Source organism: Myotis daubentonii, chromosome 4, assembly GCF_963259705.1.
Source record: "Myotis daubentonii chromosome 4, mMyoDau2.1, whole genome shotgun sequence".
In the NCBI taxonomy this organism is placed as follows: Eukaryota; Metazoa; Chordata; class Mammalia; order Chiroptera; family Vespertilionidae; genus Myotis; species Myotis daubentonii.
In genome coordinates this window covers 9,951,340-10,021,660 of record NC_081843.1, presented here as the reverse complement: position 1 = coordinate 10,021,660, position 70,321 = coordinate 9,951,340, and the positions used below count along the sequence as shown (strand labels likewise).

General features: G+C 51.0%; 1 protein-coding gene across 4 annotated transcripts; it reads left to right on the top strand.

Annotated features, from left to right (window-relative positions):
* Positions 1-33,290: 33,290 nt before the first annotated feature.
* Positions 33,291-69,830, top strand: ITGAL (integrin subunit alpha L). 4 transcript variants are annotated; one of them, XM_059692279.1, is made up of 31 exons: positions 33,291-33,589; positions 34,883-34,985; positions 35,886-35,980; positions 36,092-36,159; positions 38,058-38,175; positions 38,298-38,428; positions 39,346-39,491; positions 42,573-42,705; positions 42,874-43,024; positions 44,946-45,019; positions 45,099-45,231; positions 48,034-48,185; positions 48,503-48,640; positions 49,114-49,311; positions 49,461-49,591; positions 50,982-51,142; positions 51,245-51,396; positions 53,360-53,449; positions 55,369-55,422; positions 55,513-55,586; positions 55,872-56,013; positions 58,341-58,451; positions 58,568-58,647; positions 59,130-59,216; positions 60,611-60,686; positions 65,377-65,490; positions 65,701-65,757; positions 65,838-65,939; positions 66,266-66,361; positions 67,027-67,137; positions 68,580-69,830. In XM_059692279.1, exons 1-31 carry the CDS (start codon positions 33,535-33,537, stop codon positions 68,748-68,750), a joined length of 3,504 nt encoding a protein of 1,167 aa, XP_059548262.1. In that variant the 5' UTR covers positions 33,291-33,534; the 3' UTR covers positions 68,751-69,830. The 4 variants fall into 4 exon arrangements, with proteins under 4 accessions (XP_059548262.1, XP_059548263.1, XP_059548260.1 ...); XM_059692280.1 differs by having other exon boundaries at positions 33,292-33,589; positions 65,841-65,939; XM_059692277.1 differs by having other exon boundaries at positions 33,292-33,589; positions 55,366-55,422.
* Positions 69,831-70,321: the final 491 nt, after the last annotated feature.

Below are 70,321 nucleotides of genomic sequence, written 5' to 3'. Positions count from 1 at the left end.
ATGTGAAGGAACCACACGTCACTAAAGGGAAACCAAAAACATTCTATTCTACCTGCGGTCACCTCATCTGGGTTAATAAGTGACTAGATAAGTTGCTCCTGGTTATTTCTTTGGACTTTTCCCTTTGGACTGTTCCCTCTCAGCATTTAGCACAATTTGTAATTATTTTTTCTAAGTTTTTATTGTCATGACATTTTTTAACTTAAAAATATAATTTTTTATTGATTTCAGAGAGAAGGAAGAAGGAGAGAGAGAGAGATAGAAATATCAATGATGAGAGAGAATTATTGATCGGCTGCCTCCTGCACGCCCCCTACTGGAGATGGAGCCCGCAACCTCTGCATGTGCCCTTGACCGGGATCGAACCTGGGACCCTTTTAGTCCGCAGGCCGATGCTCTATCCATCAGCCAAACTGGCTAGGGCTATTATCATGACTTTTTAAAAATAAACATCCATATCAGTGTGGGCAGTGAGGGTGGGAGAAGAGGGGAGGGAGGGGAGGAGGGCATGGAGTAGGAATTCTCCTCTATTGGTAGTAAAGATCCAGGTTCATTTCATTGAGGATTTCATCTCCAATTTATAATTCCTTTTTTTAAAAAAAAAATCCTCAGGATATTTTCCTATTAATTTTTAGAGAGAGTGGAAGGGAGAGGAAGAGACACACAGAGAGAAACATAGGTGTGAGATAGACACATTGATTGACTGCCTCCTGCATGCGCCACGCCCAGGGTCGGGAGTCTGCAACCAAGGTACATGCTCTTGACCAGAATCGAACCTGGGATCCTTCAGTCCACAGGCCGACACTCTATCCACTGAGCCAAACCGGCCAGGGCCAATTTGTAATTCTTTATCCATGTAATTACACCATGACTATCTGTTTGCCTCACTAGTCTGTAAGCACCACAGGGCAGGGACTGGCCCTTTTTCTCCACCCTGGTTTCCCTAGCACTTTACATGGCAATAACATTTGTTGAATAAATACAGCATCTTACACAATACACTGTGCTGAGCACATATGATGAGCCAAGGGCAAGGTGCTGAGCATTTCATACTTATGTACCTCCTTGTAGCAGCCACAGGAGATTAGTATTATTATTTCCATTTTAGAGATGAGAAAACTGAGGTTCCAGGTGGCTTAAGTCTTGTACAATGTCACCATCTGGGAATCAACCTGTGAAAATGCAGACCCAGGTCTGTTTGAACTGAAGGCTGCTGTTCTACCCTATATCCTGGGGGTCACTGGGTAATTTCAATAACCCGCACCATGCCACTTGAGGAAGCAGGACTCTTTTAGGGGAAGGCTTTTATTCATATGGTTCCCTATTGCTTCTACTTGGAAGCAATCAGTGTTCACTTGGGCCAGTGCAAAACAAGTCATGACCTTGTCTTGGCTGGTGACCAACCCACGGGCACAGAACAAGTTCATGTGCAGGCAGTTCACAGGGGACTCTTGAGGGTGATTTTTGTGACAGTATCATGGACATTTGAAAGCATCCATTAAAAAAAATATATTTTTCTTGCCCTAGCTGGTTTGGCTCAGTGGATAGAGCATAGCCCTGTGGACTGAAGGGTCCTGGGTTCGATTCCAGTCAAGGGCACATGCCTGGGTTGCAGGCTTGATCCCCAGTAGGGGGCGTGCAGGAGGCAGCCAATCAATGATTCTCATCATTGATGTTTCTATCTCTTTCTGCCTCTCTGAAATCAATAAAATTGTATTTTAAAATATATAATAATTAAATTAAAACTTTTTTTTTTTTTTTTTTTTTTTTACTGAGAGATCCACTAATCTAAATTTACTGCTTGGATTAAAGCGTGTGGGTCAAAGATTGCAAAGGTAAAAAAACCTAGACGTGCCCTCACCAGTTTGGCTCAGTGGATAGAGCGCCGGCCTGCGGACTGAAAGGTCCCAGGTTCGATTCTGGCCAAGGGCATGTACCTTGTTTGCGGACACATCCCCAGTTTGAGGTGTGCAAAAGGCAGCTGATTGATGTTTCTCTCTCACCGATGTTTCTAACTCTATCCCTCTCTCTTCCTCTCTGTAAAAAATCAATAAAATATATTAAAAACAAAACAAAATTAAAAAAAAACCTGACGTGAGGTTGGGAGAACAGGCAAAGGAGAAGCAAGAGAAGATCTGAGTCCCAGTCCCTCATTTGTTTCTCACATACAACAAAAACATTGGGGCTATTAAAATTTATTTCCCATTGTGATAATAATTTAGAATTATAACACTATGCTTTAAGGTTCAGTACACTTTTTTCCAATTAAACATTTATTCTTAATTATACTAGTAGTTTACACACATATTATATTAGTTTCAGCTCTACAACATAGTGATTCAACATTTATATACCTTACAAAGAGATCACTGCAATAAATCTATCTGTCACCATACATATGTATTACAATAATAGGACCTCATGGCTAGGTGGGCCAGGACATTCTAAATTTCTAAAAAATTCTGTTCCCTAGACTGTACATCACATCCCTGTGACTTATTTTTAACTGGACATTTGTATTTCTTAATCCCCCCCTCTTTTCTACCCAACCCCCCACCTCCTAGCTCTGGGACCATCAGTTTGTTCTATTAGCTTGTTTCTGTTTCACTTACTTGTTTTTGTTTTTTAAAATCCACATATAAGCCGAAACCGGTTTGGCTCAGTGGATGGGGCGTTGGCCTGTGGACTGAGGGGTCCCAGGTTCGATTCCAGTCAAGGGCATGTACCTGGGTTGTGGGCACATCCCCAGTGGGAGATGTGCGGGAGGCAGCTGATCGATGTTTCTCTCCCATCGATGTTTCTAACTCTCTATCTCTCTCCCTTCCTCTCTGTAAAAAAATCAATAAAATATATTAAAAAAATAAAATAAAATCCACATATAAGAGAAATACGGTATTCGTCTTTCTCCGTCCAATACTTATTTCAGTTAGTATAATACCCTCTAGGTTTATACATATTGTCACAAATGGAAAGATTTTATTCTTTTTTATAACAGAGTAGTAAAGTTGGTATGAGTAGGTATGTATGTATTGCCATTTTATTCATTGTTTCTGTGGATTTTTGTGTGTTTTTTTTATAGTTTTCTGTTCTTTTTGTCTTTTCTTGCTCTTTTTTTCTGCTACATTGATGACTTTCTTTAGTGATTTGCTTGGTGCCGGGAGCCGGTCAATCCTTGCTGTTTCAAGGGACCTGGCATATATGGCATACGGTTCTTAATATGTTTGCTCACCTTCTTGGCGCTGTGTTTTAACCAAGGTCACCTCTCCGAGAAAGGTTGAATCCCCAGGTAGGGATTTTCCCCTGAAGTTAGGGAGGGAATAAAACCCCTTAACTAAGTGCCAGGCGGGTAATTAATCACTTTAACTACAAACAATCATGCTTAAGCTGCATAATCTTTACTCCCTGGAATGGAGATAAGAAACGCCCTAACCTTTGTAATAGAGATTGATAGGATTGAATCAACTGGTATAAATACAGATGTAACAAGACAGCAAGAGACATAACTTAGGAGTCAGAACTCAGAAGACAGAACCTACACAGAACCTATAGACAGAAGAACTTCGCTGGAGAGAACATGGCAAAAGATCCTGGACTGAACCTGACTACAGAAATATGGCAAGAGAACCTGACTAGAACCTGGTGACTGAACCTGGCTGGAGAACCTGGACAGAACCTGGCTGGAGAACCTAGCAAGAGAATATGGACACAGAACCTGGCTGGAGATCCTAAGCAGAACCTCTCTGAAGATCCAGACCAGAACTTGGCTGGAGATCCTGGCTGGAGATCCTGGCTAGGCTGCTGATCAACTGAACGCTGTCTCCGTGTCCTTCCTTCTTCGCTGACTCTGTCTACACCTTTGGGGACCCCTGGACCTGCTGGGGTTGGACCCCAGCAGCTTGGATTCCCTTTTCTTTATTTTTTGAATAGCTATTATAGGTTTTGATTTGTGATTGCCATAACATTTATATATAAGAAGCTATAGCCCTGGCTGGGTAGCTCCACTGGTTGCATCATTGTCTCAATGCGCCAAGGTTTTGGATTCAATTCCCTGGTCAGGGCACATGCAAGAATCAACCAATGAATGCATAAATAAGTGGGAAAACAAATTGATGTTTCTCTTTTTTCTTCTCTCTCTAAAATCAATACATAAAATTTTAAAAATCTCTTTTAAAAAAGCTATATTTATACCAACCTATTTTAAATTGATGGTCACGTAAGTTCAAATGCATTCTAAAAGCACCACTTTTAGGTGGTCTGATGTGAAAAAATAAAAAGCACTATTTTTTTAATTCACCCCTGACATTTGTTTTTGACATCACATTTTACATCTTTATGTGTGTATGTGTATCCCTTAATTCATTACTGTAGTCACACATGCTCTTACTACTTTTGTCTTTTGACCTTCATATTAGCTTTATAATTGGTTGATCCACTACAATTACTGAATGTTTGCCTTTACCAATGAGATTTTTCTTTCCTATATTTTCTTATTTTTAGTTTTGGCCTTTTATTTTTCAGTTAAAAAAAGTCCCTTTAACATTTTGTTTTGTTTTGTTTTGTTTTATTAATCTTCACCCAAGGATATTTTTTCCATTGATTTTTATTTATTTATTTATTTATTTTTTAGAGAGAGTGGAGGGGCGGGGGAGGGGTGGCGGAGAGAGACAGAGAGAGAGAGAAACAAAGAGAGAGGGAGACAGAGAGAAAAACATAGATGTGAGAGAGACACATCAATTGGTTGCCTCTAGCATGCACCCTGACCAGGCCAAGGGACCAAACCTGCAACCTAGGTATTTGCCATTGACTGAGACTTGAACCCACAACCTTTCCATGCATGGACTCCAACCACTGAGCACACCAGCCAAGGCCCTTTAACTTTTCTTTCTTTCTTTAAAATATATTTTTTATTGATTTTTTGCAGAGAGAAAGGGAGAGGGATAGAGAGTCAGAAACATTGATGAGAGAGAAACATCAATCAGCTGCCTCCTGCACCCCCCCCTACTAGGGTTGTGCCTGCAACCAAGGTACATGCCCTTGGCCAGAATCGAACCTGGGATCCTTCAGTGGGCAGGCCGATGCTCTATCCACTGAGCCAAACTGGTTAGGGCTAACTTTTCTTTCTTTTCTTTTCTTTTTTTTTAATTAAATCTTTATTGTTCAGATTATTACATTTGTTCCTCCCCTTTCCCCCCATAACTCCCCTCCTCCCAGTTCCTGCCCCACCCTCCGCCCTCACTCCCCACCCACTGTCCTCATCCATAGATGCACGATATTTGTCCAGTCTCTTCCCGCATCTCCCACACCCCTTTCCCCCCCAAGAATAGTCAGTCCATTCCCTTTCTATGTCCCTGATTCTATTATAATCACCAGATTATTTATTCACTTGATTCTTAGATTCACTTGTTGATAGATGCATGTTTGTTGTTCATAATTTGTATCTTTACCTTTTTCTTCTTCTTCCTCTTCTTAAAGGATACCTTTCAGCATTTCATATAATACTGGTTTGGTGGTGATGAACTCCTTTAGCTTTTCCTTATCTGTGAAGCTCTTTATCTGACCTTCAATTCTGAATGATAGCTTTGCTGGATAAAGTAATCTTGGTTGTAGGTTCTTGGTATTCATCACTTTGAATATTTCTTGCCATTCCCTTCTGGCCTGCAAAGTTTCTGTTGAGAAATCAGCTGACAGTCATATGGGTATTCCCTTGTAGGTAACTGAGTTTCTTTCTCTTGCTTCTTTTAAGATTCTCTCTTTGTCTTTTGCTCTTGGCATTTTAATTATGATGTGTCTTGGTGTGGTCCTCTTTGGATTCCTTTTGTTTGGGGTTCTCTGCGCTTCCTGGACCTGTAAGTCTATTTCTTTCACCAGGTGGGGGAAGTTTTCTGTCATTATTTCTTCAAATAGGTTTTCAATGTCTTGCTCTCTCTCATCTTCTGGCACCCCTATAATTCTGATGTTGGTACGCGTGAAGCTGTCCCAGAGGCTCCTTACCCTATCTTCGTATTTTCGGATTCTTTTTTCATTTTGTTTTTCTGGTTAGGTGTTTTTTGCTTCTTCGCATTTCAAATCTTTGACTTGATTCTTGCGCTCCTCTGGTCTGCTGTTGGGTGTCTGTATAATATTCTTTATTTCAGTCAGTGTATGCTTAATTTCTAGTTGGTTCTTTATCACAATATCGAGGGTCTCATTAGATTTCTTGTAGATCTCATTAAGTTTATCAGCATTTTCTAGAATCTTATTGAAAGACCTTAAAAGTGTGGTTTTGAGCTCTGTATCCTCCATTTCTGTCATGTTTCTTTGTCTCCGCATTTTTTATGCTTTCTTGGTGCACCCCCTTGTGGTCTTTGTGTGCAGTCTTGTTGTAGTTATGCCTTGGTTGTTGTAGGTAATACTGGCGGGGATTTGACCTCCAGGCCAACTGGCTATGAGAATCAGCTATGTCTGCAGTGGGAGAACTTCTGTGCTGGATCTCTAGGGCGGTGCTAATCTAGCCTTTGCCTGAGGCTATCCGGCAATGCCTCTGTGCAGGGCTTGGGTGGGGCGGGTCCCAGGGGATCTACAGGGCGGGTGGAGGGAGCAGTTATGGCTGCTCTCAGTTCCGTCCCTAGGTGCTCTGCCTCACCGAGTCCCAGCAACCGCTGCAAACCTTGGAGAGAAAGCTGCCTTCGAGTTCCGACCGAAGCCAGACAGTCCCGCTTCTCCCATTTGAGTCTGGGTCCCTAGAGACTCGCCTGGCTCTGGAGCTCAGAGTCTGAAGCTCCCTCCAGATTGAAAACAACAACCGCTCCCTCCGCCGCGCACACTCCGCACCTGAGTACTTCACTTCAGCACTGCGCCTCCTCTGAGTCTAGATATGATATTCTCTTTCCTCCTAGTTGTAGAATTTCCACTCAGCCAGCCTTCCTGTGGTTCTGGATGATGTCCGTTCCGTCTTTTAGGTGTAATTTGAATTGGTTGTTCGAGGCAGCAATCTCCGGCGTTAACCTATGCCGCTATCTTGGTTTCTCCGCTAACTTTTCTTTTAATGCTGTTTTAATGGTGATGAACTCCTTTAGCTTTTGCTTTTCTGGAAATTATCTTTTTTTCAACTTTGAGTAATTTTGCTGCATAGAGTATTCTTGGTTGTAGGTTTTTCCTTTTGTCATTTTGGATATATGATGCCATTCCCTTCTGACCTGCAAAGTTTTTGCTAAAAAATCAACTAATAGTCTTGCTGGAGGCTAAGACCAACAAGTAGTTAGCATAATTATGCAAGAAGTCTGTTAGAAGGCTAATGGACTTTGATATTCAGCAAGGGTTGAAAATCAGCATTGTATTACCCTGCTGCTGGCTGAATGGCTGAAGGCAATCCCCTAACCTGATAATCCTTTATTGTTTACCAAACTTTACCATTGATATATCTGTTTGCTTTGCTAAAGGGCAAATGTGTATTTTAGTAAATAAAAAGCTAATGGGTCTTGGCATTCAGGGAACCTCTCCACTAAAGAGTAAGGTCTCTGCCTGGCTCCCCATGCCTTCTAAATTTATATTTCTTATCTAGTACATCCATTTGTGCATCAGCCCCTTCTCCAGACCTTGAACCCTAACCGTGTCGGTCACAGCTTCACAGTCTTATGCAGGAATCCCTTATATACAACTAGCTGCTTTTCTCTTGCTTCTTTTAAGATTCTTTAACTTTTAGCATTTTAATTATAATGTGTCTTGGTGTGGGCCTCTTTGGATTCATCTTGTTTGGGACTCTCTATGCTTCCTGGATCAATGTGTTTCCTTCACCAGGTTGGGGAAGTTTTCAGCCATCATTTCTTTTTCTTTTTTTAATGTATTTTATAAATTGATTTCAGAGAGGAAGGGATAGGGACATAGAGATAGAAACATCAATGATGAGAGAGAATCATTGATTGGCTGCCTTCTGCACCCCCCACACTGGGGATTAAGCCTGCAACCCAGGCATGTGCCCTGCCCTGGAATCAAACTGTGACCTCCTGGTTCATAGGTCGAAGCTCAACCACTGAGCCATGCCAACTGGACCATTATTTCTTTAAATCGGTTTTCTGCACCCTAACTGGTTTGGCTCAGTGGATAGAGCATTGGCCTGTGGACCAAAGGGTCCCAGGTTCGATTCCGGTCAAGGGCATATACCTTGGTTGCAGGATCCTTCCCGGCCCGGGCACTGGTTGGGGCTCGTGCCAGAGGCAACCAATTGATGTGTTTCTCTCACATCAATGTTTCTCTTGGTCTTTCCCTCTCTCCTTCTCTCCCTAAAAATCAATGGAAAAATATCCTTGGGTGAGGATTAAAAATAAATAAATAAATAAATATTAGGTTTTCTGTCCTTTTTTCCTCTCTCTTCTCCTTTTGGGACCCCTATGATTTAAACGTTGTCCCAGAGGTCCCTTAACCTAAAATTTTTTGGATTTTTTTTTCTTTTTGCTGTTATGATTGGATGATTTCTACTACCTTGTCTTTCAGTTCTTCTAAATCAACTATTCTGGTATTGAATCCCTCTAGGGCAAGCATGTCAAACTCACAGCCCATAGGCCGCATGTGGCCCACAACGAATATTTTTTGCGGCCCAGCCAATATAACAGTATGCAAGGAACATTTTAATAAAAATTTCGTAACTTAATTTTTACAATATTCTGTTATACACAATTATTAATAATGAACTACAACGTTCACTAATGACTGATTACTATAATCGTGTTGCATTCATTTCCCTTACGTGCCTTATGCACAGGCGCGCCGTTTCTCTCCACTAATACTAGCAGCGAATATTTTAGCAGCCGATTGCCACATCATTAGTCTTGGACTAACTTGTTTGGTGTGTGCAACAGGAAAGATTTCGCTTTCAGAGAACAAGAAAAATAGGTTTATTTGCATGACACTTATTAATTTGTGCAGTTATTCAGTGTCTGGTAAGTTAATGTTCAAGAAAAAATATTAATTTTTTTAAAATGTTCTATTATTTTATGTTAATGATGACTCATTTATTTCAGCCCTTTGTATTCAGCATGTCTCCATTGAAATAAATCTATGTTTCAATGAAAATTGGAGCTTTTGTTTTTTGTGGCCCACATAAACTTAAACCTTGTTTATTTGGCCCGAGTTAGCCTTTGAGTTTGACATGCTTGCTCTAGGGTATTTTAAAAATTTATTTCAGTTATTGTATTCTTCAGTTAATGACTGGTTCTTTTTAATATCTCTTTCTGTTCTCACTGAGTTCATCTATTCTTCTTTCATGTTCATTGAGCATCCTTAAAACTTGTGTTTTGAGCTCTTTATCTGGTAGATTGCTTGTCTTTGTTTCATTTACTTTTTTTTTCTGGGGTTTTGTCCTGGTTGTCCTGGTCCTTTGTTTGGAACATATGTTTCTGTCTCCTTATTTTTGCTGTCTCTCTGTGTTGGTTTCTATGAATTAGGGGAAACAGCAACCTCACCTGGTCTTGAGGAGTGGCCTTGTGTAGGCGCTGCCCCTCTGTAGACGGCATGTGCCGGGTGCTGGGTGTGTTTGGCAGGCCAGCTGGAGGTGGAACTGGAGCTGGCGTGGACCACAGGGAGACATGGGGCAAAGCCAGGTTAGAGCTGGAGCTGGAGCTGGAGTGGCTAAGTACCTATGGAGTCTCTGTGGCAAGCCTCGTTCAGGCTGCCTTGGCAGGCTGGTTGGGGCTGCAGCTGAAGACAGCTCAGTCCATAGGTGAGCCACTTGGCATCGGGAGCAGGTGTGGGCCATGGGGAGTCCCAGGGACAAGCCATGGAGCTGGTATGGGCCTGAGGCCTAGTGCTCATACTGACTGCATTGGCCACTGGCCAGAGCACCTCAGTTGTGCAACTGCCTGTGTGACCAAGGGGGAGAGCAAGGGCCACAAATGGCACTTTCCAGGGCCCCTGACACGGGAGAGCATTCCCGCCATCACCTCCCGCCTGGCAGACGTGTAGGCTTAGTACAGATTTCCTTTCCAGATGGTCCAGGTGCCTTTCAGCCACTGTTTATTTGTTCTTTTGTTGTTGTTTTTTCAAATAGATTTTTATTGATTTCAGAGAGGAAGGGAGAGGGAGAGAGAGATAAAAACATCAGTGATAAGAGAGAATCATTGACCAGCTGCCGCCTGCAAGACCCACACTGGGGATCGAGCCTGCCACCAGGGCATGTGCTCCAACTGGGAATGGAGTTGTGACATCCTGGTTCATAGGTCGATGCTCAACCACTGAGCCATGCCAGCCTGACCTGCTGGTGTTTACTGTGCCCTGAGCCTTTGAGTCTGCGAGCATGCCCTTCAATGATCCCTGTCAACAGCAGGGCAGGGTGTTGGGGTGGGGTTCCCATGGTGCTCTATCTCTGCTCTGCTACCGTTTCTTAGGTTCTCTCTCTCTCTCTCTCTCTCTCTCTCTCTCTCTCTCTCTCTCATTTGTGGTGCAGAAGCTGTTCAGTCAGCCTTCAGACTACTCCAGGTGCGTTGCTCTGTCTGAAGATGTAAATGTGATGTGTTTGCGGGAGGAGGTGAATGCCGGTCTTCCTACACCCCCACCTTGGACCAAAACTAACACTTTAAAAAATGGTCTTTATTGTGGTAAAATACACACTCAGTATAATTTCAGTACACTGAAAATACTTCAGTAAGTTCAGTACACTTTTGATTAATTGTTGTCATTGTAGAAAAAATCACAAAATGCAGCTTAGTAAGAAGGAAGTTGAAATAACTTGCAATCCCTCTCCCAGACAGAAATATTATTAACACCTTAGCTACGCATATTTTAGTTTTCTTCATGTACATGGAGGGCCACCACCTCCCACTGAACTCCAGGGGGCACCCTATCATTCCCACCACACTGTGTTAAGCAGTGTACTGTGTGCTCTGTGTATACATATACTTTTAAAAAACAAACAAAAACAAAACAAAAATAGGACCATCCTGGTTTTTTTCAAGTAAGAATGTATGTTCATAGCAGCACAATTTACAATAGCTAAGATCTGGAAACAGCCCAAGTGTCCATCAGTAGACGAGTGGATACAAAAGCGGTGGTACAGTTACACCACGGAATACTATGCAGCTGTAATAAAGAAGGATCTCTTACCCTTGAGATACGTGGAGGGACCTGGAGATTATTATGCTAAGGGAAATAAGCCAGTCAGAGAAAGACAAGTATCACATGATCTCCCTCATATGTGGAATCTAATGAAGAAGGTAGATCCAGAGACATAGAGGCATGGAACTGACAGCGGAATCTCAGAGGGAAGGCAGGGGAGGGAAGAGATCAACCAAAGACCTGTATGCATATATGCATAACCCATGGACACAGACAGTAGGGTGGTGAAGGCCTGGGGCGGGGACAGGGGTGGGGGCGGGCTAGAAGAGGTCAATGGGGTGGCGGGAGTGGACATATGTAATACTTTCAACAATAAAGATTTTTTTAAAGAAAGAAAACAATGTCACTAGACCAGAAAAAAAGAAAGAAAGAAAATAATGGCTGAAAAATATCTGGATCTAATAGATGCTCAACCCTCTCCCTGGGTTCACTCACAAGTATTTATGAAAGACCTCCTTTGTGCCGATCACTGCACTAGATACTGGAGCTATAGCAATGAACAGAACAGACAACAAATCCCTGTCCTCATGGAGCTGACATCCTAATGGAGATAGCAATAGCCATAAAGAACCATTTGCTAGTTCGGGACAGATACTGAGGAGAAAAAGTAAAGTCTGCAGAAAGGAGGGTCAGAATGTGTATTGTGTGATTGTGGCCGGATAAGGCCTGGCTGAAAAGATAACTTTGAAGTAAAGGACTAAGAGAGAAATAATGCAGAAAGAGGAGTATCTCAGGCAGAGTAAATGTCAGTGCAAAAGCCCTGAGGCAGGGGTATGCCTAGGGCAGTGATGGCGAACCTATGACATGTGTGTCAGAGGTGACACACGAACTCATTTTTTTGGTTGATTTTTCTTTGTTAAATGGCATTTAAATATATAAAATAAATATCAAAAATATAAATCTTTGTTTTACTATGGTTGCAAAGATCAAAAAATTTCTCTATGTGACACGGCACCAGAGTTAAGTTAGGGTTTTTCAAAATGCTGACACGCCAAGCTCAAAAGGTTTGCCATCACTGGCCTAGGGTGTTCTAAGAGCAACAAGGCGGCCAGGGCGACTGGTGACCAATCAGAGGAGAGGTTTGTGGGAACGGCACAGGGCGGGAAGGTAGCACAGGGTGTAGGGCCTCATAGGTCATGGCAGGACTGACGTAACCTGACCTTTCTGTAGCTTTTAATCTGCCCTCTAACCCCAGAGGCCCCAAACCTGACGAGTTAGTCTGAGACTCCACCACTCTGGCCCATCACCCAGGTCAGTGTCCCCATTGCCGGCTCCTGACCGGGGCCCGCCACAAGCCAGGCACAGCCCCGAGTTCCCAACCCTCACCTCCCCGAGGCAGTCCCGTGGGACTTCGGCAATAGGCTCTGCCTCAGAAGACTTGAGAAATAACACCCGTGGCCACATCCCAAGTGGCAGGAAGCTTCAGCTTTGTATCTGGGGTAAATGTGAGAAGCCCTGGTGAATCACCTCTTGTCATAAGAACGAGAGAGAGAGAGAGAGAGAGAGAGAGAGAGAGAGAGAGACTCAGAGTAATGACAGAGTCAGAGAAAGGAGGATTCGGAGCTCCAGACAGGGAGTGAGAGGATGGCTTAAAGGCGGTGAGGGAGAAAGTGATGCCATAATCCGGGGGAACAGTATTCCAGGCAGAGGAACACGCATGGCGAAGGACTTGAGATGAAGCAGCCTTCTGTGTTAGAGGAACTGAAAGGAGGCCAGTACGGCTTGTGACATGTGGGCGAGGGAGAGAGCAGGAGGAGGTGATGGGAGAGAGGAAATGAGAGGCCCGATGTATATGGAGGGCACTGTAAGGCCTTTGGATTTGGCTCTGGGTAAGATGGGAGCCATTGGGAAGTTCAGACCAGAAGAGTGACGTGGCTGTTGAGTGAGATCAGATGGGGTGGGGAGTAGATGCAGACAGACAGTGAGGGGCTCCTGCAAAAACCCAGAGGAGAGAAGATGCTGGCTTGTGTGAGGTGGTTACATTGGAGATAGTAAGAGGTGATGAGGTTCTGGCTTTTTTTTTTTTTTTTTTGAAGGTAGAGCCAAACTAATTTCCTGATGGGTTGGGTGCAAGATCTAATGGGTCATATGAAGGATTTTTGGATTTTTTATCCTAAAAGAGAAGCCACAGGATTGGTTTTAAGCAGGGGGGTGACTTGGTTGTATTTGTGTTTTTGAAAGGTCATTTTGGCCTGGCCAGTGTGTCTCAGTGGTTGATCATGGACCCATGAACCAGGAGGTCAAGGTTTGATTCCCAGTCAGGGGACATGCCTGAGTTACAGGCTCGATCTCCAGTAGAGGGTGTGCAGGAGGCAGCTGATCAGTGATTCTCATCATTGATGTTTCCATCTCCTTCTCCCTCTCCCTTCCTCTCTGAAATCAGTAAAAATATATTTAAGAAAAAAGACCACCTGGCTGCTGGGAGAACAGACGGGAGGAGTGGGGTGCTGCAGAGCCGGGACGGCGGTGGCTTACACTGGGATGGAGTCGGGTGGAGGGGTGAACAGCAAGCAGTGCCGCTCCGGGCCTTTGCCCCGGATGCTCTCCATCACCCAGAAGCCCTTTGTTCCCACCAAACAGCATTATCTTCGAGACTCCAGGCAGTCCCTCCCCGGTCACCCCATAACCGTGGGACGTACTCTGTCCCAGCACCTGTCATGCAAGGTTTTCTCTGACACCTGTGAGCTTCTCACAGCTGGTCTCCACAGCCCGCGGCCCAGTATGGGATGAATAAATGGAAAGAATGTGAATGAGGGAAGAGATCAATACCCTGATAGACCTCACAAAGCATTGCAAATCCTTTACTGTTACTGTTTTCTGTACTATTTTTTTATTATGTTTTTTAAAAAAATATTTTTTTTTATTGATTTCAGAGAAGAAGGGAGAGGGAGAGAGGGCTAGAAACATCCATGAGAATCATTGATTGGCTGCCTCCTGCATGCCCCCTACTGGGGATCGAGCTTGAAACCTAGGCATGTGCCCTTGACCAGAATCAAACCTGGGACCCTTCAGTCTCTAGGCCGATGCTCTATCCACTGGGCCAAACCGGCTAGGGCTTTAAATACGTTTTTCGTGATTTTTAGATAGAGAGAGGAAGTGAGAGGAATAGAAAGAAACATTGATTGGTTGCCTCCTGCACACCCCTTACTAGGGATCAAGCCGACAATCTGGGCATGTGCCCTGACCAGGATTTGAACCAGTGACCTCCTGGTTCTTGGGTCAACACTCAACCACTGAGCCACATGGGCTGGGCTTTCTGTGCTCTTTAGAAATAAATTCAAACACTACAGATATATATCCTAGTATGAAAGCCCCTCCAACCTCAACCTCTATACTCTAGAGATAACTCAAGACATCTCTACAGCCTAGAAATAACTATGCAGAATTTAGTAAAATTCTCCTCCATCTGTTTTAATATGTACACTACAATAACAAAATGTTTAAGAGGCAGAGATGTGGGCGAGAAAGACTGCCTGCTTAGCAGACAAACAAGATGTAACACACACCGTTTTGTAATTTGTTTTTTATAAAAATTTATTGATTGACTTGAGAGAGAGAGAGATTTGTTGTTCCACTTATTTATGCATTCATTGGTTGATTCATATATGTGCCCTGACCGGTGCTTGAACCCGAAACCTTGGCGTATCAGGATAACTCTTTAACTAACTGAGCCACCCAGTCAGAGCCTAATTTGCTTTTTAAAACTTGCATTATCATGACAATCTTTCTATATTAGTACATGTCGATATACTGTATTTTGTTAAAGACTGAATAGTATTCTACAAAATGGATTTTTAAATCAATATAACTAACTTCCTGTTATTGCTGGATATGTAATTGATTTTCCTCCCTTTTATATTAAAAGATTTCTTGGAACACATTTGTTGCATTTATTTTGAGACACCAGATTTTAGGAGGGTAGTTGAAACAGGTGTTTCTCCTGCGGTGGCAGAGGACTTGAGTCTGTGCCTTATGGGGAATAGTAGGTACAACTGAGAATGTGCAGCCTGAACGAGAGGAGAGTAAGGGGTGACATGAGCCCTGCCCAAATTTTGAGGGGGACTTCCAGATGGGGGAGAGAACAGACTTGTCCCGGGCATTTCAGCAGGGAGGAACCACGTCTAAAGCATGAAAGTCACAAGAAGGCAACTGAGCATGTAATACAACAAAGTACTTTCCTGCCGGCAGTGGGATTGGGGACTCAAAGGCTCTCCTTGAGAAGTCTCGGGAAGTGGATACGCAGGGTCTGGCTGAAGACTTAGTACAAGGTAACATATAAGGGACGTGTGTGAGATGGTGGAGGGTTGAATTAGGTGATATTCAGGAGGCCCTTTTAGATCTGAAATTTGTTACTACACGTCTAGTCAAAGCTATCCTACAGAATGGCATGGAAAAGTTGGCCTGATGCCTTCCAGGACCGGGAAGATTTTGACAAGTGGTGATGGGGAATGTGTATTTCAGGCAAAGGGGACAGGCCAATGTGAGACAGAGGAGGAAAGGTAGGAATTGAGGCTAAAGAAAGTTGGGGCCAAGTTATGGAGTAAGACTGAGCTTTACCGCAGGTAACAAAGAGCGTTTGGTGTTTCTGCCTAGCCCTACAGCCCCTACTGGAGAACTACCCACCCCTACCAGGGGTTGAGGGTGAGGTGGCAGATGCTGGTTTGTGTTTAGGATGTGACCCTGTTCGCTTGGCCGTAGCTGACTACTGTATTTGTGTCCAGCTGGCCCAAGCACATTCTCCCTCCTGAGTGTAGAATTCAGAGATCTCAGCCTCTGTGGCCTTCTCAGTGACTATATGTAAATTTGGGATTAGTTTGCCACTGAGGGGCAGCCCCCTTCACCCTTTGCTAAGGTGGAGAAAGGTGGCCTGCAGAGCAACAGAGAGAAGGATAGGGGAGATGTGGTGCTCTTTTCCACCACCTGGAAGACCCAATTGTATCGGGGTTCCTCTAAGGCCGCGGTTCTCAACCCGGGGGTCGAACGACCCTTTCACAGGGGTCGCCTAAGACCATCAGAAAACACATATATAATTACATATTGTTTTTGTGATTAATCACTATGCTTTAATTATGTTCAATTTGTAACAATGAAATCGGGAGTCAGCACAACATGAGGAACTGTATTAAAGGGTCGCGGCATTAGGAAGGCTGAGAACCACTGCTCTAAGGGCTTCATGATATCCTGTAAACAAACGTATCCTTTTGGTTTTAGTCAACTCAAATGAGTTCCTATTGCTTGCCAGAATGTGAGATTTGGCAAAGACCCTCTAAGTTAATCATCTATGTGTTTTTTTTTTGTCTTGTTTTCTTTTTGTTTTGTTTTAAATATACTTTTATTGATTTCAGAGAGGAAGGAAGAGGGAGAGAGAGATAGAAACATCAATGATGAGAGAGAATCATTGATCGGCTGCCTCCTGCGCGCCCCTCACTGGGGATCGAGCTCGCAACCCAGGCATATGCCCTTGACCGGAATCGAACCTGGGACCCTTCAGTCCTCAGGCTGACGCTCTATCCACAGAGCCAAACCGGCTAGGGCTTTTGTCTTGTTTTTTAAAATATATTTTTATTGATTTCAGAGAGGAAGGGAGAGGGAGAGAGAGACAGAGACATCAATGATGAGAGAATCATTGATCAACTACCTCCTGCACATCCCCCACTGGGGACTAAGCCTGCAACCCGGGCATGTGCCCTGACCAGGAATGCAACCGTGACGCTCAACCACTGGGCCACCCAAGCGTTTGAAGGGAGCCACCCACAGCTGCTGAAGGAGTGTTAGCATATTCAGCTGCCAGAGCTGTGGCCGGAGGGGTTGGTGGTGAGGCCAGGGAGGAGGCCTTGCGATCAGTTAGATATTAGCGATAGCTGCTGCTTCCTGCCAACACTTCACCTCAGCACACAGTGCAAACACATCTGACAATAAGGCCTGCTCCGGGCTCTGTTTCATTTGTTTCCTAGATGAACTTAAGCTGCCTATTGAGAAGACAGGAAATGCTTTTCTTTTACCCACTGAGGTAGAATGACGGAAGGGAGTTCGTTTTCCTTGATGTAGCAAATAAAATACACTGGGGAGCCCTCGCTGGTTTGACTCCGTGGCAGGGGCGGGCAAACTTTGTGACTCGAGGGCCACAATGGGTTCTTAAACTGGACCGGAGGGCCGGAACAAAAGCATGGATGGAGTGTTTGTGTGAACTAATATAAATTCAAAGTAAACATCATTATATAAAAGGGTATGGTCTTTTTTTTTTTTTAGTTTTATTCATTTCAAACGGGCCGGATCCGGCCCGCAGGCCGTAGTTTGCCCACGGCTGGGATAGAGTGTGGCCTGCGGCAGACTGAAGGGTCCCAGGTTCAATTCCAGTGAAGGACATGTACCTCGATTGCAGGTTCAATCCCCGGCCTCAGTCGGGGCACAAACAGGAGGCACCCAATCGATGTGTTTCTCTCACACTGATGTTTCTCTCTGTGTGTCTCTCCCCCTCCCTTCCACTCTATCTAAAAATCAATGGAAAAATATCGTCGGATGAGGATTAACAAAAAAAGATGACAACAGCGCACACACTGGGTATGCTGGCATCCCCGTTGCATCTGCAGCAGGCCAAATTTGGGCTTAGGCCACTTCAGAAGTTCGAGAATGATGGGCGTGTCTGGAGAATTAAGGAGGCGACCCTACGGAAGACCTCTTCAAGAGGGAGTAGAGGAATTTCCCGAGGGTGGGGAGAGACTCCTAATGGAATGAACTTGACCCAGAAACAAAGCCTTAGTTGTCAGAGAGGAGTAGGGATCCTTCATGTATATGGTGGCTATTTTTCAAGTAAATGCCTGGCTCAGCCCCCTGAACAGTCAGGGTTGAATAGAGAGAGACTGAGAAAAGGAGCATGAGTAACGCCTGAAAGAGCTGCCCACTGGCCTGTACACACTGCAGCCCAGGAGGGAGCGCCTGGGGGACGCCTGTACCATGATGCAACTCAACCCAGAGAGATTCTCCTCGCTCCACCACGCCCTCCCGCAGCTTTGGCATTTTCGAGGTTTTGAGACCAACAGTCAAGCATCGCTATATCGCCCTGGCCGGTTTGGCTCAGTGGATAGAGCGCCGGCCTGCGGACTGAAAGGTCCCAGGTTCAATTCCGGTCAAGGGTATGTACCTTGGTTGCGGGCACATCCCCAGTGGGGGGGTGCAGGAGGCGGTTGAATCGATGTTTCTCTCTCATCGATGGTTCTAACTCTCTATCCCTCTCCCTTCCTCTCTGTAAAAAAATCAATAAAATATATTTATTTAAAAAAAAAGAATCGCTATATCTAAGGTCTTGGCTATAAAACAAGAGCCCAGGTGTGAGCTGGAGCAGGTCACGTGCCAGGGAGCGGAGCACTTTCTGAAATAACACAGGAATTTGCAGGAAGCTGGACACCTTGTGGCAGCAGGTGGGAGTAATAAGGCAACAACATGGGAGCCTTGAGGTTAAGATGGTCCCCCTTGAGCTCACAGATTGGCGAGTCCTATAGAGGTCTGAGCTGTGTACAGAGGAAGGAACTAAGGTCCAGAGAGGTGAAGAGATTCATCTGTACAACATAACAACACAGTATTGCCAGGAACTGGTTCCCAGGTCTCTGGCCCTGAACTGTATGTCCTTTTGGCCACAAAAATCAGCCACATGCCTAGAGGCTGGAATGGAGCCCCTGGAGTGAGGTCACCCCCCGACAGCTGGCCCCGTGGACTGGGCTGCATGTGAATACCCAAGGCGTGGCCTCCTGAGCCAATCCCTACCTGTGGTGCATTCAGCTCAGCCCGCCCTCGGAAACCCAGGTGGAGTTTTCCAGAACTTTAGAATGCTCCAGCCCCTTGGCCATGAGATCAGAAGGGCCTTGGAAGAGGGTGGCCTCCGAGCCCCGCCCCTGTGGGGTCCTCTGGGCTTCAGTGGCCTTTCCTCTGAGCCCAGCCTCCTTCTCTGGGGAATTCCTCCTTCGGGCCTCCTGGCAGGTGGGAAGAAAAGGAAAGAGCACTGTGGTGATTCAGATGTTTCTGTCAGCGCCGTCCTGACCCCCGTCACTGTACCCGGGAGGAAGTGGTGGGTGGGGAGCCTGGGCCAGCAGGTCGCAGCTGATGGCAATCAGCAGCATTTGCACCAGCAAATCTTGGTGAATCTGAAGAGAGAAGGTGGGCCTTGTGGACAAAAAGGGGGGTTCTATGGAAAGTAACTGCACAGGGTGACCTGGTCACAAATTCCAGACTGGGCAGGTCATGGTGTGCAGTCCTGCTCCAGGCTTACAGCTTCTTCAGTAAAAGGCTTCTCTTTTTACCATAGCTAAGATTTGGAAACAGCCTAGGTGCCCATCAGCAAATGAGTGGATTAGAAAACTGTGGTACATCTACACAATGGAATACTATGCTGCTGTAAAAAAAGAAGGAACTCTTACCATTTGCAACAGCATAGATGAACCTGGAGAGCATTATGCTAAGCGAAATAGGTCAATTGGCGAAAGAAAAATATCACATGATCTCACTCATTTGTGGGATATAATGATCAACATAATTTGATGAACAAGAATAGATCCAGAAACAGAGAAGCATTGATCAGACCATCAAACCTCAGAGGGAAGGCAGGGGAGGGTGGGAGGAAGGGGAAGAGATCAACCAAAGGACTTGTATGTAGGCATATAAGCATAACCAATGGACACAGACACTAGGGGGGTGAGGGCATGAGGGGAGGTGGGTGGCAATGGGGGGATACGGACATATATGTAATACCTTACTCAATAAAGAAAGAAAAAAGCCAGTTGCATTCACAATATTATTAGCCTGAGATATTGATAAGATTGTGATGATATGAAATTGTGTATATGCCCTGTGCAACATCAGATTTGCAGGAAAATGAAGCACTTAACATGAACTGAAATTGCTGGTACTCTGAATAAATGAGCAAGTATTATAGTTTTGTTTTTAGGGCCTAATGGGTTATATTGAATAGTTGGTTTCATCTCCTTAAGGTTTATTACCAATATCCATAAAACTTGACACATTAAAATCCCTACCCTTTGGTAAGTCCACTGTTCTTTATTAAAATAAAAGTTCCTGTGGGTGATTAAGACATGTTTTCTTTCCTATATTAACAATAACTTTGAGTAATTTTAATATTAAATTTTTGTTAACAACTTAAAAAAAGAAAGAAAGAGAAAAGGCTTCTCTTTGCCTTCAGCAGGCCCTGTCCTTTGTTTCTGTGCCTTTAAGTTAACACACCTTTGAAATGCCTCCTTTCAGACCCCTCCTTCTAAAGCAGACCACGCTCAAGAGAGCACACATCTTAACTGGCCTGCAATCTGACCCCACCTGGATCCTCCCACCGCCATGCAATCTTCCCTCCTTAATTTGAAATGCATCAAGGGAATTGCGAAACTGTTTTTCTCTGGAGCATTTGAGATCCTGCTCCCCCGCATAGTCAATTTAACTCAAACTCATAAAAATTCTCTACAGGTTTGGCTGTTTCTTACCTCAAGGGCTGATTAGTGCTGAGTCTGGGCAGTCAGGCCTGGTGGGCCGGTATGGGGGTGGGCGGCCTCAGTCTGCTTTTCCTGCTGCCATCTACATCAGCCAGAGGCCCATGAGCCCCATGCATGCCCAGAGGCTTTTCTTTTTTTTAATATGGGTTTTTAAATTGATATTTTTAGACAGACAGGGGGGAGAGAGAGAGAGAGAGAGAGAGAGAGAGAGAGAGAGAGAGAGAGAGAGAAACATCAATATGAGGGAGGAGTATCGATCAGTTGGCTCCCATACACACCCCAACCTGGGGACTGTAATGGGGCGACCTGCGGAGACGACCACCAGGGACTCAGATCAAGATTTAGGAGCCTTTATTAAGCTGGCCAGCGACTACAGTTACAGCACCCTGCCGAAGCAAAGGCTGGACTGCAGTGCCGACTACAGGAGTTACAGCGTCTTTATTTGCAAAAACCACAAAGCTAGTTACAAAACCTTGTGTACACAATTAGTTCCTGACACAGTACAGTATCAGTGCAATGACTACCTTCCTATCTATGTGTTCTAGGAACAGAGAGCATGGCGTGCCTCGCCTGGCCAGAGCGCCAAATATGCAGCCCAGCACATTCCCTACTGGTCTTATTGGGAATCAAATCATTGATTCTGCTTCCTGCCAGCCTTCTTTGGGGATTTGTTGGTAGTGGGTGTGGAGGACCATGAGCTTGACAGCTTGGCTTCTGCTTTGAATAATATTAAGTAAGCATTTAGCGAGGCATGGACCGAACAGTGAAATTATAAGTAGTAGGACCAGTGGGCCAGCTATGGCTGACAGGAGGGTGGTTAACCAGGGCGACCAAGTAAAGAGGTTTTCATACCAATTTCCTTCTACTTTTCTTCTTTCCTCTCTGTCTAAGAGGCGTTTTCTAAGCTGGGTTAAACTTTCCCGAATAACTCCCGATTGGTTTAAAAAACAACAAGCTTCTCCCAAAACTAGGCACAATCTACTTTGTTTAAGAAATAGCAAGTCTAGCCCCTTTCGGTTCTGTAAAACTACTTCTGCTAAAGAGCTTAGAGAGTTTTCTAGCTGTCCTACAGATTTTTCAAGAGTGCTGAGGTCCTGGTTAATTTGCTGCCCTAGTTCCTTGTAGTTTTGTTGTCCAGTTACCAGAGCAGCTGTCCCAACAGCTGTGGATCCTGCTATGCCTAGCCCGACGAGGAGGGGGACTAGGACGGGTGCTCTTTTGTACCGCCTGGGCTCTGACCGTAGATGTTCTCTTCCCCCTTCTCCTGAATAGCAATATACCTGTGGGAGTATGTGGGTTAGGATGCAAATGCCCGGATCTGATTTTGATAGTAATATTGGGGGAAAAGCACAGGGAGTAATTCCATTATTACATGCCACCAGGTACCCTCTGGTGCAACAAAATATCTACTTAGGGATTCCTTAGGAAGTTCTATTACCTGGGTACAGGAAGAAGAATATGGAGAGGACTTTAGGGGTAATTTACCGGGATTATACAGGTACCAGCTCCCTGTAAGTCCTCTAAGGTAAGACCTCGAGACTGGTGGCCCCACATGCAGAGACCGTCGGGCAAGCTTTCAACTGAGTAGTTGCGAATTTCGGAAGCATTTGATCCAAAAGAGATATTTGCCCTGGTCCCTATATAATAAGGTGGTTCAGGGTTTAGACATAACCAACAGTCCTTAGTCATATTGGGTGAAGTTTTGTTAAGGAAGTGGAACATAGCCTCTAGAGTACCCAGTAAACCCCTATGAGATGTATCCGGCGGTCGTTCAAGTTCCCCCGAGGATCCGGCTGGTGTTGGAACTGACTCTGGTGTCTCCGTGTTGTTCCAGTCAGGTGTTCCCGGAACAGATGGAGGTGGGGTTGGAGCTTGTGTAGGCCTGGGGGGCCGCGGGGGCTCAGGTTGGAATATTGGGCGCAGGGGGCCCACAGGGTTTCGGACCAGGGGAAGGGTGCGACGTTGAATGGTGAAAAGTTCGCCTGGATCCTGGCCTGACACATATAGTCGGATCCCCCATGTTTTTTCCCCTTCCCAATAGTCGCCCTCCAGTCTAAAGGTTGTAGCATTACTGGATTGCAGTCCCCAACCGAGCAGTTGGCCGTGGGTGCCCCAGGCCTCGCTGTCCTGGTAAACCGGAGTAGTGAGTCAGTGGTCTTCCATGGGGCTAAGGTTTCACAGCCCCAAGAGGCACAGTAAAAGTCATCTTCACCCCCACACTCCGGGGGCCCTTCTCGGGGGCAGACATAGTGCTGGGTTCACCATAGGTCTTGTTCAAGGTTAAGGCTTCCACACCCATATGTCTGTGTAGATACATACCCAGCATTTCCCCCTAATATCACAGATCCCCTTATGGTGAGGGGGCGGTTCCATTCTTTCCCAAATATTTTGCAAAGGTCAGTATGTAGCTTCGGGGGCCCTGAGGTGGTGGCCTTCCCAATGATTTTACCGTCCAGCGTGCGGGTGACCTCCCAGGAGTAAACTGGGACTTGGTGGGGATTCCCGCTTGCCAAAACCAAGAGGCGTAAAAGGAGGGTGCCTAGACAGGGTCCCTTTTCAGTCTGACCTTGAGTAGGTCTGCTGTGCGCTCTACAGTCCATTGTCCCGATGCGTCTTCAGCCTTCTTGATTTGTGTGCAGTGAATCCAGCACTTCTTTCCCCCAACTTTGACAGCAGTTGGGGTGCTTAGGATGACCTGGAAAGGCCCTTTCCACTGAGGCTCAAGAGTACCTGGATCGTGTCGCTTCACCCAGACCAAATCACCAGGGGCACACACAGGTGGGCTGTTCCGGTTGGGCGTGCGGGCTTCCTGATGAGCTGCCCGGGCGATTTGGTGTACAGCTGCTGAGCTGGTCTGGAGTGCCTGTAAGGACTTGAGGAGATTTCGGTTAGATAGCGCGGCCAGCTCTTCCTCCTGCAGCTGCGGGGGGAGAGGTGGCGGTCTGCCAAACATGATTTCAAAAGGAGTCAGCCCTTTTACATATGGGGTGCATCAGGCCCTGAGCAGAGCAAAGGGGAGGAGACTTACCCAGTTGTCGCCAGTCTCTAATTTTAGTTTTGTCAATGTTTCCTTAAGAGTCCGATTCATCCTTTCTACCTGTCCAGAACTTTGAGGTCTATAAATGCAATGTAACTTCCAGGTGACCTTAAGGGCCTCAGCTAGGGATTGAGTTACTTTGGCGATGAACGCCGGGCCATTGTCGGACCCCATGTATAGGTTCCGCTGCAGCCGGCCTTCTTTTGAGTCCTAAATGTAACGTTCCACAGACAGATACCAGATTCTTACCTCCCCGCTGGAGGTCTGGGTGGCTCGTTGTTTTCGGATTGCAGTTTTGGGAGGAAAACACTCCGCCTGCCTGGGACCTGGGACAGAGACTGGAGTGTCCTCGCCTGGGGCGCCCGGGGTGTCCATCGGCCGGAGTGGATCTCGCTGGGGCCTCCAAATGTAATGGGACGACCCACAGAGACAACCACCAGGAACTCAGATCAAGATTTAGGAGCCTTTATTAAGCTGGCCAGCGACTACAGTTACAGCACCCTGCCGAAGCAAAGGCTGGACTGCAGTGCCGACTACAGGAGTTACAGCGTTTTTATTTGCAAAAACCACAAAGTTAATTACAAAACCTTATGTACACAATTAGTTCCCGACACAGTACAGTATCAGTACAATGACTACCTTCCTATCTATGTGTTCTAGGATCAGAGAGCACGGCGTGCCCCACCTGGCCGAAGCGCCAGATAGGCAGCCCAGCACAGGGACCAAACCTGCAACCTGGGCATGTGCCGTTGACTGGGAATCGAACTGGTGATCTTTTGTTGCCCGGGACAATGCTCAATCTACTGAGCACACTGGCCAGGGCACACCCCTTCTTGTCTACATTTTATTCATTTAAGAGCCACGAAAGAGAAAGAGCTCAGTGTAAGTATAAGTGTATGTGTGGACGGGGACTAGAGAGGCCACTGGGAATGGAGGTCACCCTCCAAGTTATTGCTGTTCCTCGCTCTTAGATCTCACGATTTCTCTCTCATGGCATCTACTTCTCTTCAGTTCTGCACCATCTTCCCTTATTTATAACTGTTCGATCCTCTCTACATTCTTAGAAGGAACCAACTGATCGCTTCCTTGCCTCCCGTTTATTATTTGATTTTATATATTTATTAAATAAATTCCTGGCTCTGGAAATTCAGCCCTCTTCCTTTAACTCCTGTCCCTTTTGGAGATACAGCTGTTCGCTTCTAAGAGCCTAGGCCTCGGAAAGCTAAAAGGCTCAACTCTCCTCAGGGGCCAGGGCAGCCCCAAGCAAGCATTCACTCACTCAGTAAATACCAGGTGTGCCCGTTAAAAGTAGCAGATTTTGTAATCAAAGAAAATACGATAATTTCAAGAGAAACAGCAAAAGTGCTTTATTCAAAGTAATGTCCATCGCTAGCTACACATTCCCCCATCTTTCAGGTAATTTGCGGATACCGTCCTAATAGAACTTTTCTTGTTTTGAGGCAAGCCATTCAGAGACCCAATTTTCCACTTCATACGTTTTGAAGTGCTGCTCAGAAAGTGCGTGTGCCATCGATCAGAACAAGTGGTAATCTGAAGGAGCAAGGTCTGGTGAATACAGTGGGTGGGTTAATAATTCCCAGACAAGATCTTTTAACATGTCTTTATCTGGTTTTGCAGTGTGTGATGGTGTGTCATCATGAAGCAAAATTACTTTGCTGTGTCTTCTGGCCCATCTGGTCGTTTTACAATCAAAGTGTGGTTCAAATGGATTATTTGTTGTCAGGAGCGATCAGTATTAACGGTTTCACCTGGTTTTAGAAGCTCATAACACACACACCTTCATGATCCCACCAAACGCAGAGCATTGTCTTCTTTCCGAAGCGATTTGGCCTTGCAGTCAGTGTTGATGGTTGACCTGGATCAACCCATGATTTTGTGCATTTGGTATTCTCAAAATAAATCCACTTTTCATTGCTAGTCACAATTCCATGCAAAAAAGACTTTCTTTCGTGCCATTGAAGCAACATTTTACTGACGACTTCTCAGTTTTCCATTTGTCTTTTGTTCAGTTGATGTGGCACCCATTTTCCTTCCTTTAAAATCTTTCCCATTGCTTGTAAATGATCAGAAATTGTTTGTTAAGCAACGTTTAATCTTTCTGCAAGCTGTTTTTGAGTTTGACAGGCATTTTCATCCAAAAATGCTTGTAATTGTTGGTCTTCAAACTTCTTTGGTTGACCTAGACGTTCTTTATCTTTCACATTGAAATCATCACTTTTAAAGCGTTTAAACCAGCGTTCACAAGTATCTTGAGATGGAGCATGTTCACCATAAGCTTCCCAAAGTATATGGTAACTTTCAGCAGTACTTTTCTTCAAAATAAAGTAATGAATTAGGACTTTCCGCAAATGCTCTTTTTTTGGAATAAAATTCGACATTTTTAAGCTTAAAAACATCTATGATGTTAACATCTTGAGAAAATTGGACATTTGAAGTTTTGAAGCTTGCTGTCAATACAACAAAATAGCATACATATCAAATCACATACATATCAACATATGTGTAACTCCAGCTATTGAAAAAAATCCGCATTATTAACCAGTGCACCTGGTAGTTACTATGTACTGACCTACTGTGCTCCAGGCGCTGTTTTAGGTACTGAGGATACAGCAGTGAATAACAACAACATATGCTACTACAGCCCCAGTGGAGTTTACGTCCCAGTAGGGAAGAGGGACAATAAACTGGATGAGTAAATAAATAAATTAGAAAGGTAAGCAGATGTCTGTAAGTGTTAAGGATCAAAGATCTAAAGGAGATAAAGGAAAGAGTTGTGAGGCTTTGCACGAGAGCAGCATGTGCAAAGGCCCTGAGGCAGCGGTGTGCTGGAATGGTAAAAGAGTGTGACTGGAAGGGAATAAGCTAGAGAGGCCAGGGGGATAATGAGACGTCCCATAGGTTAAAGCTTTATGGGCCACATGGAGAACTTCGGTTTGTAGCTTGAGTGAAAGGGAAAGTCAACGGAAGGTTTTGAGTAAGAGAGTGACATGGTCTGACATAGTTTTAAAGGATCCCTCTGGCTGCTGTGTGGAGAAGAGGCTGTAGCAGGGACAAGGTTGGAAGCAGGTGGACCAGTTAGAGGAGGAATGCAAACTCCAGGAAGCACAAGATGATGCCATCTTGGACCAGGAAATGAGCTGTGATGAAGAGGAGACATGGCTGGACACAAAGTCCTGTTATTCTATTATTATGTTGTTAATCCTCACCCAGGGATATTTTTCCAAGTCCATTGATTTTAGAAAGAGTGGAAGAGAAAGGGAAAGACAGAGAGAAACAGTGATGTGAGAGAAAAACATTGACTGATTGCCTCCTGCACGAGTCCTGAGCCCCGACCAGGGCCTGGTCCAGGGAGGATCCTGCAACCAAGGTATGTTCCCTTGACCGGAATTGAACTGAGGACCCTTGAGTCCGCAGGCTGACGCTTTATCCATTGAGCCAAACCAGCTAGGGCCTGTTTACTCTCTTAAGTGGAGCAAGAGAAAATGCTCTCTCATTATTTTCTTATCCATATATAGAGAAATAAGACATTATTAAAATAAATTTTACTTAACAAAGGACACAGAGGACTTGAGGCATCCAGACCACTGGCTCTGTCTTAGATGCACAGATTCTGTGTACCCCAGGAGTTCCCAGTCTAGGATCTCATTTGTGATTCGCCTGTGAGATTATATATTTGAGTCATTTTCATGATCCTGTATAAAACAATCCTATCTAATAAAAGAGAAACATGGTAATTAGCGTACGACCGCTACTCTTCCCATTGGCTAATCAGGGCGATATGCAAATTAACTGCCAGCCAAGATGGCGGCCGGCAGCCAGGCAGCTTAAAGCGAACATGAGGCTTGCTTGCTTCAGTGACGGAGGACTCCAACGTTCCCCACCTGCTGCTGCCAGCCTCTAAGCTGCAACTCTAAGCAACTATGTTACAAATATAGAAGCTAAACAAAACCCCAGAAACCTGCTTTAGTCCGCTGGGCTTCAGCTAGCAGGATCGCAACATTGTTTCAAATACAGAAGGTAAACAAAGGCCAGAAACCTGCTTTCAGCAGCAGAGGCCTAAGAGCTGGAGCCTCAGAGCTAAAGCTGGCCCAGAATAAAAAAAAAAAAGAAAAAAAGGAGCGGTTGGGAGCTTCAGTCACCTGCCAGCCTGAAAACAGCCTTCAGCCCCTCACCCAGACTGGCCAGGCACCCCAGTGGGGACCCCCACCCTGAAGGGTGTGTGACCAGCTGCAAACAGCCATCATCCCCTCATCCAGGCTGGCCAGGCACCCCAGTGGGGACCCCCACCCTGATTCAGGACACCCTTCAGGGCAAACCAGCCGGACCCCACCCGTGCACCAGGCCTCTATCCTATATAGTAAAAGGGTAATATGCCTCCCAGCACCGGGATCAGCAGAGCCACAAGGCCTCCTGGCACCAGGATCAGCGTGACAGGGGGCAGCGCCCAAACCCCCTGATCGCCCTGCAGCTCTGTGTGTGACAGGGGGTGGGGCCACAACCTCCCTATCCGCCCTGCTCTGTTCGTGACAGGGGAAGGCTCCCCAACCCCCTGATCAGCCCTGCTCTGTGCCTGATAGGGGGGAGCTCCCCTACCCCCTGATCGCCCTGTGGCTCTGTGTGTGACAGGGTGTGGCGCCCCAACCCCCTGATCGGCCCTGCTCTGTGGGTGATAGAGGGTGGCGCCCCAACCCGCTGATCCGCCTTGCTCTGTGTGTGACAGGGGGCGGTGCCCCAACTCCCCTATCGGCCCTACTCTGTGAGTGACAGGGGGGAGCTCCCCAACCCCCGATGGGCCCTGCTCTGTGCGTGACAGCGGGGAGCTCCCCAACCCCCTGATCGACCCTGCTCTGTGCGTGACAGGGTACGGAGCCCCAACCACCCTGATGGGCCCTGCTCTGTGAGTGACGGGGCAGCACCCCAACCCCCTGATTGGCCCTGCTCTGTGTGTGACAGGGGGCGGTGCCCCAACCCCCCAATCAGCCCTACCCTGAGCGTGACTGAGGGTGGCATCGCAACCTCCCGATCCTCCCTGCTCTGTGCATGACAGGGGGTGGCGCCCCAACTCCCCAATCAGCCCTGCTCTGAGCCCGACCAGGGGCTGCACCTAGGGATTGGGCCTGCCCTCTGCCACTGGGGAGCGGGCCTAAGCCAGCAGGTCCTTATCTCCCGAGGGGTCCCAGACTGCTAGAGGGCACAGGCTGGGCTGAGGGACCCCCCCTCCCCCCTCCCCCCCCCAAGTGCACAAATTTTTGTGCACTGGGCCTCTAGTCTATATATATAAAACACTAATATGCAAATAGACCAAACAGCTGAACAACTGGTCGCCATGACGTGCACTGACCACCAGGGGGCGCACATGGAACATGGCGGGCATCAGCCACAGCGGGATGGTGGAGCAGGTGAGTGGGAGTGCCTGTCATCGGGGCCAGCCTCTGGTGGTTACTGAAAATTCTTTGCTCCCACACACCAGGTCCAGCTGGCTTCTTGCACCCGCTGCCGGCATCAGAGCCACCGCTCACACCCACTGCCAGCGCCTGGTGCCAGCCCCGATCGCTTGGCACCATCAGTGGGTGCGAGCGGCAGCTGCCAGCCCTGGTTGCCCCTCGGGGCTTTTCCACCTCCCCCTGCTCCTGAGGGACAACTGGGGCCAGCAGCTGCCTCCTCTTGCACCCGCTGGTGGTGCTGGCCCCAATCACTCTGCGCCATCAGCAGGTGCAAGCAGGGCCGGCACCCTCCTCTCTAAACACTTGGCCTATCTGAACCCTGAGGAGAGATTTGCGAAGGTAGAGCCAGGGCATGAGAGATCATGAGGCTCTTGAAGGCCGTGCCAGCAAGCGGGGACTGGGTTTTGTGTACGCAAAGGGGCATCCTGAGAGGGTTTAAGGCCTAAGAGAGACGTGCTCAGGTTTCTCAAGGTTAACTTGGTGGTTCGTGGGAGAGAGAGCCTTCCTGGGGGAGCCAGCGGAGGAAAGGAAGAGCTGGAGTGGCAGTGAGGGTTCTGCTGAGAACTAAGGGGCTTCCAACGAAAAGCATAGACTCCAGAGACAGTGCAGGGTGCTGGGCCCTCGGAGAGCTGACAGTGTGAGATATGAAGTGAGCCAGTCCCGCGTGTGTGTGTGTGTGTGTGTGTGCGCGCGCGAGCACGCGTGTGGGGGCACATCCTGCCTCAGGACACCCCCGCGTGGTCCCTGCCGCCTGAGGTCTCTGCAGTCCACCTCTTCAGGGGAATTACCTGCCCTCCGGGCACCCAGCCTCTGCCTGCTTCCCACAATCCTTGGGGCTTGCTTACTTGTACTTTGTAGCTTCCTCAGCTTTATAGTCCTCAACAAGAAGTGGAAAAAAGTATTCTTTTTTTTTTTTTTTCTTAAGCAGAACATGATAAATATGTGAAGGAGTATCTTGCTGCTGAAACACACACAGGAACTTGTAATGCCTTTCATCCCAGGTGTTGCTACTGACACGCTCACAGTTTCTATAAGCTTAAACCCTAATTCAAACACACAAAATTGTTTTTAAAATAAATATTTTTTTAAATATATATTTTATTGATTTTTTACAGAGAGGAAGGGAGAGGGATAGAGAGTTAGAAACATCGATGAGAGAGAAACATCGATCAGCTGCCTCCTGCACACCCCCTACTGGTGATGTGCCCGCAACCAAGGTACATGGCCTTGACCGGAATCGAACCTGGGACTCTTCAGTCCCCAGGCCGACACTCTATCCAGTGAGCCAAACCGGCTAGGGCTTAAAATAAACATTTTTATTGATTTTGAGAGAGGGAGGGAGAGGGAGGAGAAACATCCATTGGCTGCCTCCTACACGCCCCCTACTGGGGAATGGAGCCCACAGCCCAGGCACGTGGCCTGACTGAGAAGCCACAGGGGCCAGGGTGCATCCAAGGGTTGAAGACGGCCTAAGTCCCTGGTCAGCGAACTGCGGCTCGCGAGCCACATGCGGCTCTTTGGCCCCTTGAGTGTGGCTCTTCCTAAGCCTTAGGAGTACCCTAATTAAGTTAATAACAATGTACCTACCTATATAGTTTAAGTTTAAAAAATTTGGCTCTCAAAAGAAATTTCAATCGTTGTCCTGTTGATATTTGGCTCTGTTGACTAATGAGTTTGCCGACCACTGGCCTAAGTAGTGGTTCTCAACCTTCCTGATGCCGCGACCCTTAGGTAGAGTTCCTCATGCTGTGGTGACCCCCAAGCATAAAATTATTTTTGTTGCTACTTCATAACTGTCATGTTGCTACTGTTATGAATCGAATGTAAATATCTGATATGCAGGATGTGTTTTCATTGCTTGCGACCCACAGGTTGAGAACCGCTGGAAAGGAAAACCTTCACGCTGGAGAGAGCTGATTGGACTGTTAATCCCTGATGTTCTCTGCTGAGATGACAGTTTTTCCAAACAGGTGGAACCTGTATGGTTAACTAGCACTAACAACATCTTGTATGACGATTGCAGGGCTCCAAGCCGTTAACAATGGTTACTTTTGAGCTTTAGAAGCAGGAGGTGGATGTTAAGAGAGAGTCTTTATCCTTTACACACTTCTGTAACTTTTGAATTTTAAAATGCATAGTGTTGTAATTTCAGAACAAAACAAAAGAATTCGGTTCAATGTAAATTGGAACTGCCATACAGAGCATCAAAGAAGCCAGTCTGAATTATCAGATTTTTAAAAAATATATTTTATTGATTTTTTACAGAGAGGAAGGGAGAGGGATAGAGAGTTAGAAACATCGATGAGAGAGGAACATCGATCAGCTGCCTCCTGCACATCTCCCACTGGGGATGTGCCCACAACCAAGGTACATGCCCTTGACCGGAATCGAACCCGGGACCCTTCAGTCCGCAGGCCGACGCTCTATCCACTGAGCCAAACCGATTTCGGCCTGAATTATCAGATTTTAACTGAATTTGAAAAAGGCTCTCTGACCTCACCGAATTCCCAGGAGCCAGCGTGCCCCCTGGTAGCTGTGGGGCAGGGGAGGATGAGTGACCGCCGTGCACACGCCTTCCCCGGGCCGGACACTGGCAGCGGCCTAGCAGGGGGGGTAGGCCCTCCTCACCACACAGGGGAGTCTCAGTGTCCTGCCCACTTTCCCATAAACAGATAACAGCGCTTCTATTCCGTTACGCTTTTAACATCTTTATTCTTTCAAAACTTCCCATGATACATCCTCGTTGTCAAATGTATTGGTCTCAGGCAATACAGAAAGTATAAGCCTCATTCTGTTTGGAGTTTAGTTGTGTGTCCTTTTGGGCTTGCTTTACACTCACACACAAACACACGTAATTTCAGCTTCTTCCTTTTTTGAAGTATAATTTCCATATCTTAAAATCACCGTTTTTAAGTGTATAATCCAGTGGTTTTTAATACATTCACAACGCTGTGCAACAAGCACCACCATCTAATTCCAGAACATTTCATCACCCCAAAAAGAAACCCTACCCCCACCACAGCCACTCCTCATCCCTACGCCCCCGTCCTCTCAGCCACGAATCTACTTTCTGTCTCTCTAGATTTGCCTATGCTGGACATTCCACTTAAATAGAACCGTGCAGCACGTGACCTTTTGTGCCTGGCTTCTTTAACTTATTATAACACGTACACAGTCCATCCGTGTTGTAGCATATGCGCCAGCACTTCATTGCTTTTTACGGCCAAGTAATATTCCACGGTGTGGCTACAGACCACGCTTTGTTTACCCATTCATCATGGGATGGACACTGCATTGCTCCCAGTTTTCCTAAAGTGAATAATGCTGCTATGAAAATTCATGCATGTTTTCAGTTCTTTTGGGTCTATACCTAGGAATCGCTAGGTCAGATGGTAACTCTATGGTTGCCATTTCTCTGTTTGCCGCCATTTTGCATTCCCACTGGCAAAGCACAAGGGTTCCAATTCTCCACCTTCTCACCCGCACTTATTTTCTTTTTCATTCTAGCCATCCTGGTGAGGGTGAAGTGGTATCTTATTCTGGTTTTGATTTCAATTTTTTTCTAATGACGAAATGATGTTGAGCATCTTGGTGGCCATGTGTATATCATCTTTGGGCAAATGTCTACTCAAATTCTTTGCCCATTTAAAATAATGGCTTGTCTTTTTATTGTTGAGTTGCGAAAGTTCTTTATCTATTCTTGAGTTAAGTCCCATGTCGGGTATAATGTGTGAGTATTTTCTCCCATTCTGTGGGCGTTGCTTTTGATTTTTTAGAATAAAAATGAATTTCTAGCCGAAACCGGTTTGGCTCAGTGGATAGAGCGTCGGCCTGCGGACTGGAAGGTCCCAGGTTCGATTCCGGTCAAGGGCATGTACCTGGGTTGCGGGGCATATCCCCAGTAGGAGATGTGCAGGAGGCAGCTGATCGATGTTTCTCTCTCATCGATGTTTCTAACTCTCTATCTCTCTCCCTTCCTCTCTGTAAAAAATCAATAAAATATATTTTAAAAGAAAATGAATTTCTAAATGCACTGCTCTGTCACGTGCTCTTTTTACTTCACAGTGTGTCATGGGCATCGTTCCATGGTGAGAGGACGCCACCCCATTATGGCTGTGCCTCAGTTTATTGGACGGTCCTCTGCTGAGCTTTTAGCGGCCAGGTCCATGAGTCAGTGAGAGATGAAGATGCGGCGGCTCTTGGTGCCGTTTGCTCCTGGATGATGTGAAAATGCAAGCAGCACAGGAAGTCTCTAACCTGCTTCACTTCCTCTCCGAGACTCCGCGGTTTCACAACCCCTTCAACCCCTCCTTCACCACCACCCAGTGGCATCAGCTGGCGCCTCTGTGAGAAAAGTTCCACTTCAAGACGCCCCAAAGCATTATCATTTCCTTCTCTCGCCCCATCTAGGTTGCCAGCAATCCCCAGGGTCCTCTGAGACCCGCCTGCTTCAAAGATGAACTGGTTCATCACTGTAGCGAGGCTGCTGCTGCCTGGCCCTTTTCTCCTGGGTAAGCAAGAGAGGGGAGGCGGGGAGGGACATGTGGCTGTGGCCAGGGAACCGCAGGCCTTACAGAACCGCAAGGCCCAGGAGGAGCAGCTCTCGGGGTGGCACCGGCCAGAGGTGATGGGGCCCAGGGATCTAGAGGAGAGGGGGCCGAAGGAAGTCAGAGTCCACAGCATCGGCCAGGTGTGGAGGAAAGACAGGGGAGGGGGCCAAGGATGGCAACCGTGACAGGTGAGGGAGCGGGCCCCTCCCCAGGCAGGTGGAAACGGGTGCACAGAGCCGTGCGGGGCCTGCTCCACCCGCCGCTCCTCCTGTGGCATCTCAGGCAAGTCCTGCCCCCTTCCTGGGCCCCAGTCCCTTCACCTGGACATGCTGGGGCCTCGCCTCTGGCAGCCGGGATGCTGTGAAATACGCCTGGTGCCTGGAAGGCCAGCAGGGCCCGAGCAAAGCTTGGGACTTGCAGCCCAGGCTGCCTGCGGTCGGGAATCTGAGATCTGAGGCCAAGGAAGAGACTGGTCCAGGGGCGGGCAAACTTTCTGACTCGAGGGCCACAATGGGTTCTTAAACTGGACCGGAGGGCCGGAACAAAAGCATGGATGGAGTGTTTGTGTGAACTAATATAAATTCAAAGTAAACATCATTACATAAAAGGGTACGGTCTTTTTTTTTTTTTAGTTTTATTCATTTCAAACGGGCTGGATCCGGCCCGCAGGCCGTAGTTTGCCCACGGCTGGCACTGGTCCCTGGCCGGTGGGGAGTGTGGGAGCATAAGAGCAGGGAAGGGGGAGGAGGGAGGAGGGAGGAGGGAGGAGGGAGCTTCGCGGGGATCTTGAAACCCCGAGGCTGTGTGTGGGAGGAAGGCTGAGGATAACCATTTGAGTTCTCTGGCGCAAGGAGAAATGAGTGTGTGGGAGATACACCCTGCCTGGGGCATCCCCAGCTCCTCCTGGGGCCCCTTCCGTCTGCTCCTCTCCCACGGGCCTCTGCCTTCTCATCCTTCCTTCTTTGCTGAGAGGCCAGCGGGCAGGCGTGTCCTTCCCAGGCCCTGGGACTGCCAGGCTCCGGGGAGCAGGGGGGCGCGGCCCCACATCTCCCTGAGCCGAGGCCCTCGGGGGCGGCCAGGGAGGCTGGTTCCAGCCCTCGCTCTGCCTGGTCCGAGGCCGCCCGCCCTTCGGGGTCTACCCATCCCCTGGGGCACGTGGGCGGCAGCCGGTCCGCGTGTGGGGCGCGGGGTGGGGTGGGGTGGGGGTGGGGGTCCCTGGCCGGAAGTGGCTGACGGCCCCCTTGTCTCCCTCAGCCCCGGCCTCCGCCTACAACCTGGACGTGCGGCACGTGCAAAACTTGTCCTTCCCACTCGCCGGGAGGCACTTTGGGTACCGCGTCCTGCAGGTTGGAAACGGGTGAGCGGATGCCCCAGGTGCCCCTGCCCGCAGAGCCCGGGGCGGGGCACCCATGTCAGCCCGGGGCTGGCCAGTGAGAGCCGCAGGGTCAAGGGGAACGTGGGGGGATTTCTCAGAAACAGGAGCAGGATGAGCCCATGCACCGCCCAAGCACCACATGGGAACCCGAGAGGGGACGTCCCAGCCCCCGAACACCTGGCCACGCTGCGCTCCTGCCCGCCTCGCACAGCGCGGCCAAGCCTAGGTCTCTGATGCCTGATTGGATGAACTTATAATGTAACATTCTGGCATATTCTCTGGTCCTCAGTCTTTCTAGAGCAGTGGTCGCGGCTCTTTGGCCCCTTGAGTGTGGCTCTTCCACAAAATGCCACGTGCGGGCGCACACGTGCAGTGCGATTGAAACTTCGTGGCCCGTGGGCGCCGAAGCCGGTTTTCGGAAAGGAGATAGAGAAACGAGTATACAAGACGAGTGTGGATGGGAGAGTTGGAAGGGGTCGACCTCAGCGAACGCACCTCAATCAGATTGAGGACGTTTTTAGCAAAGGCCAGCTTAGGAGTACCCTAATTAAGTTAATAACAATGTACCTACCTATATAGTTTAAGTTTAAAAAATTTGGCTCTCAGAAGAAACTTCAGTCGTCGTACTGTTGATATTTGGCTCTGCTGACTAATGAGTTTGCCGACCACTGCTCTAGGCTGATGGAAATAATTCCTAACTTTCTCGAGTTCGGCATGTTGGGTGACTTCTCTGGGATTCAATAAGGAAGCAATAGGTGGGGACGGAGGGAGAAGGCTGCATTGTTTGAGGTGCCTGGCCGGGGAGAGGATACCCCTTATGAGGTAGGAGTGGGGAGGTAAAGACCTGGGTAACTCCATCTCTCAGGTGAGATTTCTCATCAGGGTTGTTGTGGGAGCGCCGGGTGAGGGGAGCAGCCCAGGAAACCTCTACCAGTGCCAGCCAGACACTGGCCACTGCCTGCCAGTGGGCCTGAGCGGTGAGTAGCTGGTGAGGGAGCTGGGAGGCGGTGCCTGGGGGAAGTCGGGGCTGGCCCCCTCTACTCCTGGATTGCCCGAATTCCTCCAGACCAATCTTATGGTGCCCACAGGTTCCAACTACACCTCTCAGTACTTGGGAATGACCTTGGCGACAGACCCCACAAATGGAAACATGCTGGTAAGAATTTTGTGTAGTGTGGTGTCAGGGCCCGTGAAGCTCGATGCTAGGAAACTGATTGAAAAGAAGAAAGAAAAAAATGGATTAAAGATCATAATGAAGGCCCTGGCTGGTGAGGCTCAGTCGGTTGGAGTGTCATCCTGTGCACAAAGAGTCTTGGGTTCGAATCCTGCTCAGCGCACATTTCCACATTGTAGGTTCAATCCCTGGTCAGGGCACGTACAAGGGGCAGCTGATCAATGTTTCTCACACCAACATTTCTCTCTCTCTCTCTCTCTCTCTCTCTCTCTCTCTCACTCTCAGAAATCAATAAAGAAACATACCCTTGGGTGAGGATTTTTTTTTTTAAAAAAAAGATCCTATAGAAGATTAAAGGCATCAGAGCGATTTGGAGTCAGTGTTTATTGAGAATAAACTATGAGCCAGCTATTTTCAAGACCTTACTTACCTAAGTTTTTTCCAAATATTAACTATCTATAACGATTGATATACAAGATGATTTTTGGTGGTACACAAACTTAATGTTTGAATAGTTACATATTTATTTAATGAACTAGTAGGAAAATTTACAACAAGCATTTCAAATTCATGATTTCTTAGATTGCATTGGTTAGGATGAGGCTAAAGTATTTTTTTAAAAGTAAATTTAAAGTAAATAAAATATTAAGGAAATAATGGTATGAATGATGTACCATATGGCAGAAATTGCAAAGTGCTACACAAATGCCTAAAGTTTGAAAAAACACTTCTTTATCTCCTTTAACCCTCCTTCACATTTTTTACACATGAGGAAACAGGACCGAAGGGGAGAGACTTGGCCAGGGTCACATGGTTTTAAAGAGATAGAGCAGGGATTTGAATCAAATTCCCATTTGATTCCAAGTCCATTGCTCTTTACAATTCATTTCAGCAGCATCCAACAGCTACGTGAGAAATAGAAGACTGATTGAAATATCGATCCCGTACTTAATTGGAGCTTGTTTACCTAGCTACTATTACATGCCAAGCAGTGCGCTAGATTATGATGGGGGAAGGGGAGTGAGATACAAAGATGACCATGACATGAGCCCAGACTTTCAAAACATTGTAGTCTGGCAGGAATCTATAATAATAAAAGCGTAATATGCTAATTAGACTGGCCATCCAAACAACCTTCCAGGTGTCCTTCCGGACGACCTTCTGGATGAAGCTGGGGGCTGTGAGGGCCAAGGCAAGCCGCTGCGGCTGCGAGGGCTAAGCCCTTTGCACGAATTTCATGCATCGGGCCTCTAGTTGTAGTCATAAATGAAAGGAACACTGTGTGTATTCTGGGAATAGTGAGTAATTTTGGCTTAAACACAGAATGTGTGATTGGGAATGGAAGGGGATGGGTCTGGAAATGTAGGCTAGTGCCCACCTGTAAACAATATGAATGCGAAACTAAGGCTTTTAAAATATATTTTATTGATTTTTTACAGAGTGGAAGGGAGAGGGATAGAGAGTCAGAAACATCGATGAGAGAGAAACATCGACCAGCCACCTCCTGCACACCCCCCACTGGGGATGTGCCCGCAACCAAGGCACATGCCCCTGACCGGAACCGAACCCGGGACCCTTCAGTCCGCAGGCCGACGCTCTATCTACTGAGCCAAACCGGTCAGGGCCAAAACTAAGGCTTTTAGATCCTATCCTCCAGGACCCAGAGTAGGCAGGGAGCATTGATTGGCATAGAGCATTGGCAGTGGGGATGGAGATACTGGAATAAGAAACCTGGAGGCAGAATTCCCTTGGCTTGGTAACCAGTTGGATACAGGGCGTGAGGTCAGGGGGTGAGGACTCTGAAGGGTTTTGTTCTTGGCTGATGATATCCGCATGCACCGCAAGAGGAAGCTGAGACCCTTTTACCGTTGCTCCCTCAGGCCTGTGACCCCGGGCTGTCTCGGACATGTGACCAGAATATCTATCTAAGTGGCCAGTGTTACCTCTTCCCCCAGAACCTGAAGGGCCCTGTGCTGCAAGGGCGCCCTGGCTACCAGGGTAAGGAACTGGGGACACAGTGGGTAAACATGCCTGCAGGTGGCTGGCCATACATGGGCACCAGCATGGGCAGGCCAACATCAGGGACACTTTACCAATCCCTCTGCTTCTGGCTTCCGTAGAGTGTCTAAAGGGCAACGTAGACCTGGTATTCCTGTTTGATGGCTCAGGGAGCTTGCAACAAAATGAATTTCAGAAAATTCTGGCCTTCATGAAGGATGTGATGAAGAAACTCAGCAACTCTTCCTACCAGGTAAGTATATTAGCTAGGATTCCTGGTTATAGGTGCCTCCTTAAGGCATAAACGGAAATTTTAGTATGTCTAGGAAATTTTAGGTGTTCCCAGGCCCTAAGGGCATGGATAGGTATAATTGGACCTCTGGAAGGGACAAGAACAAGGAATAGAAAGCTTCTAGAATTTCCGCTAGTTCTCATTTCTGTTTCTTTTTTACTTTTGCCTCCCTTTTCGCTTTCTCTCTCTCTCTCTGTAGAATGGCTTCCTCAGCTTCTTTGGATCACATGGGCCTGTGGAAAGTTCTTAAGTTCACACGTTAAAGTTTCAGGAGGTTGGTTCAACCAACCCCTCCCACTGCAAATTCCAAATTCTCAGAGAAAAAATTATTGGCCTAGCCTCAGTCAAGTGGCTATCCTTGGCTCAGCCAACTGTACCCTATTTAGCAGGGTCACTCAGAAGAAGAGCTACTGGGAACCAGTTCTGTAGGTGAGGTAGGCAGACCCAGAGAACCGGAGCTCAGCAGACAGCACTACATAAAGAGTCAGAGATTTATTTAATTTTATTTTGTGTCTGTTTATTTTCAAAAGAATGATTCGAGGCAGGGCAGTGGAGTTGGGTGGCCCAAGTCCTGGATAAGAAGTAGAGATTGGAGCCAGGCTGGCCGGCGTGGCTCCGTGTTTGAATGTCAACCCATGAACAAGGAGGTCACGGTTGGATTCCCGGTCAGGGCACATGCCTGGGTTGCAGGCTCCATTCCCGGTAGGGGATGTGCCGGAGGTGGCCAATTGATGATTCTCTCTCATCATTGATGTTTCTCTTTTCCTCTCCCTTCCTCTCTCTGAGATCAATGAAAGCATAAAAGAAAAAGAAGTAGAGATTGGAGCAGACAAGTGAGAAGGCTGATATAACATTTCATTTCTTCCTTCTTCTTATAGTTTGCTGCTGTTCAGTTTTCCACGACCTACAAAACAGAATTTACTTTCTTGGATTATGTTAATCAGAAGAACCCTGATGTGCTGCTGGGCAAAGCACGACACATGAAGCAGCTGACCAACACCTTCGGTGCCATAAAATATGTCGCGTGAGTTCCCTTTGGCGGGAGAGAGCCCCCCGTCAGTCGTTCTGTGCGCACTAGCTTCTCTAAGTTGGGGTGTAGAACTCAACAGGTGGGTGCAGCAAGGGGCAGGTTATTGTAAGAACTCAAGGCTCTGGGTTGTAAGAGAAGTTGACTTTAACTGACTAAATCCCAAGGGAGGCTGCAGGGGTACTCATGAGCCTCTGAGACAGGGAGCACGGCCAGGCCTCACGGGGGACCGGAGCCAGGACTCAGAAAGCGACTGTGAACCATGGCAGCCACAGCAGAGTCACCACTTAGATGGGAACCAGCTTTGAAGTCAGCCCATGGCCAAAAATCTCAAATACTCAGAATTATCCTTGAATTGTTCGTAGAATTCAATATGTCCAAGTCCCATACTAGAAATTAGTATATCTCGATTTCCTAAATTTACTACAGAAAAAAATTTTTCCCCAGCTGGATCAGATTGCTGTGTTTAAATTGAGACCTAAATGGACGGAGCAGGGTTGTGTCGAAGGGCCACACTGTATATTTCTTAAAGACCTATTTTTAAACATTAGACTGGCCATGGAAACTGAGAGCAATTTGAGGAAGAAGAGAATTACATCTCCTCTCCCATGTTCCCCTGGATAGACACTCAAGTTGAGTGAAACAGCCAGATGGGTCTCCTATACTATTACACTTCTCCTTTGCATTTCTTTGCCAAGGATGTAGAGTTGGATTTGCATAAGTTGAACATGCGTGTGATACATCCCTGGGCTCTGCATGCGTGTTTCTAGCTCTTTCCTTCTGGGGCTTGCTTGACCTGTCATTATCCACGTCATTCTTTTCTCTCTGTAGACAGCTTTGGTGGGTACACAGTCAGGCGACATCCACTGAAAAAATGGCAGCTTCAGTTCCTCAACCTGAATTCCAGCCTCCAGGCGAGAAAGCGATTGGCTAAGCCTGGGTTAGGTCCACCCAGCCACGGCCTGGGTCTACTTTATGGTGCAGAGTCACGTGACACAGACATGGATTCTGGGGTCCCTCCAGGGGAAGGGGGTAATTCTTAGAGAAAAGGGTCACCACAGGATGGGAAGACACCCCAACAGGTGTCAACTGTGGGAGCAAAAAGTAATGGAAATGGATTTCATAAATACTTCTTGACATTCGGGCTGTGTGCCAGGCAGTGTTCCAGGTTAGGAGTTGGCAAGTGTGTGTGTTTTTTTTCTGTAAAGGACCAAATAGTAAATATTTTAGGTTTTTCTGGCCACCTACGGTATCTGTTGCATATTATTCTTGGTTTGTTTTTGTAACCCTTTGAAAACAAAAACATAAGCACACATTTTTAGCTCATGGGCCGTATAAACACAAGCTGAGGGCTGGCTGGGGCCTGCAGGTGGTTATTGCCATGTTCTAGGGGCCGGGACGATAGCAGTGACTAGAACAAAGAAAAATCTCTGCCCTCTTGGACCTTAACATTCTAGCAGAGGAGAGAGAGGTCATCAGCAGGATAAATAAGTAAATTAGTTAATACAGGAGAAGGTATGTTTGACTAAAAACAGAGCAATACTCACTAGGAGGATCAGGGAAGGTTACGTTCGAGCAAAGACTTGTTGGAGTTGAGGAAGCGATTTATGTGGAAACCTGGGGGAAGACCGGGCGGAGGGAATGGCAAAGGGCCGGAGGTGAGAGGCTCCGGATGTCCCAAGGAAAGCCAGGGCACCAGCGTGGCCGGAGAGAAGTGAGTGAGGGGAGAAGGAGCGCGAAGGAGGGCCGAGAGGCCACGGGTGTCGGGAGGAGTGGGGGGCCTAGTGGGGACTTTGGCTTTTCTTCTGAGTAAATGAGGCATCATGGGAGGTTTTGAGCAGAGGGGCGATCATCTGATTCATGTTTTTGGAAAGGCTCCCTCTGGCTGCAGGGTTGGTATGAGACTGTGGAGGGGGCAGAGATGGGAGCAGGGAAGCCAGCTGGGAGGCTGTTGAAAAATCTAGATGGGGTAGCGATCCATGAACAGGACCCACGCTGGGCCATGTCTGTGTGGGTGGAGGTTAAAGAAATAGTTTGCATCCAACACAGAAGTAGAGGTCTTGACAGCAGGTGTTTGGGGCCTGCCCACCAGGGCTCCTGTGTCGTCGGCAGCTCCCCAGGAACGTTTCAGCCCTCCTCCCCGCGTCTCTCCTTCGCCTCACTGCGGCCTCTACGTGGCTCTCAGCTTCTGCTCCTAATGCAGGTCCTGTCACAGTTAGGGCTTGCGGACTGGCGGCTCTTGGATTAATCGTCCGTCGCTGGTTCGCTGTGGGGGGCGGGCGGGAGGGAAGAAGGGTCAGACGGTCCCAATACAACGGCTGTCCCAGCAGAATCTGTGGGCAGCCGATCTTGCTTCATGAGGAGGCTGCAGAGGGCGGAACCTGGAGCCGGGGCCGTCCAGTATTCAGTCCTCCCGTCCTGCTATTTCACACCCGCTGAGCACCTGCTGTCGGCAGCCATAGATGCAGCAGCAAAGTGAACATGGCCCTTTCCTTGAGGAACTCATGTCTGTGCCTTTGGGGGAAAATTGACACAGAAATCAGTTACTTCACTTCCCCGGGAGACTTGCTGCAGCAGAGACCTACCGGCCGCCGGGGAGCGGGCGGCAGAGACGGTGCTACATGCGCCTGCTCGCAAGAGTGACTCTCCAGTTTTCTTTGGTCATGGAACCCCCCTCCCCTTGGAAATCTCACCTAAATCACCAACATATCTGATCGGAAGATAGTTGCCATGTGGTTGAAATGGAGGGTAGGATGCCCAGAGCCTCCCGTCACGAAGCCTCCCCTTCCCACTGATGGGTTCTGGGGCAACTTCCTGACTGCCCGAATTCAGCTGAAGGTACTGGCTGAGGAGAGGTGTGGCAGCAAGGACAGGAAGGAGGCTCAGAAGAGAACTTGGCAGGCCAGAATCGGGAATCGCTGCGGGGAGGGAAGGGGGGAGGGGGGAGGGGGGAGGGGGGTGGATGTGAGAAGAGCTTTTCATAATCAGCCGGGCAGTGAGTTAATGAGAGGGGGCGGGGTGAGGGAGACTCCATATGATTTGGGGGGAGTCTCTCACATCCCGCCTCCTTAAATACAGGACCCAGGTCTTCCGGGAGGAACTTGGGGCGCGGCCAGATGCCAGCAAAGTGCTTATCATCATCACGGACGGGGAAGCCACTGACATTGGCGACATTAGTGTGGCCCATGACATCATCCGCTACATCATCGGGGTATGGGCCCCAGGTGCCAAGCCTCTGCCTTCTTCCTAGGTCTCATCTTCCCTCGCCCGTTTCTGACCCGACTTCCCTTTCTCCTGGGAGCCATGGTCCCGTGAAAATAGTAGGAAATTGGTCTGCGATTCTGGGGATGTCAGCACTTCTCTCTTCTCTCCCTCACAGATCGGGAAGCATTTTGTGAGCAAGAAAAATCAGGATTCACTTCACAAATTTGCTTCAAAGCCGGTGGAAGAGTTTGTGAAGATTCTGGACACGTTTGAGAAGCTTAAAGACCTGTTCACGGAGCTGCAGAAGAAGATCTATGCCATCGAGGGTGAGTGGCAGACCCTGGAGAGCTAGTTCAAGAAATTATATACAGAAGCTCACCTGGGACATGAGGTGAGAGGCAGGCTGAATAGCACGGGGCACCTCCTCAGCGGCTGACGCAGAGCTGAGAGCTCTCCTGAAAAGGACCTCGGGCAGGAATTCAGGAGAGAGCGATTTAGGAGCAGCTTCCATTCCCTCTGAAACTCCTTCTTCCTCCTGAAGTTTAGCTTGGTCCAGGCTGAGGCCCAGGACTGAACTCTAGCTTGCCGGAGTCAGCTGAGCCCTGTGGAATGACCATAATGCCTTACCCCGCCCTCAGCTTCTTCATTCCGTTATCCTAGGCCTCAAATGACTTAAGATGGGTAACGGGCTGTGGCCAACTGCAAGTAGCCCATAGGCGCTCTTCCTTGGTCCAGAATAGAGACGATTTTGATTGGCATCAGCAGATGGAGGACTGGCCATGGGAGGGTATTTCCCCGGGAGGCCTAGCCTGCTGGAAGGGACATGGTTCCCACAGGGAAGGCGCCTTTGCTGGGCCAGAGCTTTGGTGTTCAGCTCAGCACGTTGGTGACATCGGGCCCAGCCCCCACAGTCTGGCTGTGATACCTCGGTTCAGTGTCCAGGAAGCGGGAATGGGAGAGTTCCAGAAGCAGTGTGGCGTGTATAGTAGAACCAGGCAGACCTGCTCCAGAATCCGCTCTGCCTGTGCTGCATGGCCTCAGCCAGGTCATTCTCCCTCTCTGAGGCTCCCCGTTCTCTGTTAAAGGGGGATGATGACGCCGATCTCACAGGATTGTAAGGTGTAACTGCTGTACTAGTTTCCGATGTCTGCTACAAACAAGCACCACACAGCAGTGGTTAAAGCAACAGACACTTACTGTCTTATAGTGCTAGAGGCGAGGAGCGAGAAATCAAGGGGTCAGCAGGGCCATGCTCTTTCTGAAAGTTCTAGAAGAGCGTTCTCCTTGCCTCTTCTGGCTCCTGGTGTTTGCCAGCAGTCCGCTGCCTTCCTCGACTTGTACTGCGTCGCTGTCACATGGCTGTCTTCTCCCCGTGTCTTCCCTCTGTGCGTGTCTGTTGTGTCTGAATTTCCCATTTTACAAGGACGTCAGTCATATTGGGTTGGGGCCCACCCTACTGACCTCATCGTAACTTGGTTACCTCTTAAAGACCGTATTTCCAAACAAGGTCACATTCTGAAGTACTGGGGTTAGGACTTCAACATACCTTTATTTAAAAATATATTTTTATAAGCATAACCAATGGACACAGGACACTGGGGGGTAGGGGAGGCCGGGGGAATGTTAAAGGGGGGGGGGAGGAGACATATGTAATACTTTTGTAATAGTTTAAGCAATAAAACAAAATTAAGATATATATATATTATTGATTTCATAGAGGAAGGGAGAGGGAGAGAGAGAGCAACATCAATGATGAGAGAGAATCATTGATCGGCTGCCTCCTGCATGCCCCACACCGGGAATCAAGCTCACGACCCAGGCATGTGCCCTGACCACCAATTGAACCATGACCTCCTGGTTCATGGGTCTGACACTCAACCACTGAGCCACGCTGGCCGGGCAGGTCTCAGTTTAGATGTCACTTCCTCTGGTAAGTGTTCAGGTGTAGTTTGAAGGTAGAACCAATGTGAGTTAGTGATACAGTGGCGATAGAACAGGGGGACAGGGCGGAATCAAGGTTTATTCCGGGTTTTCAGCATGATTCCCGAGGAGGTGGGGGTGTCATCCGCTGATGGGGACGTCCTGGTGGGCACCGAAGTCGAATGCTGAGTCCCAGACAAGCTGATGGCCGTAGCTGGTCACCCATCGGGGCTCATGGAGTGGAAGCCACTGGCAAACGCTGAGCTTCCCCCTCAGTCCCGTGCGTGTCACTGTGCTTACTGCTCCTCGGTCTCGCCTGCCCCTTAGGCACAAACAAGCAGGACCTGACGTCCTTCAACATGGAGCTGTCCTCCAGCGGGATCAGCGCGGACCTCCGCGGGGTGAGTGGGCTGAGCGAGGGCCAAGGGAGGGCGTGGGCGCAGCCGCCCGTTCTGACCCTGCTGGTCTCCTCCCCGGCAGGACCATGGCGTCGTGGGGGCGGTCGGCGCCAAGGACTGGGCCGGGGGCTTCCTGGACCTGCAGGCCGACCTGCGGGGCGACACCTTTGTTGGGAACGACCCGCTGACACCGGAGGCGAGAGCCGGATACCTGGGTGAGTGCCGCTCCTCCCGCGGGTTCGTGTGGTTTTAGTAAATGAAAGCAGTGAAGCGGCAGGAACGCAATCAGAGTTTAAATACGGTGACAGCATTCTTAGCTTTTCCCTGGACAACCCCTCAGCTGGGTGTCAGTCATGCTTTTATTTTCCGTATTTTATGAGGCCATATAGCAGTGGTTCTCAACCTTCTGGCCCTTTAAATACAGTTCCTCATGTTGTGACCCAACCATAACCTCATTTTCGTTGCTACTTCGTAACGGTAATGTTGCTGCTGTTATGAATCGTAATGTAAATATCTGATCTGCAGGATGGGCTTAGGCGACCCCTGTGAAAGGGTCATTCGTCCGCCAAAGGGGTCGCGACCCACAGGTTGAGAACGGCTGCCTTATAGCCTGAAGCTTTGCCCCTCCCAGGGCCAGCTCATCCCCACAGAGAGCAGACAGCACGCCTTCTCTGTGCCAGCCAGCGACCCCTGAGCACCAGCTGCCGCTTTACCTAACTTCCTACACCACGCCATCTCCCCCCGACCTGCCAGGCACTAGGCACCCAGAGAAACCCCTGCAACCCAGAGCTGCCAACATGATCAGACTGTGCCGTCCTCAGCTTGCTCAAGCTCGCCCGCCCGGCCTCAGTCATTCCTCCCCTCAGACGCTGCAGGGAAGGCTCCAGGCCGCACTCGCCCTCCCTCCTCCTGCCTCCTTCCTGACCTGTGCTGCCCCTGTGGCCTGGCTGGCCTCCCCCCGCCCCCCCCGCCCCCCCCTCCGCTTTGGGGAGCTGTGGGTCAGAAGCGTCTCTCCACGGCAGTGACCTCTGTGTAGTCACTAGTCGTTCCCCTACATGAAACCCAGGGACGGTTAAACAGCCCGCAGGTTAGGGGGGGGGGGGAGGGGGGGACGACGAGCAGCACCGCCCGGCTCCCTCCTGCTGAGTTTCCGGGAGCCGCTGGGCGCAGCCCCAGCTCCTCCGAGGTGGAGCGCGAGGCCGCGAGTGCGGTCACTCCCATCGCCCCGTGCCTCTCAGGCTGCAGAGGGCCTCGCCTTAGAGCTCTTCCCATCACATTCATGTCGCCAGCCTGTCCCAAGGCGCAAACGGGCGCCCAGGGCCCCGCACAGGGCTGCTTGCAGCTCTGCCTTCCCACTGGCCGAGAACCGCCTGCCTCATGCAGGACCTGGGGGGGGGGGGAACTCCTTTATTCAACAATCAAAACACGAAGATCTTATTAAATTCCTCATCGGCACCTACTCTTTAAGGGAGGCTGCGCTCGGGGATTTCTTTTTCCTTTTTCTGAGGTTCTCTACTGAGCAAGGCGCTGCTCTGAGTGCATGGCAGGTATTGACATACTCGATCGCATTTTATCTTCACGACAGCCCTGTGAGTAGGGATTTTATTATCTCTAGTTTAAGCCGAAGAAACTGAAGAGGTAATAACTCGCTCGGGTCACAGACCTGGGACCGGGAGCCCAGGAGCCTAGGCCCAGGTGTGCTGGGACCTGCACCACTGCCTGCAAGGTGGACTTTTGTACTTTAACATCCGTAAAATAGCTGCAATGTTGCTCAGCAAAGAGGAAGAAATAACTCCAAACACTAATCTCCACCCACTACGTGTGCGGGTGCACACACACACGTGTACATGCTTATGAATAAATTATAAATATAATCGTGAGTGCCTGTTACGCTACCATCCTTCAGATCTGAGTTCAGATAGCACCAGCCTAGTGCTAAGCATTTTATATCAATGGTCTTATTTACTTCTCAAAAACCACCCTGTAAGGTTGATACTATCCCCATTTTTAAAAAACCTTAAACCGAGGATATGTTTTTATTGATTTTTAGAGAGGGAGGGAGGGAGCGAGAGAAACATTGATGTGAGAGAGGAACATCTGTCGATTGCCTCCCAAACGCGCCCTCTGACTGGGGATGGAACCCTTATCCTTTTGGTTGGAGCATGAAACGAAGCTCCAACCACTGAGCCACCCAGCCAGGGCAATCCCCATTTTTTTTAGATGAGGAAACTGAGGCTCGATAGCGAGGGAGTAATAACATAGGATTAAAACCGCGTCTGTCTGATTTCAAAGGGCAAGTTCTCAACCTTGTGCTTCAGCAACAGGCATGAGTGAAGGGAGGGTGGCTCGGCCTCTTCACCCCCGGCTCCTGCGCCCTAGGCCCCAGCCATCTCTGCCTTCGCACTCACTGTCAGCTGCTCTAAGCAGAGGAGATAAAATTGGGTCGGTGCCCTGCGTTCTGGGTCAGAGCATCCCTATTGGCTGGCGCCTGCTCTGCAGACTCCTGGGTGCCTCCTGCGGCATCTCAGACGTTTCATCAGTGCTGGGAGGGAGGGGCTGGCACCTCGCCACCACCACCGCCACCACCACCGCCCCCGCCAGCGAGGTGTGATGCACGAAGATAGCCTGAAGCCTTATCTTCAAGCAGGAAACGTTCCAATATTTGTGCGAACTTTGCTAATCTATCCCGTTTGATTGTATTGTGTATTTAAGAATGTCGTCTCCTTACCACCCCAGGTGAGCTGAGCAGCAGGAAGGCGCGGCGTGCGCTGTGGCTGCTCTGCTTGGCTGGTGTGGCCACGGCCTGAGAAATGCAGCCGTAGCCGTGGCCGTGGCCGTGGCCGGGATGGAGGGTCTGCGCTGCGCCTGGCACACGGCTCCTTTTCTCGGGAGGCCTCCTGGGTGTTTCAGTGCATCTTTGCTGCTGACCAGCTCCCCAGGGCCTCTGCCCTCCCCCCGTGTCACCCTCTCCCAGCAGTCATTGCGTTGCTGACTCCAAGTCCATGCTCTCTCCGTAGGTTACACAGTGACCTGGCTGCCCTCCCGGGGTCCCACAGCACTGCTGGCCGCTGGAGCCCCCCGGTACCAGCATGTGGGGCGGGTGCTGCTCTTCCAACAGTCGGGGGACAAAAGGCAGTGGAGCCAGATCCAGAGAATAGACGGGACCCAGGTGAGCATGGCCCACGGGTGCCGCCCGCGGGGCAGGGCTGCTGAGCGGGGACCTCGGGCTGCCTCTGCACCCGGCCCACCTGCTGCCTGCCGGCCGGTGCCCAGCCCGTCGCACCTGCTCCGCCGCAGGCCCTCCGAGGCGAGCGCTGTCACCTCCACTCGCCAGCTAAAGAAACCAGGCCCCGGGGAACCCCACTTGTCCTGGTTCCCCCAGGCCCTGAGTGGGATGGACGGACTGTCACTTGAGGCACTGGACGCAGCTGAGGAGCCGGGTCTCCCGCTCGCAGGCCCCTCCTCAGCCGCCTCCTCTCCCTGCAGGTCGGCTCTTACTTCGGTGGCGAGCTGTGTGGCATTGACGTGAACCGAGATGGGGAGGCGGAGCTGCTGCTGATTGGAGCGCCCCTGTTCTACGGGGAGCAGAGGGGCGGCCGGGTGTTTGTCTCCGAGAGGAAGCAGGTGAGGACAGGGCTGTGGAGCTGAGGGGGGCGGATAAACAGATTTCCAGGCAGCCAGGCCCCCGTCACTTTGAGACTTTCCCTGTCGGATTGTCTGTGAACCAGACCTTCCGGACCACAGACAGGCAGGCGGCAGCTCACGCTCGCGGATGGGGCAGGCTGTGTGGCAGGCCCAGGGCACCCCGTCTGTGTGTGCGCCCTCCCGTGACCCTCACAGGCACCTCCCACGGTGCTGCGAGCCGTCTCTGACGAAGGCGAACTCCGCGGCTCAGCAAGGCTGGGGCCTTCCAAAGCCACAAGGTCACCAGAGAGCGAGAGGTGGAGCTGGGACTTGAGCCCCGTTAGCCGGTGCCATCATTCCGGTTCTGAGGGACCACAGCGGCGTTTCTTTAGCGTGCTTCACGCACGAAAGGCGCGCCCTGTGAAAGCTTGCCGAGTGACTGGGGTGGGCCCTGTCACCTCAATCCTTCCCAGCTGGGGTTCGAGGTGGTCTCGGAGCTGCAGGGGGATCCTGGCTACCCCCTTGGGCGATTCGGAGCAGCCATCACTGGCCTGGCAGACATCAACGGCGACGGGCTGACGGACGTGGCGGTGGGCGCCCCTCTGGAGGAGTGGGGGGCCGTGTACATCTTCAATGGGCAACCCGGTGGGCTGAGCCCCCGGCCGAGTCAGGTGAGGTACCCTGCCTGCCAGGTAAACCCATCCCCAGGGGCCCGGCAGCCTCTAAGCCCAGACCCCACCCCACCCCGCCTGACCCCACTCGTCCCACCCTCCAGCCAGCCCTCTTCCCAGCTTAGCATGACTTTCTCTCTTGGTCTCAGCGGATAGAAGGGACCCAGGTGTTCCCAGGAATTCGATGGTTTGGACGCTCCATCCACGGGGTGAAGGACCTGGGAGGGGACGGCCTGGCAGACGTGGCTGTGGGCGCCGAGGGGCAGGTGATCGTGCTGAGGTAAGACAGGACTCCCAGGCGCCACCTACAGCAAACGCGGCTCCGTCCTTCCAGCAGGTGCTGTGCTAACGGCTTACGGCGCGGGCTCACTTGGCCTCTCCCCCCTGTGGGATGGGTTCTCCTGTTACACAGGCTTCATGCCTCGTCCCGGGAAAACTGCTGCCATTCAGCAACAGACTAGGATTTGAACTGTACCCTTTTATGTAATGATGTTTACTTTGAATTTATATTAGTTCACACAAACACTCCATCCATGCTTTTGTTCCGGCCCTCCGGTCCAGTTTAAGAACCCATTGTGGCCCTCGAGTCAAAAAGTGTGCCCACCCCTGGGCTAGAACCAAGTGTCCTGGACTCAGGCACTGACATTGACTTCTCGGGTGATCTTACCCCTGTCACTTAGCTTCTCAGGCCCTCAGTTCCCTCGTCTGTGAAATGATGATTAAGCCCCTGCCTTACCCATATCTTAGAGTTATTGGAGATGTCGCGTAACATCATCTAGTGAACAGATATTGACTAAGCAGCTACTATGCCTTACATACCGACTTGGGTACCGAGAGTAGAAATTAGACAAAACAAAGTGTAATTGCAATGGTAAGTGCTGAGGGAAATGAACAGGGTGCTGTGAGAGCGACGAGCAGGGGAGACCGACTATAGGTTGAGGGGCCAGAAACGGCCGCTCTGGGGAGGGGAGGTCTGAGCTGGGACTCGGAAGCTGAGAAGGAGCCAGGCCTGCAGCAGTCTGGGGTAGAGCTTCCAGTGGGAGACCAGGCTGTGAGGCCGGCCAGCGTCTGGTGGGCTGGGACGTGCTCAGCCACAGGAGAGTGTGCGGGAGAGACGACGGGAGGAGGGCAGGGTGGTGTGGATAGTAAAACGTTTGGATTTTATTGGGAGCATCGTGGCATCAGTGAAGGGTTATAAACATGGAAGTAGCTCAGTATGATTTCTCTATTTATTTTAAAATATATACATATATATTTTATTGATTTCAGAGTGGAAAGGAGAGGGAGAGAGAAACATCAATGATGAAAGAGAATTATTGATTGGCTGCTTCCTGCACGCCCCCTACTGGGGATGGAGCCTGCAACCTGAGCATGTGCCCTTGACTGGGATTGAACCCGGGACCCTTCAGTCCGCAGGCCGACCCTCTATCCACTGAGCCAAACCGGCCAGGGCAGATTTCTCTTTTTAAAAGCTCACTCTTCTGTATGGAAAATGAAGACTGCCAGACTGAACCAGGGGTTAATGAGTTATCGTTATCGTTGCAAGGAGACACTGACGTGGCGGTCTGCTTTAGAGAGGGGGCCCCTCGGACTCTGTGGATGGGTTTGTGGGTCTGAGTGGGGATTGCAGTTGAGGCCAAGGGAGAGAGTGGTTGTTTCCTGCCCTGCAGCTCCCGGCCTGTGGTGGATGTCGTCACTCAGATGTCCTTCGCCCCCACTGAGATCCCAGTGCACGAAGTCGAGTGCTCCCAGTCAGCCGGCAGCAAGAAGAAGGAAGGCGTTAACATCACAGTCTGTTTCCGGGGCAAGCCCCTCATGCCCCAGTTCCAAGGTCAGTGCTGTCCCCTGCTCCCCAGAGCCTCTGCCCCCCCGAATCCAGGCTTATGGCCCCAGGATCCACCACCGTTCAACTCCTGCCTTTCACTCCGCTCAGGACTCCTGGTTACCAACCTCACTTACACTCTGCAGCTGGACGGCCATCGGATTCGAAGCCGGGGGTTGTTTCCAGGAGGGAGGCGTGAACTCAACGGGAACATAGCCGTGACCCAAGTCGAGTCCTGCATTCCGTTCTGGTTCCACTTCCCGGTAAGGGAGCCAGTAAGGCTGCACCAGGAAGTGAGGTGGGGGGGGGGGATGAGCTGAGCCGAGAGAGGCAGCTCTGGGTGCAAGGCTTAGCTCTGGGTCACAGCTGAGTCACAAGTCACTTTGATCTCTCTGTACTACCATTTCCTCTCCTGGGCGACAATAGTAATAACACCTTTAGCGTATTTCCTTCCGGTCCTTAATCTATATACATGGGTGTTTTCCACAGGACTATGACTGTAAGGTACTTACCATTCCTTCCTACTCTTTTCCTATGTCATGTATTAACGCTGCTGCCCAGCTCTCATAATTATTTGTCAGGACTGCAGAATACTCAGGGGAGAATGTCACTATTTGCCAGGTACACACGGGAAGTTATTATTCATCTCCATCTCAGAAAAAGGTTTTTTAATATTGACTTAAACAATTGCTAGAACACCCAAATTCCGTTCGCTCATCACAGTCCTGTGTAAAATAGGTTTGACTCAGTGGTTCTCAACCTTCCTAATGCCGCGACCCTTTCATACAGTTCCTCATGTTGTGGTGACCCCCCAACCATAAAATTATTTTTGTTGCTACTTCATAACTGTAATGTTGCTGCTGTTGTGAATCAAAATGTAAATATCTGATATGTAGGATGTATTTTCATTGTTCGGGACCCACAGGTTGAGAACCGCTGTGTCTCTTGAATATTTCATAAGAGACTCAGTATATGATTGGTGTATAAAATCTTGCAGTTGGCTTTATATTTTTTATTATGGGAATGTTCAGGCATACGAAAGTACAAAAAATAGTTGAATGAACCCCCAAGTACCTTTCACCAATTATCAACTCAATTTATCACCAATTATCAATTATCTCAACAATTATCAACTCAATTTTATTTCATTCACAGCTTAACTAGTGCCCCTGTGCCTCCTCACAGACCCGCCCCCCCATTACTAAACTTGGAAATTTTACACATAAATTTGTCAGCAAAGAAGCTCTATGATATGCTAGAAAAAAATAAAGTTTAGACTTGGGAGTTGGAAATATTTGGGTTCACTTCCTAGTTCTAGTCCTTAGAAAAATTGTGTCACCTTTTTAGACCTTATCTTCCTCCCCTTTAATGTGGAGGGTCGGTAGAAACTAGGCGAATACGATTTGAGTAACTTCAAATGTCATGTCAGGCACTGGTAACAACAACTAAGACCCACCCCTGTCCTCAAGGAACTAGGCTATCCTATATAATAAAAGCCTAATATGCTAAGTGTCCAGTCAGCCATTCAGCCAATCAAAGTGTAATATGCTAATGATATGCTAAGGCCACTCAACTGCTTGCTATGACATGCACTGACCACCAGGGAGGCAGTCACTCCAACCAGTAGGTTAGCTTGCTGCTGGGGTCTAGCCGATCGGGACTGAGTGAGATGGGTCAGACATGCCCTGGAGCCCTCCCGGGGTTCCTCCCCGGCTGGCCAATCTGGTGGTCAGTGGCTCAGCCACATGCCAGGCTGACGGCTGGTGCACGCAGTGGCCCACCTCTGCGGCAGCACTAAGGATGTCCGACTGCGAGCGGGCCTAAGCCCATCGGTCGGACATCCCCTGAGGGCTCCTGGACTGCGAGAGGGCGCAGGCTGGGCTGAGGGACACCCCCCACAAGTGCACGATTTTCGTGCACTGAGCCTCTAGTTCTAGAATAGTCTTTTTTTGGTGCAGGCTTTGATAAAGTTGCCTAGAGCAGTTGGACAAAGATTCGGGGTCTTCCTGTGGTGGCTTAGCGATGTCTGTGTGGAACTGGGGCTGAGGAATGACACCTGGGCTGAGAAGCAACCCCGATGTGGAGTAAATGTATTCCCGCTACTAGTACGAAGACAACTAGTTACCAGCATTCCATCAGTTATAAATCCCGGACAAGGGGTGCATGTCCCTGGAAGTGTGGCAAAGGTTAAACTCTTGCCGTAAGCTGTATTCTTTTCACCCTCAGGTATGCATTCAGGACCTCATCTCTCCCATCAACGTCTCCCTGAACTTCTCTCTCTGGGAGGAAGAAGGGACACCGAGAGACCAAAGGGCGGTAAGGAGACATCAGCTGGGGGAATCGACAGGAAATAGAGGAGAGTAGAAATTCAATTAGCAACACTGTGTTATAGTGGAGTCTTTGGTTTAAAGCAATAGAAACCAAATGTGGCTTACTTAAGCAGGAGAGGAATTTATGGGAGTTTGTACTTAAAAGAAATTTGGAAAAGCAAGATTGGGAAGAAGGGGAATCAGGGTGGAGGCTCTGAGGCTTCTCCAGGGGAAGAAATGATGAATGGACTCTTCAGGGCACGCATCTCATTGGTCAGAACATAGTCACCTGGTCACACCTGATTACAACACTCTGAGAAACACATGTGGTCATGTGACCAGATTTTAAAAATGGAGGCTCTATTTTATTTATTTAAATATATTTTTATTGATTTCAGAGAGGAAGGGAGGGGGAGAGAGAGATAGAAACATCAGTGATGAGAGAGAATCATTGATCGGCTGCCTCCTGCACACCCCACACTGGGGATTGAGCCTGCAACCCGGACATGCGCCCTGACCGGGAATGGAACCATGATCTGGTTTATAGGTTGACACTCAGCCACGCCGATCGGGCTGGTGGCTCTACTTTAAAGGTAGATGGGAGGGAGGATATATGGGGACAACCAGCACTCTGCCATTGGCACTAACTTTTGAAAAGCCAAACTGTCATATAGGAACTCAGGGTAGAAGAGTGACCTGCAGTCACTATTGTCAGAAAAAGACTTTCTGGGGGAGGTGCCGTTGCCGTTGGGTCCTGCAGGATGAGTGGCTCTGGGTAGGTGGAGAGAGGAGAGGCAGCGGGCACAGCATGAGGAAAGGTAGGGGGTAAGTTCCAGGCAAATGGGAGGTGGGCTTGGCTTCTGTCAGAAGGACAGCTGAGCAAGACAGAGTCCCTGACTGCCCATTTGGGGGCTGGCTGTGGCCCAGCGGGTGGCGGTATGAAGGCTGAGGTTGGGTTGGAGCAGTCGGCAGAGGCTGCCAGGACCCCTGCCCCTCCAGGAAGTCAAGAGGCTGCTTGGCGGTTGACCTGGAAGCAGAGGAGGCTGGAATCTCTCTAGAACAGCGGGCGCCAACCTTTCGGACCTCACGGACCACCAGTGGCCCGCAGACCACCGGTTGGCGACCGCTGCTCTAGAACATACAACTGATAGCCCATAAGATACTTCTGCGATCTCATTATGTCAGGGTGAAGTCCCAGCTCCCTCTCAGGGCTTGCAAGGCCCAGGGGATCTGGGAGGGCTTCTCTCTCCTGCCCCTCTGACACACGGCCCTGCACAGGCACAGTCTCTCTTGCCTCGAGCCCTTACGTGGACTGTTCTTTCCCCCCACCCCCTCCCCACCCCTCCCTTTCCTTCCCTGGGCTCCCTCCTGCTCATCCTTTAGATTTCATTTGAGAGGCCACATGTGGGGTGGGATTTCCTCCTGCATTTCCTCTACATGACCCACCGTAAGCCTGAAGGTGCCAGGTCGTTTCTCCCACCAGACTGGGCGGGAAGGAGTATGTCCATTTGGTTCTCGGTGCATACCCAGTGCCGGCATGGGGCCTGGCCCAGAGAGGAAGCTCTGGAAATATTGTAAAAACTGACCTTGATCTAGAGAGCTGTTGTCGGGGGCGCTGGGGTCACAGAGGGAGCCCAGTAAAGGTCACAGCCGGTGAGCCCAGAGGACATTCCTGCCAGGGAAGGAGCTGGGCCGGGAGGAGCTGTGGGCTGCTCTGTCAGGCCTGACCTGTCCAGAGAGGGAATGGACACCCCAATCCGCAGCCTCCCCCGAGGAGCTACCACCAGAGGACGGCTGCACAGATGGCCTTGGCTGGGTCAGGGGGTGGGCCCTGCCCTGGGAGGGTGTGGGCCTGGGAGGGGCGACCACAGCTGGCCCAGCAGAGCCTGAGCCACTAACCGCTCCTGTCACTCCTCTGTTCAGCAGGGCAAGGACATCCGGCCCATCCTGAGACCCGCCCCCCACTCAGAGACCAAGGAGGTAAGAGGGGAGGAGGGGCTGCGGGGAGACCAGCGCCAGGCCTCCGGGTCTGGGGCCTGAGCCTCCCGTCCTTTCTCCTTGGCCTTTCAGATCCCTTTTGAGAAGAACTGTGGAGAGGACAAGAAATGCGAGGCAGACCTGGGGCTGTCCTTCTCCCCTGCAAGGTCTGTAAGGCTCCCCCCTGCTCCCCTCGGAAGACCCGCACCCGCACTCACTAGATGTGTTCTCTGGGCCTCGGTTTCCTTCTCTGAGAAATGCCAATCTCTGCGGCTCTCCTGTCAGGGTTAAACGAGGCTGGAAAACATCAGGCCTGCGCGCAGGAGCTGCATTTGTGGGTTTATTTTGTCTGGACTACCACACTCCGCAGTCCCGAAGGCCCCGCCTCCGATCCCGCTTCCTTCACCTTAACCCCCCCCCCCCCCCCGTGACGTTCCCCGGTCTCCCCCCAGATCCAGGGTCCTGCGGCTGACCCCCTCTGCCAGCCTCGCCGTGGAGCTGACCCTGAGCAACTCGGGCGAAGACGCGTACTGGGTCCAGCTCAGCCTGGGTTTCCCCCGGGGACTCTCCTTCAGGAAAGTGGAGATGCTCAAGGTGAGTGAGAAGGCAGGGCCCGCCCGGCTTCCTGCGCGTCCTGCAGCTTCTGCCGCCTCTGGACACTCAGGCGGCCAGGCATGGGCACCACGACCCGCAGAGGTCTTCGGGCCAGGTTTGGGCTCGCAGCCCGATGGCCACCCTCAGGTTGTGTGGCCTGAGATACAAGGTTCACCCTCTCTGAGCCTCAGATTCCACAACCAAAAAATGGGAATCTGAGAGGGTCCCGTGACAGGGGCTCTTGGACCTGCTGAGCAAGAGCATGAGCCAGGGGCCGTGAGACCCAGCTCTGTCCCCCGCAAGGTGACCAATGTGTTTTTGAGGCCTGGGTTGTCTTAAATACAACTTGTGTTTTTAAAATTGTTAGTACAAAAGTAATACATGATCCCCACAGAAACTTGGGAATTATAGAAACATTTAAAGAAGATAATCACCCATACTTCTACAACTCAGCAATTACTACTTTGAATATTTTGGTATTTATCCTTCTGTTTATACAAACAAATTGCATTATACACACACACACACACACACACACAGTATATATACTAGAGGCCCGGTGCACGGATTTGTGGGGTCCCTCGGCCTGACCTGTGGGGATCGGGCTGAAACCAGCTCTCTGACATCCCCTGAGCGGTCCCAGATTGTGAGACGGTGCAGGCCAGGCCGAAGGAACCCACTGGTGCACAATCGGGGAAGGGAGGAACAGCAGGAGGGCTCCAGGGCATGTCCGGCCCATCTCGCCCAGTCCTGATCAGCCGGACCCCAGCAGCAAGCTAACCTACCGGTTGGAGCATCTTCCCCCTGGTGGTCAGTGCACATCATAGCGACTGGTCAAACGGTCAGACACTTAGCATATTAGGCTTTTATTATATAGGATTATATATTTTCATTGATTTCAGAGAGGAAGGGAAAGAGGGAGAGAGATAGAAACATCAATGATGAGAGAGAATCATTGAGCAGCTGCCTTCTGCACACCCCTACTGGAGATTAAGCCCTCAACCCAGGCATGTGCCCTTGATTGGAATCAAACCCAGGACACTTCAGTCCGCAGGCCAACACTCTATCCACTGAGCCAAACCAGCTAGGACAATTTATCTATTTTATATTTGTTTTTTACTAAAATGGCATTTTTTTCTCCATGTTTTTTTTAATGTTTTTATTGTGGTAAAATACATGTAATATAAACATTACCATTTTAACCATACAGTTCAGTGGCTTTGAGTACATTCCTGATGTTGTGCAACCATCACCGCAATCTATTTGCAGAACTTTTTCATCATTTCAGAAGTTCTGTGCCCTTAAGCAATAACTTCCTGTTCCCCACTTTCTACCCATGTGACTCTAATCTGCTTTCCGTCTGTGCATGTGCCTACTCTGGATGTTTCCCATGGGAGGGATCATATACTTGTCCTTTTGTGTCTGTATGACTTCACTCAGAATAATGTTGTTGAGGTGCATGTGTAAAGTTCATTCTCTTTTAAGTGTGGGTAAGTTTCCATTGCATGGATAGACCACACTGTTTCTCCATTCGCCTGTCGGTGGACACCGGCCTTATTCTTACCCAGCATCATCCAGTGCTTCCTCGAGGGGCATCTAGTGGAGGGATAAAGAACTAGGGCTGTGCCGAAACCGGTGTGGCTCAGTGGATAGAGCGTCGGCCTGCGGACTGAAAGGTCCCGGGTTCGATTCCAGTCAGGGGCATGTGCCTGGGTTGTGGGCACATCCCCGGTGGGGGATGTGCAGGAGGCGGCTAATCGATGTTTCTTTCTCATCGATGTTTCTGACTCTCTATCTCTCTCCCTTCCTCTCTGTAAAAAAAAATATATTTTTTTTTTTAAAAAAAGAAAGAACTAGGGCTGTGGAGTCAGACAGGCCTGTGCTCCAGCCCCTACCAGCTCCCTGCCAGCTCCCTGCCAGCTTCCTCAGTGTGAGACCTTGAGCAAGTCACTCAGCTCCCCTGACCTGTTTCCTTATCCCCGTCTGCGGCTGAAACCTGTTCCTTGCAGAGTGCGATGATGATCAATGGTTTCGTATTGCTTCGATCAAGCGCTTTAAAAGTGGTGGCTGAATGTGTCGCTGTAAGAGCAGTTTAACGCCCTCCCAATACCCTCTCCTGTGAGGGCATCACCATCTGCTGACCCACTCCTGCCTCTGAACTGCTCGGTCACTCCCCCCCCCCCCCCCCCCCGTTGGAAATAGCGCTGCAGCAAACACTCAGCACGGACCTGTCCTTGGCCCTGCCCCTCCGAGAATGTGCCCTGAGAGGGGCAGAGCTGAGGGTTGGTGGCCTCTGGGAAACTCGTCCCCTCTCTCCTCACCCCCAGCCCCACAGCCAGCTTCCTCTGAGCTGTGAGGAGCTCCCCGAGCAGCCCCGGCTCCTGCCCAGAGGCCTCTCCTGCAACGTGAGCTCTCCCATCTTTAGAGCAGGCAGCTCGGTGAGTGCCCCGGGCCGAAGGGCGGCGAGCGCTGGTGGGTGATATGGGGCTGGATGGGGCTCTGTGGTGCTCCCGGGGCTCAGGCCATTCCTCACCCCCCCTTCCCTCCCGGCCAGGTGGTCATCCAGGTGATGTTTCACACCGTGCTGAACAGCTCCTGGGGGGACTCCGTGGAGCTGCACGCCAACGTGAGCTGGTGAGCGGGCCCGGCCCCCAGCCGCACCCCTGCCCTGGACTCACGCTGCCCTGCCCTGGACTCACGCACCCCTGCCCTGGACTCACGCACCCCTGCCCTGGACTCATGCTGCCCTGCCCTGGACTCACGCACCCCTGCCCTGGACTCACGCTGCCCTGCCCTGGACTCACGCACCCCTGCCCTGGACTCACGCACCCCTGCCCTGGACTCATGCTGCCCTGCCCTGGACTCACGCACCCCTGCCCTGGACTCACGCTGCCCTGCCCTGGACTCACGCACCCCTGCCCTGGACTCACGCACCCCTGCCCTGGACTCACGCTGCCCTGCCCTGGACTCATGCACCCCTGCCCTGGACTCACACACCCCTGCCCTGGACTCACGCTGCCCTGCCCTGGACTCACGCACCCCTTCCCTGGACTCACGCTGCCCTGCAGCTCAGGCCAAGCCCTTCTCTCAACGCGGCCTTTCCCTGCCCCATGCAGTGCCAACGAGGATCCGGGCCTCCTGGAGGACAACTCAGCCACCACCAGCGTCCCCGTCCTGTACCCCATCAACATCCTCACTGAAAGGTGAGTCTCGCCTCCCCACCCAGGGCCCAGACCTTGCCTCCCAGCGGTCCCTCAAAGCCCCTCCCTGTTCCAGGGGCGTCCCCCACCCCCACCCCGGGGTCATTAGAATTGACGCCAGCTACAACCCAAGAGCCTTCCACACACAAAAGAGCGAAGGCCCTTTTAGAGCCCTGAGCCAGATCAGCGTTTACTGATGGAAGAAAGAGCACGCGCTGACCTTCCCAGACTGTGCGGCACCGCTCAGCCCACGCTCTCCTGGGGCGTCCAGCGCTGGGGAGCAGCCGTGCCCCCCAGTTCACTAAGGAGCAAACGGAGGCTCAGAGTCCTGCAGCTCGGAAGCACTGACGCGGAATCTGAACTTGGGTCTGAGTGCAAGGCCCCAGCCAAGCTCTTTAGTTTTCAGCTGCTCTGGGCCCCCTTCCTTCCTGCCCAGCGCTGCGGGCAGAGCTGAGAGAAAAGCTCTCCGTGGCTTTGCCCGCTCGGAGCTGATACTCAGATAACAGAGCCCGAACTCCTGCGCACATGGAAGCAGCAGATTTCAGGATATTGTGGATGGAAGGACCCAGGGGGGTCACTCGTTGGATTTTCTCGTTTGCAGGAAAGGAGATGAAGCCAGAAGAGTGGAGGGGTGGCTTTTCAAGGTGGCTCGGGGAGATGAGCACAGGGCAGGCCTGCGCCAGGGTCTCTGGTGCCTTTGAAACAAATGCCGAGCACAATGCTATTGTCAGAAGCGCGCTAGGAAATTAGAGCCAGGAAGGACGGTGTGGGCTGGAGGAGAGATGGAAGGGGCAGGGAAAGCTGGGGCTTGGGCCGGGGTCTGGAGCGTGGGGACAAGGGCCAGCGAGGAGGGGGACATTCTCATAGGGGAGAACAGCCTGGAGAAGGCACGGAGGCAGCCAGCCGCCGGGCAGGCCTGTGCGGGGCGACTCCGGACACGGCAGGTCTGTGCGGGGCCAGCAGACGGGCAGACCGGGATCTGGTGTGGGAGCTGACCTGTGGGGGCGGGAGCCTCTGCCTGATTCTGTGTGGTGAGTGGCAGGATCAAGAGCGCTGTTAGGAAGGTCAAGGGAGAGATGGGGTGGGGAGGCGGCCGGAGGCTGGCGCACCTGCGTAGGCGACGAGCAGTGGCACCAGCACAGGGCGACCCCGTGAGGTGGTGTGTGCTGGGGAGAGCGTGGCTCCAAAGGCCCCCCCTGGGCTTTGGGCAAGAGGCTGACCCCTCCCACCAGCCTTAGTCTCCGAAGGGAAATCGCGGGCGATGTGAGGATGACGCGGTCGCCAGCGAGGTCCCCGCCCGTGCTGGCCGCTCAAAGGCTTCCCCTGGCCCAGCCCCCTGGGTTGCCTCTGGGTCGCCGTCCTCTCCCGCTTCTACCTCTGCCCTTCTCTCCCCACAGCCAGGACAACTCCACACCCTACATAAGCTTCACCCGCAAGGGGGCCAAGGTCCACCATGTCCAGCACACCTACCAGGTATGAGCGCAGTGTGACAGGTGCCTGAGGGCCACCCATGCAGCCCCTCCCCGGACCGAGGGTGCAGGGACGGTCAGACGGGGCCTCGCCGCGGGGGGTGCGGCCTCTGCTGTTCTCCAGCCCTTTCTGTGCGTCCGGGACAGCGCCCTGGCCGCTGCCCACCGCCGGAGACGCTGCTTTAGCAGCACAGCCCCCGAGGGCCAGCCGGCTGGGAGCGAGATCCCGCTTTTCATTCGAACGTTTAACGGGGCGCTGTCCTAGGTTAGGTGCTTTGCTAGGCTCTGGGCAGCAGCAGGTGAAACAGGGTCCCTGTCCACTCACCAAACCCAAGCTCTGTGCCTGGTGCTCATGCACACAGCCCGCAGAATTCCCACACCCACCGGGGAGAGCCATAACCGGGGGGAGGCGTCGCCATTCCCGTTTCACAGATGCGAGGTCTGTGGCCCAGGCAGGTCAAGAACTGGCCCGGGTTAGCCAGCCGACGAGGGGAAAGGTCAGGTTCAAGCTCTTAGTTGAATACGAAGATCCCTGTGTTTAGCCTCGAAGTTAAGGCCAGTCGTTAACGGCGGTCCTCACTGCGGAACTCGGAAGGAGGCCACCCCTGAGTGCGAGGCGTGAGGGGCCTCAGGCTTTCTTAGTGGGCCCTCAGGAGAGGATTAGGCACTGACCAGCCAAGAGCATTTTCATTTGACTGCGGGGAAAATTGAGGCCCAAAGAGGACACGCCTCACCCAGGGCCGCTCTGGAGTCAGGGCAGGCCGGAGAGGAGCCCAGCCGTAGGGGACCCGAGCCGTTCCGGCCCCTTCCGAACAGGGCTGGAGCCAGCTCCCGGGGGCTGTGACGCGGGGGCGCGGCCTTTGGGGGGAGAGGCCCCGGGCGGTGAAATGGAGCGTTTGGCTCAGGCAGCTGAGCTGGCTCCCAGTTCCCGCGGGAGCTGGACCAGGGCACTCGTATGACCAGGCAGGCCTGGGCCCAACCCCAACTCTGCCATTCGCACACCGTGCGGCCTTGGGCAGGGACCTACCTGCCGTGCCTCAGCTCCCCCTTCACAAATGGAGTTTGAACTAAGAACGTGGAGGTGGCCGTGAGGTGCAGTGGGTTGCGTCCTCCCTGTAGAGCGCTTGGGGCAGTGCCTGGGAAGCGGGTTGTGCGAGGGGCGAGGTGGGTGCTGTGCTGCAGCCCTGAGATGCCCCAGCTACTCTGGAAGCCTCCCTGAGCCTAGAACCAGCTCAAACCCCTTGAGCTGCCTCCTCCCCTCAGAAGAGCCTGCAGGGCTGGACACCTCCCTCCGCCGCACCGCCCTCCAGCGCTGGGAGCCGAGCCGCTGGCCCAGCGCCTGGCCCCCACGCAGCCACTCTCGCTAACGACCCTAATGTGATCTCCGTTCGCACTAGACCCGGCCAGTGTGGGACGCTGGCGATCCATTCCCCCTCTTTCGAAACTGTCCCCTTAGCCAGGCCCTTCTTGCCACGAGGAGGCCAGCTCTCACAGTGGAGGTTTATTATGAGCTCGACGGGCGTGAAGCCCAGTGAGAGCTGGGCTGAGGGGCCGCCTTCCTCGCTGGCAAGGAGCACAGGTTCAGAAACCTTTTGAACTCTGCCATTTACAGCTGTGTGGCCTTCGACAGTTCACGTACCCTCTGAGCCTCAGTTTTTCCATCTATAAAGCAGGCATAATAACACCTACTTTATGGAGTTGTACCGGGGAGCAAATGAGGAAATACGTTGCAAGTGCTTAGCCTAGTCCTTGCCACATGAGGCATCTGTGAGCTTATCTGTCTTGGTGTTATTGTTGCCACTGTTACCCAAGGACGGAGATGGAGCACAGTGCTCTAGGTTGAAATGCCAGCTCCGGTGCTTGATAGCGGCAGACAAATTAGTGCATCTCTCTGAGCCCCAGTGCTCTCATCTGGGAAATGGGGTGGGAGCATCGTCCACCTCAGAGAGGACGCGTTTAGTGGGAATCAGAAGAGACCTTCACGCAGTGCTCGGTAAATGGTGACGCTGCCCGCGGGTTCTAACCGTCTGTTTCTGCTTTGTCATCACCGCCGTTCCCTCAGAGCCGGTGCCTGGCTCTGGGCTGGCACTACCGACTGCTCTGTATCGGCGTCCACAGGGTCCGTGTCCCCGTTTCAACTGACACCCCAGATTGTGTCCCTCCTCCTTCTCCAGCACACCTGTCCCTGCAGCGTGTCGCTCATCTCCACTGGGACGTCTTCCTACCGTCTTTTTCTTTTTGTTGGTCTTTGAACAGCTTTATTGATATACTAGAGGCCTGGTGCACAAAATTTGTGCACAGGTAGGGTCCCTAGGCCTGGCCAGTGATCAGGGCTGGTCAGGGCCTTCCTTCCCCCAGCTGCCCACTGCCAGCTGACATTTAGGGCCTTCCTTCATTCCACGCTGCCCCCTGGTGGTCAGTGCACATCATAGCAAACGGTTGAACTCCCCATCCGGTCAAACTCCTGAAGAGACAATTTGCATGTTAGCCTTTTATTATGTAGGATAATTCATATACCACACAATTTACCCACTTCAGGTATACAAGATGATGGTATTTTTAGTATATTTACAAAGTTGTGCTACCATCACCATAATCTCATTGTGGGACATTTTCACTTCTCCAAAAAGAAGCCCTGTGCTCATTTGTAGTCACTCCCTCATCCTCGCTGCCCCAGCTCCTGGCCGCCATTCCTTTTGTCTCTGCATGGATTTACCTATTCGGACATTACATATGACTGAGATCATACAGCATGTGGTCTTTTGTGACAGGCTTCTTTCGCTTAGAATAGTGCTTTCAGGGTCCATCCATGATGTGGCATGTATCAATATTTCATTCCTTTTTACTGCCAAATAATATTTCATTTGTAAGACAGGCTACATTTGATTTATGCGTTTATCAGACCATGGACATTTGGGTTGTTTTCATTTTATTATCCTATACCAGCATCTTCTCTGGTTTGCTTAGACTCCTTTATTTTTTTAAAAAAATATATCTTTATTGATTTCAGAGAGGAAGGGAGAGGGAAAGAGCGACAGAAACATCAATGATGAGAGAGAATCATTGATTGGCTGCCTCCTGCACGCCCCCTACAGGGGATCAAGCCCGCGACCTGGGCATGTGCCCCTGACCAGAATCGAACCTGGGACCCTTCAGTCTGCAGGCCGACGTTCTATCCACTGAGTCAAACCGGCTAGGGCTGCTTAGACTCCTTTAATCGCCCCCGTTCTTCCCCTCAAACAAAACTTCCAAGTCGGTGAACTTCTCCTTCCAGCACGCCTGGACCACTGCCTCCTCACGTGGTGTTGTCGGTCCCTCTTCTCCCCTCGTCCCCAGTCCTGCTCAGACTGAGCATCTCGTCTTCTTGCTCCTGGATCCCCGGCCCGGCTCCGAGCCTGGGCCTTGACCCGCCTTTCCCACTGCTTTCCACCCGATGCCTGCAGAGCCCCCTGGCACCACCCCCCTCGGGCGCTTCCCGTGATGCCCCGGCCTCCCCGACTGCGTACCCCCAGGCCTTCCGGGCCCCACAGTCTGATCCCAAGTCTCCTTTCCAGACTTGTCTCCTCTCCCTCCAAGCACCTCCCTCCCTCTGGCCACACCACACTCACCTTGTGTTGCCTTCACTCCTTTCTCTTTATGGATACCGGTCCCATCTTCACCTGTTCATTTCCTGTATCTTTCACAGTTAAATTCAGATGCTGCCTCTGACATGAGGTCTTTTTAGTTTAATCTAACTGACATTTTCAAAGCATCCGCAGCCGGGCCGGTGTGGCTCGGTGGGTTGAGCGTCATCTCACGCACCAGAACCTTACCAGCTTGATTCGCAGTCGGGGCACATGCCTGGGTTTGGGCTCAGTCCTCGGCAGGGGGCGTGCAGGAGGCAGCTGATCCATGTTCTCTTTCACATCTATGTTTCTCTCTCTCTCCCCTCTTCTTTCTCTCTCTCTAAAAATCACTAAAAAAAAAATCTTTTAATAAAATAATAAAATAAAAAGTGTCCACAAAGGTTTCTCAGAGAGTAAATAATAGAATGCCTCGAACTGGATATATATTTCCCTGCCTGGCCTCCCTGAGGCGTTCATGTTTATACATTTCTGGGCCTTCCAGCCCGAGCACAGCCAGCTCCTTTGTACAAAAGGTACTCAGGAAATGTTTCTTACGTTAGGCCAATGCAATTGCCAAAATGAGTCTTTCCCAACCCACATTGTGTAAATAATTCTTGCAGCTAGCCTTGTTAAATGTCATTCATGCTTTTACTCATTCAGAAAATGACTTTTCTTGAGGCCTGTTATGTGCTAGTCTCTGTGCAAGCAGTAGTGCATCGCAGGTGAAATAAACCACAGCTCCTCTCTCGGGAGCCCACCGCCCAGTGGAGATACGGATGCACGAGCAGACACGTGGCCATCCTGCTGGGGAGCAGGGTGCTGTGGACACACAGGGGTGGGCAGCTGCCCTGTTCTTGAGGCGAACTTTCAGGATGGTTTTGACAGTGACTTGCAGGATGGGAGGGTTTGCCACGTGGAGAAGGCAGAGAGGCACATGTGACCCACACGTGTCATTGAGGACGGGGGGGGGGGGGGGCGGGGGGGGTGCCCACAGCCTAACACGTGGGCCTCAGCCAGTGAGGACTGGAGTTGGGTTGGCATTAGGGTGGCTGGCATTCAGGGCTCAGCAGCCATTTTCCTCTGTACCAGGTGAAGATTCAGCCGTTTGCCCATGACCCCAACGTGCCCGCCCTGGAGGCCTTGATTGGGGTACCAGTGCCTCAGAGTGAGGGCCCCATCACTCACACGTGGGCTGTGCAGATGGTGAGTGCTGCCCAGCGAGGCGTGCCCAGGGCTGTGGGGCGCGTCGGAGAGGGTGCCGATGCTGGGCGGGGAGTGAGGAGGGAGGAGGCCTGTCCCGCTCCGGGCCTGACTGCCCAGGGCCCGGCGGGGAGAACGGGAACGCCCAGGTCTGTCGGGTGGCGAGGACGGCAGGGTCCTCTCAGCTCTGGACTAACCGATCCTCGTTCCTAGGAGCCTCCTGTCCACTGTCACAATGAGAGCCTGGAAAGGCCACCCAACGCGGCGGAGGTATGGACGTGTGAGTGCGAGGGGTCGGGCAGCGTGCGGCGGGAGGACAGGCCCTCAGCCCTGCTCGTCCTTGTTCCCAGCAGCCTTGCTTGCCTGGAGCCCAGTTCCGCTGCCCAGTGGCCTTCCAGCGGGAGATCCTCGTCCGAGTGACCGGGACTGTGGAGCTGGTGGGGGAGATCAAGGTAGCGCTGCCGGTGACCCACAGGAGGGCTTGGGGGGGGGGGTCTCACCTGAGGTCTTCCTGCATTTTCCTGTGTTACCTTGAACAGTCCCCGATGTTTACACACTTGCAGGTGAAAGAGACCATGATTGAAATGAGCAGGGCTGTTCTCAAAGGTTCCTTGTGGGAAAGCTTGGCTCCCAGCAGTGGGAGTGGCGCACGGGGCTACTGTGATGCGCCCGCTGGGACCCATTCTCCCCCGCTCCCCCCCTTACGTGGAGGTGGGGCCGGAGCCAGCGGGTCCTTGGGCCCGTGCTCGGCCCTGATGCCTCCCCACCCCTCCCACAGGCCTCCTCCATGACCAGCCTCTGCAGCTCCCTCTCCGTCTCCTTCAACAGCAGCAAGCACTTCCATCTCTACGGCAGCAACGCCTCCCTGGCCCAGGTATCCACCTCCCACCTTCTCCTCCCCTCCTCAGAAGCCCCGGGGACAGAGGGCAGCAGAGAGGCCTGAGGGACCGCAGGGCAGAGCCGGAAGTGGGCGGCCAGGGGGGAGGTTTGGGCCGAGCACAGTGAGAGCCCCCAGCCTGGGCCCAGGCTCCCGTGGCAGCCACCGCCACCGGTAGGCAAGCAGGCCGCAAGGTCACCTGTCCGAGATGCGTCAGGCAGAGATGGGTTTGCTGGCAGCTCAGCGAAGGGGCCCCACTCCTCAGGCAGAGCATGACCGGGAGACGCTAGGGCGAGAGAGCAGCAAGTGCAGGGCCAAGGCCGAGAGAGTGGGGGCGGAGGGGGGCAGGTTCGAGAGCCGAAGGCTCAGAGCAGGAGAAGGGAAGCTGCAGCTGAAGAGGCGAGCAGAGCAGAAACGCTTCTGGAGGCTTTGCAGGCGGAGCTGCGATTCTGGCATTTCCTCCTGGAACTGAGGGGCCGCCTCAGGGACGGTGGTGCGTGTTCGCCAGCTCACGCTGGTGGCCGCAGCGGGAGGGCCTGGGCCAGAGCCTGGTGTGACACAGTCCAGATCGGAGATTCGAAGACCCGGAGGCTGAGGCCAGGTTCGCAAGACCTCCTGGGGTGGGGGCCTTCTCTGCACTCCCTCCTCTCGTGCTCCCCCAGGTCGTCCTGAAGGTTGAAGTCGTGTATGAGAAGGACATGCTCTATCTCTACGTGCTCAGCGGCACCGGGGGGCTGCTGCTGCTGCTGCTCATCTTCCTGGCGCTCTACAAGGTCGGAGCTCTGGGAAGGACGGGCGTGCTGAGTGACAGGCTGGGGATGGGGAATGCAGGGTCAGGGAGGAGAATGGCAAGCCCAGGGCTGGGCCCAGGAGAGGGCCGGAGCCAGGCGCGGGGGTGCAGAGGCGCGGGCCACAAGCACGGCCCCTGCCTCTGTGGGGCTCACCGTCTCGGGGGGGGACACAGGGACACGTGACGGAGGCTGCTGTGCGGGGCCTGGTGCTCGGGAGCCTGGAGGCAGGAGCCTCGCGTGGGCCGGGGCTGCGGGAGGCCTCCGGGGAGGCCGCACTGGAGTTGGGCTTAAAGGGTGCGGGGAAGTTAGCCAAGAGGAAGGGCGCTGGCGGGCAGATGTGGCCTGTTAAAATAGGCAAGTAGTCCCGGAAAGAACATAAAATTAAAGCTTCTTTCTATTGAACCCCAGAGGGTTGTCATGTAAACAAACTGTTTTGTTTCTATTCCGTAGGTTGGGTTTTTGTTGTTGACATATGTATGTATGTGTGTGTGAGAGAGAGAGAGAGAGAGAGAGATGAGAGAGAGAGAGAGAGAGAGAGATCAGCGTATGTCTGTATCTGTAGAAAATGCATATGGATTAGCCTGTGTAACTGCCTGGGAACTTGAATTATTCCCAGATGTTATACCTCGATGCCCTCCCGTCTGAGCACAATTATACCCACTTCTTGCTTTGTAACCAGTGGTTTCCTGCCTCTGGGTGCCCCACCGTTTATTTAGCACGTGTCTATTGGTGAACAATTAGGGTGTTTGTAATTTACATCTGTTTCAAGCAGAAAAGGTTCTTGCTGCCCACAATCTTCGCACCTGGTCCAAATATCCTTTAAAATTAATTTCTAGCCTGGAATTGCTGAGCCAAATAATATATATGTCTTGAGCTTTCAATAGAGACTGCATGACACATACTAAGCACTGGGTAAGCATGGGCTCTAGATATTGTAATATGCCTCCCGAGCCACCCACCTGAAGTATTGGTACCTGGCGTCCTCCTGAGCCGAAAGAAGGGACCAGTAGCCCTAACTGTTTTGGCTCCGTGGGTAGAGAGTCAGCCTGCGGACTGAAGGGTCCCCGGGTTCGATTCGATCAGGGCACATGTCTGGGTTGTGGGCTCGATCCCCAGTAGGGGGCGTGCAGGAGGCAGCCGATCAATGATTCTCATCATGACGTTTCTATCTCTCTCTCCCTCTCCCTTTCTCTTTGAAATCAATAAATATATATTTATATATATTTTTTTAAAAAAAGAATGAACCAGGAAACGTACAGCCTTTTAGCATTTTGCCAAGAACCAGGTGTGGCAGGCGCTCTCGCCCATCCCTGGAGTGGAACCACGTGCCCGTGGTTTATTAACATAGAAAGTGCTTTCATGTTTTGCCGGGACCAGCTGTGCTCCAGGGACTGTCGGCTCACTCAGCTCTGGTCTTCCTGCAGGTCGGCTTCTTCAAACGGAACCTGAAGGAGAGGATGGAGGCTGCCGACGCCGCCAATGGCATCCCCGGAGAAGGCCCTGGGCAGGTGGCGTCGGCGGAAGAGGCCGTGGACCCGAGCAGCGTGGATCTCCTCCCCAAGGAGGAGGCCCTGGATGGAGGCGGCACGGACTGAGGCCCAGGCCTGACGCAGAGGTGCTGGTGCCACTCTGCTCTACCTGCATGTCACTCTGTGTCCTCTAGCCCAGCAGTCGCCAACCTTTCGGACCTCACGGACCCGCAGTGGTCCGCGGACCGCCGGTTGGCGACCGCGCTGTAGCCAGTCTGCCCCTCCCTAGGCTCCCGGCTTTCAGTCTTGAACATGGAGCTCACTCCCGCTTGCCTCCAAGGGACGGGCCAGAAAGCTGCCAGGGTGAGGCCTTGTGGGTACCAGCTGGTCCTGGCTTCTAACAGCCCCTCGTAGCGTCCTCCCTGGAAGAGAGCGTCTGATCTAAATTTGGAGAAACTAGTCCCGGGATCCAGTGACCCTCCCAGCCCTCACACCCACCTGCCGTGGGGGCCCATGGAGGCCCCCAGAGGCCTCAGGCGCCCAGAGCCTTGCCCCGCTCTCCCCTGCACGGTCCGGCCTCCATTCTGCCGCCAGCGAGCAGATCTGATCTGTGTCACCGCTTGTGCTGCAAACCCTTGTGTGCTAGAGACCAAGTTCCTTAATGTGCCTTCCAAACCCGCAAAACAGCCTCACTGTGCCCATGCCACAGGCCTTCCTGGCCTCTGGTACAGCCCTCCCACCTCCCTGCGAAGCTCCCGTTCCACAGGCGTTTCTCGCTCGCCGCCTTCACCCAGGCTGCTCTCTGCCCGGACGTCCTCCCCCTCCTCCTGGCTGACTCTCCTCAGTCTTCAGATCTCATCGCTCACATCGATCCCCAGGGCAGCCCGCCCCCGACTCATCTGGGCTCCCGTATCACCGCCCTTACACTCGCCTGCAACTGTCCGTCCCAGCGGGGATCCTATTTGTTCATTGTGAGATGATTTATTTCATCTCCGTGTCTCAAATCCCGCAGTAAGCTCCATGGGTAGGGACCGTGCCTTGGCATCCCTGATGATGTCACAGAGCCAGACACATAGTCGGTGCTTGACACAGTGTCACTCCATTAATGAGGGGGCCGGTGGGGAGATAGAGGAAAGCGTGCGGATGGGCCCATGGCATCCCTTCTGAAGGCTCAGTCTTCCGCCAGCGCCTCCTCCACAGTCCCACCCCCACCGGCCTCCCCTGCGAGACTCTGAGCTCAGGGGCGCGGCCCTGGCTCCCAGCGCCAATAAATGGGAAAGTCTGTCCAATTCTGTGATGTTTCTGTGCCGGGGCCACGTTCCAGCCTGGCTCATTCAATGAGCATTTTCTTCTCACTGAGTGGGACCCAGACAGTAGCTCTCGTATCTCTCTCCTCTCTCTCTCTCTCTCTCTCTCTCTCTCTCTCTCTCTCTCTCTGTCTCTCTCTCTCTCTCTCTCTCTCTCTCTCTCTCTCTCTCTCTCTCGGGACCCTGGGCTCACCTGTGGGCTAGTTCAAAAGAGAAGCAGGGAGCGACACGGGAAGTGAGGAGGCCAGGGAAGCACTGACAATTTACTAAGGGGTGAGAGTAGACTAGACTCTCCCTTTTTTAAAAGCCCTGAGGCCCCCTCCTTTAGACTGGACAGAGGGGCCAGTCACCACTGCCCTCTTGTGGCCCCTTTTCACTGTCGGGAATATC

Bases quoted from the DNA above. Each gene is read 5' to 3' on its own strand.
- ITGAL (XM_059692277.1), top strand. From the start codon at position 33,535: ATGAACTGGTTCATCACTGTAGCGAGGCTGCTGCTGCCTGGCCCTTTT. The intron at 48,186-48,502 runs GTGAGCATGGCC...CTCTCCCTGCAG, and splicing joins AGAGAATAGACGGGACCCAG to GTCGGCTCTTACTTCGGTGG. The intron at 58,452-58,567 runs GTGAGTGCCCCG...CCTCCCGGCCAG, and splicing joins TCTTTAGAGCAGGCAGCTCG to GTGGTCATCCAGGTGATGTT.